The following is a 72,089-nucleotide window of genomic DNA, read 5'->3' on the forward strand; positions in this document are numbered from 1 at the left end:
TCCCCTCCCTTCCTCCTCCTCGACTCGCCTCTGTCACCTCTCTTTCCTCCCTGTCCCATGAGATATCCTCTACCACATTGTGACAGTAAGAAAGCTAAGATTACAGGCATGAGCCACCAATACCAGGCATAACACGGATGTTGCAATTTTTTTTTTTTTTTGGCCGTTCCTGGGCCTTGGACTCAGGGCCTGAGCACTGTCCCTGGCTTCTTTTTGCTCAAGGCTAGCACTCTGCCACTTGAGCCACAGTACCACTTCTGGCCATTTTCTGTATACGTGGTGCTGGGGAATCGAACCTAGGGCTTCATGTATGGGAGGCAAGCACTCTTGCCACTAGGCCATATCCCCAGCCCATGGGTGTTGCAATTTTTAAAGTTGGATAAAATTTAAACTCCGTAAAGGCAATCTTAAAAAGTGTAGTGGGCTGGGAATGTGGCTTAGTGGTAGAGTGCTTGCATAGTATGTGTGAAATCGTGGGTTCGATTCCTCAGTACCACATACACAGAAACGGCTGGAAGTGGCTCTGTGGTTAAAGGGGGAGTGCTAGCCTTGAGCAAAAAGAAGCTCAGAGACAATGCCTAGGTCCTGAGTTCAAGCCCAAGGACTGGCAAAAAAAAGGGCAATAATGTTCCAGATTTATGTGCATGGAAAGACTTTTGGTGGTACTGGGGTTAGAACTCAGGGCCTCACACTTGATAGGCAGGTGCTCTAACCACTTGCATCAATCCTCCAGTCTGTAAAATCTCTTTAATAAAGGTAGAAATGGGAATAATCATTTTTCCCAAGTCTGAAGACAATAGAAATAATTGGCAGTAGCTGGACACCAGTGGTTCACACCTGTAATCCTAATTATTCAGGAGGCTGAGATCTGAGGATCACAGTTTAAAGCCAGCCTGAGCAAGAAAACTGGGAAATTTCTGTCTCCAACTAATGACCAAAAAGCTGGACCAAGGGCTGTGGCTCAAAGTGTTAAAACATCAGCCTTAAGCCCAAAAGCTAAGGGACAGTGCCCAGGCCCCAAGTTCAAAGCCCAGGACTGGGACAAAACAATTGGAAAGATCTCCGTTTTTCAATAGTTTGAAATTTGCCTTTTAAAATATTTTATAGTGCTTAAGATCCAACTCAAAACCTTAACCCCAGCCCCTCAAGCATGCTAGTTGCCTCTCCCCACCCTGTTTGCCCTTTAAAACTTTTTCTAAAGCAAAGGGAGTGATGATATTGTCCAAAAAGAATTATATGGCCTAGTGGTAAAAGTGCTTGCCTCATATACATGAAGCCCTGGGTTCGATTCCTCAGCACCACATATATAGAAAAAAGCCGGAAGTGGCGCTGTGGCTCAAGTGGCAGAGTGCTAGCCTTGAGCGGGAAGAAGCCAGGGACAGTGCTCAGGCCCTGAGTCCACGCCCCAGGACTGGCAACAAAAAAAACAAAAACAAAAACAGAAAGAATTATACTCATTACATGACTTATGAAATGATAATCCTTCTGTAGAACAACAAAATTAGCTGGGCACTAGTGGTTCATGCCTGTAATCCTAGCTATTGAGGAGGCTGAGATCTGAAGATCATGGTTCAAAGCCAGCCAGAGCAGCAAAATCCATGAGACTCTTAACAAGCAGAAAACTAGAAGTGGAGCTGTAGAGTGCTAGCCTTGAGCAAAAGAGTACAGCGACAGTGTCCAAGCCCTAAGTTCAAGACCCATGACTAAAAAAAAAAAAAAAAAGAAAAAGAAAGAAAAAGAAAAACAATACCACTATATTTAAAAATAAATACACATAGCTAAAATATGGAACCAACCCAGATGCCCCTCAGTAGATGAATGGATCAATAAAATGTGGCATATATGCACAATGGAATTCTATGCTTCTACCAGAAAGAGTAACATCGCCTCATTCATAAGGAAATGGAAGGACTTGGAAAAAATCATACTAAGTGAGCCAGACCCAAAGAAACATAGACTCTAAGGTTTCTCTCATTGGTAATAATTAGTATGTGTAGGATAGTCTTAGCAGAGGATCACAATAGCTCAATGGCTATGTACATATGATCATATATGATGACACTAAGCAAAATGAACCCCAAGATATGGAAACAAGTAGTTTTTCATTGTTATTATTATTTTTGCTAGTCCTGGGGCTTGTACCTAGGGCCTGACCGCTGTCCCTGAGCTTCTGTTTGCTCAAGGCTAGCACTCTACTACCTGAGCCACAGCGCCACTTCTGGCTTTTTCTATGTGGTACTGAGGAATCGAACCCAGGGCTTCATGCATGCTAGGCAAGCACTCTACCACTGACCCACATTCCCAGCCCCTCATTGTTATTTTTAACGTACTATGTGAAGTTATTCTTTTTTCTTCCCTATGGTGTAGGCCCTGTTGTCACTGTATTTGACTTTGGCACCCTGGTAATTGTATATACATTTATCTGAATTAGGGAAGGGAAGGGGATCCTCAAAACAGTGAGACAAAGGATAAAAGGCGAACCAAAGCAACAGCGATACTTACAAGACAGTATGCTGTAAAGTAACTGTACAACTTGGGGGGGAGATTGGGAAGGAGGGAAAGTGAGAGAAAAATGAGGAGGTAAGAAGTTTGACAAGAAATGTACTTACTGCCTTACGTATGCAACTGTAACCCCTCGGTTCATCACCTTGACAATAAAAATAAATAAATAAATGGCTGGGAATGTGGCTTAGTGGTAGAGTGCTTGCCTAGCATGCATGAAGCCCTGGGTTCGATTCCTCAGTACCACATAAACAGAGAAAAGTGTGGCTCAAGTGCTACAGTGCTAACCTTGAGCAAAAGAAGCTCAAGGATGCTGAAACTCAGGCTCTGAGCTCAAGCCCCAGGACTGATAAATAAATAAAATGCAGTACAGCTAGGCACCTGTGGCTCACATTTGTAATCCTAGCTATTCAGGAAGCTGAGATCTGAGGATCACAGTTCCACGCCAGCTGGGGCAGAAATGTCCCTATGAGATTCTTATCTAAAATTAACTACTCAAAAACAAAACAAAAAATCAGAAGTAGCACTGTGGCTCAAGTGGTAGAACACTAGCCTTGAATGCAAAGACAAATAAAAAAAAGGAATGTACTCATTACCTGACTTATGAAATATAACTTCTCTGGATATCACTTTTACATTAATTAAAAAATAAAACAAAAACCATAAGGGAAAATGGACACATAGATGCAAGGCTAAAGGAGAAAATCTTCCCTTTCACTAGTGTGCTAATAGCAGATGACAACGCCCAGCAGAGTAGTAGGTGGCATATTAGACACCGTCATTCTGTGTCCCTGCCTGGGAGGGCTACAGAGGATACTCCATTTATCTGGTAGAAATTTCTCAAGAGGAGTGGAAGGTGGCCCCCCCATACCTTAAAGTGACTGGCTGCATCAGTCAAGACCTACAGTGGGGGAAAGTAAATTGCAGGTGGACTTATTTCCGCCTCAAGTCTCCAATTCATTTACACTAGAACAGTCATATACTTAACTGGTTATTTCTTGTGTCTATTTCCCACATGGTTAGAGTGCAGAGGGGGAGAAAGATAACATAGGCAGGGAAAGCTGTTCTGCAAGTTATCTTCTAGAAAGCAAAATAAATAAAAACAAATAAATAGAGATGTCTAGTTCACTACTGTGTAACTAGCCAATGTGTGCAGATGTTTGTGTGCTCAATCATAGAGCCAGACATCCAGAATTCTGAAGCAGGGTTTTGGTACAAAACATCAGCATGTCACAAGAATGGTAAAATCTTACGCTCATTAATACTGGCAAGTAACATGGGGTAATAGGAAAAACTGTGTAAAGGAAAGAATTCTCGGTTTTGACTTCAAACTTGATGCTCTAAGTATTTCTATTAGTCAAAAAATGATTTTAAACCCCAAATTGGTACAGATGCCGTACCCACAGGCAACAGTGGTCTCCTTGGTATTAAAAGTGTTGAATGTTTCGTATTGAAGGGGGAAATAGAACTTTTGGCTTTCATTAACTATGTGACTCAAGTCTCCGTGTGTGTGTGTGTGTGTGTGTGTGTGTGTGTGTGTATGTGTGATTCTGTGTGTCTATGCTTTGTCTTTAGCCAACACTCCACTAGGGTAACGTAAAACAAAATAGGATTTATTTACAATAGCAAAGATGTCAAAAATAACAAGGACAATATATAACAAAGCCAGGATTTCATGAAAAAGGCAAACAATATATACAAGAAACGAAAGATAAAACAAAATCCATAGAGCAAATTTAATCTTGACCTTATCTAAAATGCAGCAGAATGTGGCAAAATGGTTATGAATTACTTATGTAAAACTGGGCCAACACACTTGAACACACACACTCTCTCTCTCACAGGCACACACACACACAGACACACAGACACACACACACACACACACACACACACAGACACACAGACACACACACACACACACACACACACACACACTTTCAGCCCTCCTCTTTTACCTTTGCCAAATCTCTTGATTTCATTTACTTTTGAGGAATACAACGTTGGGAGGCCATATATAAGATGCAGGAAGCATAAATTATTTACACATGCTCTAAAGGATATACTTATTGCCTGGGAGGCTCACACTTATCAAGCGTAAACCAAAGGTAGAAACTTTCTGGGTCTTACTGCACCCTCCTGTCCCATTTCTAGTGGCTCTTTGTGGTTTTGCTACCACACATTTTGTTACACCAGTAATATTTCCAACTTCTTCAAGTGCTCTAAAACATCGTTTTTCCAAACTTGAGGCTGTCAGAGAATCATTTGGGGAGCATGTTAAACCCGTTCACTGGGCCCTATGCCTAGTTTCCCAATCCAGCAGGGACTAGGGTGGGCTGAGAACTGACATCTTTCACAAGGATTCCCCCCGCATGCTGTCAGTGCTGCCAGGCCCCATCCTTTGAAAACCACTGCTCTGCAATATTGCCCTGTTTAGGATGATTGTTCATGCTTTTCCTTTGATGAATCTTAGAATTTGCTGGGAATTAAGGAAATCGTTAATACTGACATTCCCAGAAAAGAGGGCAGCATGTTACCTGACTAGGTGAAATCACAGGTTAGATGCCTTTTGTCAGGTGTTCACTGTTTGTCAGCATGCTACAGTTTTGTGGGATTTATGGCTGTGGACAGAAGATGTTCACCATATTCTCTTGATCATCTAGCTCAAGCTTTGCTTATTTATTACTATTTCAAAATGACTATTAGGCCCAAACTTGCTCTTTCAGTTGGAGAACTACAGAATTTCATTTTTAAAGTCAAGGTGGAATAGCTCTAACTCCTGAGAACTTTTATCTAACTTCCAATTTTGACTAGGACAATGACCACCCTCTAGTATTTTTTGTCTACTGGAGCACTCAAAAACTGGGGACAAAGGAGATAACTAAACAGCTGGGGTTCTGCAGCAGGAGTGGTGACAGCTTCCGCTGAATGTGCTGCAGATTCATACTTGAAATAAATTTAAGTGCTCTCAAAACCCACTTTGTGCATGGGTAATTGGTCTCAGGGGAACTAGAGGTGCTAACAAAACAAATATTTTAAGAAGATAAAAAGCAAAAAATGAATTTCAATGACATGCTCATCAAAGGACTCACCAATCACCTCCCATCTTCTCTGAAATATTACTTGCAAATTCACAGGACTGAAATATTATCAGTATTTGTATCTGAGTCACAAAACTCAAAGTAATCAAACATTCTGTATTCCATTGCTACATAAAAAGAAATAAGAAATGGGGAGGGGTGAAAATAACCCATCACTTGTGATGTTTATTGGCTTACAAAAACTGTACATTTTTTTTCTTAAGAAAAAAGCATTAACTTAGTACTGGTATCAAATAGACTAAACATTCGTTAACAGGAAAATATTCTGATTTTTATTTTTGCACGTTATTCTCAAGTACACAATTACAATAATGTCACACATCCCTATATGATTTTCTTTTTATGTACTTTACTTTTTTTTTACAAAGTGTACAGAGGGAGGGACGTACAATATTTAATAAGATATTTCTACAGAACAATAACTTATATTATGTCCTTGTAAAAATCTGTACCTCTTTAAAACATTTAACTGAAACATCATTTTTTTAGCTTTGCTAATGAAAATTGTTTTAGCAATTAAAACTAATTGTAACTAATGTCAGTACATAACAGTGACGACAATTCCATTTTCTCTTTATACAGACACACACATTTTATATTCACTTGACCAAACCCTTAAATACCTTTTAAAGGCTTCGATATTGTGCTTTAAAAAGAAAAGAACTGTATATAATTCCAGATTATGTAAAGAGAAATATAAAGTATGTAAAGTATTGTGTTCTTTATCTTTCAGTTTATTTAAAAAAATATACTTAAATGGCCTAATTGATGAATATTTTCCTTATTAAATTTACAGAATGTTTTAAAATTAATAAAAATTTCCACTTTCATTTAAGTGTTTTACCATATTTCTGGGGCAGATCTTTAAAGGTTCTCACAAAAAAACAGACAGAGCTTTCAAGAATAGCAGGGCAATAAATCATATAATTATTAAATTACTTTTCCAAAAAGTACATTAAGGGGGAGCTACAATGGCACAGGAATTCCCTGTTGGACTAGGGAGCCCAGTGTGCACACACCTTGGCTCTGACTGGCATTTCAATTAGAATTTATACCAGTCTAAAGCACTTGACTTAGAACTAGACAAGACCAATCTAATACTTCAGAGCCTTGCCAAATACCAAATATTTTAGTTATCTAACCCTAAAACTGTAACTCTTGATACAAATAGTGATGGCAAAGGTGAAGATGAAAGGTAAAACAAAAACAACCCTAAAGGCATGAAGAAGGTGGAGCACCATTAACAAGGTGGACAAGGCAGTTATCAAGTGGGAGAAAAAGAAATGTCTAAATTTCCCATGATGTGCCAGATTATGTGTGCCAAAAGCCAATTCCAGGGACTCTTAAAAGCGGTTTTTGTTCCCCAAGAGTCATCTTAACACAACTAAATTCTAATTAACCAAGTTCACTTTACAAATTCATTATGCAGTCAGACCTACAGAGTAAAAATTGCCCCAACTGTCAAAGAAAAAGAGAACTGTGAACGACAAGAGTTCCAAACAGGCCTCAGACATGATTTAGGCACTTGGAACACCTGTATCGTTCTAATCCAAGCCAACTTGAGTGGTAAGCTTTTAACATTTGCTAATTGTAACTTTGAGGGAATAACAGAGAGCAGGTTGAATTTACAAAGCATAAGTCCTAATTAGTACCCCTTTCTCTGGTCCACGGGGCCATGGCATTCTGTTCCGTCCCTCCCTCATTTGCTGAGACGGGGTTCTCTCTCGGCCTTCTCAGAGAGAACGGAAGGGCTCCTATCTAATACCCATTAGCTTTTCAGAAAAATATAAAGGCATGGAGCTGAAACTATATGAAAACATTTTCCTCTATAAACATCTTAACCTCTATTTTTCGATTATTTCTTAATTACCAAAGATATTTAAAAGAAAATATCTTTCTCTTTAAAAATACTAGTGTCCTTATTTTCCTTCAAATTCTTCACCTGAGTAATCTCTCTGAAGAGCAAGACTTACAAAATGCTCTCACACGCATCCCTGCATCTCTCCTGTTATTGTAAATTTAATACTTTTCATTATAGACTTTAAACAACAACTACTGGGGGATGTGTGTATAAACATGTAAAATAATCAATACACACAGATACATGTTATATATATATGTATATATATAATTCAGGGTACATTTACATATAGAAAGTTGCAAAAAAAAAATCTTATGAGCTGCAAGTTTGCCTCTAGGAGATTCCAAAATGGAGTCCTCTGTAAAATTTCATTTATAGCACACAACCATTCCAAGAAAAAGCAGCACAGATAGAATAATCAAAACAGAATCGAGCAAAATGTTCCAATAAGGTTTTCTAAAGCTTTGCTGTAAATAGTCCAAAGAAAACTATAAGAAGTATATTTTGTCTGCTAAACAAAATGAAAAAAACAAAAAACAAATAAACACGAACCTAGCCATTGTTCTTTACTCAGCCAGGGACACAAAAGCTCAAATGGAAACTTTCATGGCCATATGGTCTGAAAACATTAAGGAAGATAAGCAAATGACTTCCACATTGTGATCATTAGACCTGACCAGAAAATCACCCATTCCCATTAGATATCTCTGAAAATTTTATTGTGAGAAATTTATGGGAAAAAAGTCAACATGAGTACTTTCAAGAGTTAGCAATCTGAAGTTACCTTAAGGGTCTTAGAAGAGTACCATCAAGGTAAGCCAGATTAAGTACTTAAATAAATGCAAAACTTCTAAGATAGAAAAATTCAATGTAGAAGCAGGGACTGCTTTATTAAAAGCAACTAGCTGGTTGCTGCTTTTCCCCATTTATTAAACAAACTGAATAGAACTCAGAACACACTACTGAACAAAATGTAAAAAAAAAAAAGTCAACTAAGCATAATTCTATTTGTACACAGCATAAATCAATATACAGTATTGTATGTGAACAAGACTGGTTGGCTTTTAAATGAACTTTATGCTTCAAGGCCAGTTTCTCTGTAAACGACGGTGGAAGTATTGTTAGGGCAGGCCAACTTCTTTATGATGTCGCATTATGTGCTGGTTCTTTTCGGAGGGTCTTCGGAACCCTTTCTTGCAGTACTCACAGCGGTGGGGGTAGTCCTTCGTATGAATGGAGATAACGTGCCGTTTAAAGCCTGAGGCATCTGTAGTGCTATACTCACAGTACTCACACTGATACACTTTCCGACCGCTGTGGGTCTTCATGTGCTTTTTAAGCTCATTCTGTTGCCGAAATCCCTTTCTACATCTCTTACATCTGAACGGAAGGTCCTTGGTGTGAACCGAGAGAATATGGCGACTTAGCACAAATGGATCTGCAATCTTAAAATCACAATGTCTACACTGATGCATTTTTTTACCCTTGTGGGCAGCCACATGCTTCTTGAGTTCTGAAGGCCTGTGAAAACCTTTATCACACATGTCACACTTATGGGGATAGTCCTTGGTGTGAACTGAAATTATGTGTCGCTTCAAATCGCTGGAGTTGGAGCTCTTGTGGTCGCAATGCAAACACTGGTGTGTTTTGCTTTCTTGGTGGATAAGAGCGTGTTGCTGCACATCTTTGGTATCTGAGAAAGTCAGAAGACAAACGTCACACTTGAATGGCATCTCCTTGCTATGCTTAGTCTTTACATGTGTTTTCAGATTCGAAGAATCTGCAGATCTATATTCGCAGTACTGGCATTGGTACGGCTTCTCCCCGGTATGGATTCTCATGTGCTTTTTAAGCTCTGATGGGTGGCGAAAACCTTTGCCACACTCCACACAAATATGAGGAAAGTTCTTGCTGTGGACCGCCAAGAGGTGGCGATTCAGCAACCCTTGTTCAGCTGTCTCGTATTCACAGAATTTACACTTGTACATTTTGTTGGCTCCTTTTTCCTTATGCACCATTTTGTGAGTAAACAAAGCCCCAGCGTGAGAAAAATGCTTCCCACAGTCATCGCATTCAGTGGTCTTCTCAGACTTGCTAGTGAGCTTGTGACTCTCCAGGTGATTGTGCAAACTTATCTTCTTATTGGTAGTGTAATCACAGTCAGTACAGCGGTATTTCTTCTTGGCGAGGTGTTCAGGATGGTTTTTCATGTGCCTTTTCAAGAAACCTCTCGATTTAAACTTCTTCCCACAAATCATGCAAGGGTAGACTGTCAAGGGATGACCGTCGGGGCCAATAATTATTGCTAAGGAAAAGAGAAGAACACAAATGACCACGTTATCACTTCTTACAACTTTAGTGTGTTTTAAACACTACTGGTGGTCAAGGACTCCAAACTTAGGGATGTAACTTCTCATTTTTCTACATAAGAGATAGAATAACCTGGTAATAACATGAACCTGGTCTGGAAATTTCCTCCAGTAGCTCTGCACCAATCACATCTCTCCAGTTTAACAAAATTAATGAATAATTATGGACCTTCTATCAATTCATGATTCAAGCCCTATGAATTTTAGAAATCTGTAGGGAATTACTTGTAAGAATAAACGCATTATAAGTAAGATTCTTGCTTTGGTTACTCAGAAAAATCCATTATGTTAATTTATAAAGCTTCCATATACTCATAAATTTTAATATGCAAATCAGTATGAAAAATAGGTAGAATATGTCATAGAACGAAAGCACTTATCCTGCTGCTCTGTAAATTATGCCGTTTTAGGCTGACATAATTGGATTCTTCAAATCTATTAATTTTTTTAAAGTTAGTGTTTATATGAAGGATTCCTTCTCATTTTCCCATTTAAAAAACACCTTAGTTTTGAATTGTTTTCTACCATTTCTAATGCTTTTCCTATTTCTTCTTATCCAATGAAATAAATCATTCATGAATATCACTGAATTCTGAAAATTGGATTTTCAAATTCCACACCGAAAATCTACATGTGGTCTAACAGCTAAAATGCCATCGCGCCACCCCTGTGGATACACATAGTTTCCGGAGAGCTCGCAGCACACAGTGCCTTGGCTGGGACGCGTGCACCCTCACCTGTTTGGTACTGCCTGGAATCAGGTCTTCTCCTTTTCTTTGGTTTTTGTTTAGCCAGTCTGCCGAGGCCAGCAGACTCATCTATGTGCAAGAGGGCACTTGCAGTGCCATTCCGGTTTTCAATTCCATCAGAATTATTACCTAACAATGTGTATTAGAAAACAAAATTGTACAGTATTATAAATGGCAAAGAATGAGGAATTCTTTAACTATGTATGACAATGAAAAATAAGCCATGATACTCATGAATGACAGAAAATTTCCATTCTGGGTAATGGGGGTTTATAAAAACATTTGTTACAGCAAAACCATGGGAAATGCCTAGCTCCCAAAGCTAAAGCCACATTCAGAATTTTCCCCACGTTGTCTCCCGAAATGTGAAGCCAACAGATCCGATAGAATCAAGATGAAAAATTTCAACTTAAAAGCCTGAGTACTTCTTGCAGTACTTCCTTCTATCTAACATATACATGAAGGAAATTCTTGTCAAAAGCAAAGGCAAAAAAGACTTTAGGAAACAGAGCTGTGGCTCAAGTGGTAGAGTACTAGCCTTGAGCAAAAAAAAAAAAAAGAAAAAAAGCTTAGAAACATCATCGAGGCCATAACTTCAAGCTCTAGGACAAGGACCCAAAAGTACAGTCTTTATGATTTTCCTTTCCTCTTGTTTAAATCAACTAATCCTTACAGTGTACTGACACATTAACTCAAACCAAAGAGCAGCTCCATGACTTACCATACGCTGCTGCCCACGCGATTGGCATGAAGGTTTTCATTTCACTGTTGTCTATTTGCTGTTCGTGCACAGCAGCCGCAGCTGCTGCGGCGGCATCCTCCTCGCCCACGATCACTTCCATATAAACTTCATCAGCAATTTCTGCGACATCTAAGTAGAAATGTATATGAACGGTTTTGACCAGGTTTACAGAGATCATAGACACGTTTGTATTTCAGTTCAGTTATGAACAACATGGAAAGGTCCAGGTATTATATACCTAGAATAACACTTTCATGTAGTAAGCACTCAGGAAGTATTTACTGAAGTAATTATTCATTTCTTCACCCATAATTGGTTGGAAAGTAACTTCTAAACATACATACATAGTCACTTGCATGGCAGCAACTTAAAATGGATGGCACTTGTTTCCTTCAGAATATGGCAGCAAATTCTCTAAAATTATACTAAATATAATAATACAGAATTAAAGGGAAAGGTGGGTTTGAGAAATAGAGGGAAGAATGATGAAAAAGGGAGACATGGATGAAGATGCATTGTACTCACAAACTATCATGTTGAATTCAATCCCTTTTGTATAACTACTTAAAGATAATAACTTTAAGAAAAACACTAGAGAGAGAACATTACAGAAACACAGCCTTTTGTCCCATGAAAAGGCCACCTACTTACTTATTTCTTCATCTTCTTGCTGTGAGTCATTGACAGCCATATAAACCATCTTTTCCCTGGGAACACGGACAGTGTTGTTCTGATCAAGTAGTTCAACTGCATGATCATTCTCAGGCTCACTCTCTACAATGTCTACGGTGCCACCTGTCAAAAAAGAAGGCTCAAAGATTTTATCTGAAAACTTCCTTTCCATCTCTTCCATTTCACATAATTAATTTTCTGGTGCTGCATTAGAATTCTTGTTCAAAAGTGATCTTCTGAAAAGATTTCAAATGTTCTGAACTTAAATAACCCAGAAGCAACCAGGCTGTATTTCATCAAGATGAAAAGTTACCTAAGTCGTCCTCTCCTGGGTCAGCTTTAAAAATGTACACCTTGATGACTTCAGGACAAGTGCCATCCACTTTACAAGGATCTATCTCTGCCTCTGTGTCCATGGCTATTCCAGATGAACCGTCATGTTCTATTTTGCCAGCATCATCCACTAAATAGGCAGAAAATACATCACAAGCAGTAGGAAAACAAACAAAAGATTTCGGTTTTCAAAAGTCCTTTCCACAAACATAAACTCTAACATGATTCACGTAACATGGAATGATTTTACCTACACAAGAAAAAGGTTCAATAAATATATTTCTAGGCTGGAAGAATGGCTTAGCAAATGCAAGGCACCGAGGTCAGATATCACCAATCAATCAGCCAATCAATCAATACATTACAAAAGACTTCTTAAAATGGGATCTGATTTTAAAGCAAAAAATACTACACAGAGAAAACTTCTCTACAGACATAAATAATAAAGAATATAGTTGGCCGACAGGTAAGAAACATCCCTCCATTAAAGATATTCTTTTAGTAGTGCCATGGCTCAAGTGGTAGAGCACTAGCCTTGAGCTGAAGAGTTCAGGGACAGTACCTAAGCCCAGAGTTCAAGCCCCATGATGGACAAAAAAAAGATATTCTTTTAATATCTAAAGAGTTTCAGGGGCTGGGGATATGGTCTAGTGGCAACAGTGCTTGCCTCGTATACATGAGGTCCTGGGTTCAATTCCCCAGCATCACATATACAGAAAATGGCCAGAAGTGGCGCTGTGGCTCAAGTGGTAGAGTGCTAGCCTTGAGCAAAAAGAAACCAGGGACAGTGCTCAGGCCCTGAGTCCAAGCCCCAGGACTGGCCAAATAAGTAAATAAATAAATAAATAAAAATAAATAAATAAAGACTTTCAAACAATGTCCTAGCAGAAAGATAAAAAAATAATCATCATATAAATATTTTATAAGCATTACTTAATAGTTACTATTCTTAGACACCATTTGATCTGATCTATTTCTACCAAAACAAAATATGATTGCCAAAAGGAGCACTGAAATGATGTAACCAGTGGAAATTCTAATTTAATCTGTTTAAATGTTCAACTACACTCTCGTACAATCTTATATACACACAACACACACATACAACTTTAATTTATGATACTATTAAGTCTAGGTCCTGGATAGCAAATGCAGCAATATCTGAACTCAAATATATGCCTGTATTATGTTAGAAGCAATAGGAAAAGGAAAAGATAAAAAAAAACAATGTACACATGATTTCTAGTAGTAGAAAAATCAGAATATATACTAAATGTTTTATTTTTCAAAGCTTTATAATAAAGTAGCCAAGAGAAAAATATGGTACAATGCATAAGACTTAGAAAATAAAACACAAGGGAAATGATGTCTTAATAAATGAATCTGGGGCTGGGAATATGGCCTGGTGGCAAGAGTGCTTGCCTCCTTTACATGAAGCCCTGGGTTCGATTCCCCAGCACCACATATATAGAAAAAGCCGGAAGTGGCACTGTGGCTCAAGTGGCAGAGTGCTAGCCTTGAGCAAAAAGAAGCCAGGGACAGTGCTCAGGCCCTGAGTCCAAGGCCCAGGACTGGCAAACAAAACAAAACAAAATTTTAAAAAAAAAATCAAAATTAGCCGAGTGTCAGTGTCTCATGCCTGTAATCCTAACTACTCAGGAGGCCAAGATCTGAGACTCACAATCCAAAGCCGGCCAGGTAGTAAAGTGTGAGACAGTTACCTACAATTAAGCACCAAAAAGACAGAAGTAGAGCTGCGCCTCAAGTGGTAGAGCACTAGCTTTGAGCAGAAAAACTCAGGGACAGTGCCCAGGCCATGTATTTAAGCCTCTGCACTGGCAAAAACAATAGTGACAATTTATCAACTTGGTCTCTAACAATGAAAATCATAACTCTCCACATCCCCAATAAAGCATTTCAGAGAACTATTGCCAAAGAGCATTCCCAAGCCTTTCTTATTTGTCATTTACAACCACTCTACCACTGAGCTACACCCCCAGCCCGTTTTATTAAACATTTCATTAAACAGTAAATTATGTATAATATACATTCCATTTGGAAACCAAACATGTAACTTACAGCACATCTGTTGATAAATTATTCTACTTTTTCTTAAATAATGTAAAAGTTAAAATGAAGGTCACTTATAGGTATAAAGCAAAAGCTATTTACATACATACTCAATCAATCTTTAATAACAAGTTGATATAGAACATAAAAGAGGATTAGTCAGAAACTATCAGTAAATGTCTCACTGAGCACTGACAGCTGCTATGGAAACAAAGACAAAATCTCACTCCAGCTGAGAGAAAGAGAAGGGTGCTTATTCTAGGAAGAAAGGTAGAGAACAAGATGGGATTATGGGTAAAGTGTGGCACTGGGCATGTTAAGAAATGTAGCCTAATGCTAAGCTAAAATCAGGTCACAGAAAATCTCATGCACCTAGCAGCAACAGTTGGATATCGATGAAATTAGCCTAAATTTTTGGCAAGGTTCATCAGAACTGATTGTAATAGGTACTGGAAAATCAAATATCCTTATGTTTATAAAAAACAAGGCTGGCCTGTCATTTTGGCTTGCACTGGTTTGTCAGTACCCTTATAAAACTCTTTTTTTGCCAGTCTTGGGGCTTGGACTCAGGGCCTGAGCACTGTCCCTGGCTTCTTTTTGCTCAAGGCTAGCACTTTGCCACTTGAGCCACAGCGCCACTTCTGGCCGTTTTCTATATATGTGGTGCTGGGAAATTGAACCCAGGGCTTCATGTATACGAGACAAGCAAGCACTCTTGCCACTAGGCCATATCCCCAGCCTGCTTATGAAACTCTTACTGACTGCAAAACCTAATCATTTTAGAGCTTATAAAATGTCATGTGTTTACCTAAATAAATCCTGGAGTAAAAGACCTATTTTCACAATGTGTGGGAAAACACATTTCGAACATACCAACTTACCTGATAGCAAAGCTATGCTATCACTAGACAAAAGTAGAATTCACCTTCAGATTTTCACCTTGAGAACTTCCTCCACTAATGCAACCTATGAAATTATTCTAGATATGAAACATTACAGAAGTGATTTAAAAAACAAAGAACCCTGATGGTCCTGTTAAACATTCAAAATTCACTGTGCCTTTAAAGCTACCATTAAAAATGAATTTCTAAAAACAGACAAAGAACATTTCAATAAAACTGAGTCATCGTACGTGTGATTTCTATGTAAATGCCCTCTCTTCTAATGTAATAATAAAGAACTAGAGCTTTAGAATAAGGCCTCACCAAAATAGAAGAGCATAATTTCTGGAAATTAAGACTACTTCTAATAATAACTACCATTTGCATGGCATTTTGCAATTTTCTTAGTGTTTCTACGTAACTTTACTTCATTTGATTTTCATCTTCTCCAGATAAAGAAGAAAAGGTTCTGAGATGGTATGTGAGGAGTGGAGAGGGAAGGTGCCTATCTTTAGAACCTATTTTGTCTTGTGATTTTTGAACAAAAGTGTGATCACTGTGTCAAATTTAGTATTAAAAAAATACCAATAATCCCACCAGTTAAAAACTGTAATTAGTAAACTTTGTTCCTGTCTAAAAAGAACAACTGGCAACAACTTCTTCAAGATTTATATAATAATCTTTATATCTCATTCAACATTTTAAACCTCAAACTAAAGGGAAACAAAGGTTTTTTTGTTTGTTTTGTTTTTGGTTTTGTGGCTGTTATTTTGTTAGTTGTGAGGCTTGAACTCCGGGCTCAAGGGTAGTGCTCTACCACTTGAGCCAAGCTCCACTTCCGGTTTTCTGGTGGTTAGTTGGAGATAAGAGTCTCAGGGACTTTCCTGTCTGGGCTGGCTTTGAACCGAGATCCTCAGATTTCAGAATCCTGAGAAGCTAGGATTACAGATGTGAGTCACCGGCACCTGGTTTCCATGAAACTCTTATGCTCATTAAACACCAAAATAGCCAGAAGTGGAGCTGTGACTCAAGTGGAAAGGCATCAATCAAGTGTAAACAGCTAAGGAACAGGAAGCCACTGTGACTCAAAGTGGTAGAGCACTAGCTTGGAGTGAAAGAACTCAAGAGTAGCACTTAGAGATCCCTGAGTTCAAGCCCCACAACCAAAAGAGAAAGAAAGAAAAGCTAAGAGAAAGTACCTAGTCCCTGAGTTCAAGCCCCAGGACCAACACATACACACACACAAAAAGACAGCTTGCTATGGTAATGATATAACTTATTATAAGAAAAGTACTGGGCTGGGGATATGGCCTAGTGGCAAGAGTACATGAGGCCCTGGGTTCAATTCCCCAGCACCACATATACAGAAAATGGCCAGAAGTGGCGCTGTGGCTCAAGTGGCAGAGTGCTAGCCTTGAGCAAAAAGAAGCCAGGGACAGTGCTCAGGCCCTGAGTCCAAGCCCCAGGACTGGCAATAAATAAATAAATAAGAAAAGTACTAAAAATGTATAAAGAAAATGATCATTAGACATAGATACTTTTGCTCACATATTTATATATGAAAGGATAAGGAGAAAAATTTTAATGAAATTTAAAATGATTCATTAATTAAAAATTATTACATGAGAATTTACTTGAACCCCACAATTATAAAACAACTTCAATTCTGCAATCTATCACATTTGCTCTTGGTCCATTTTGCCCACCAACCTCCCTTTTCCTCACAATAGCTTGGCAGAACCACTAACTTGGCAAATTGCCTCACTGCCTCTACCCAGCACCTGTGAAGCTAAATCTGGCTGAAAATGTACACACACACACACACACACACACACACACACACACACACACACACACACACCACCCTACTCATGGTTTTGCTTCTTATCCATGACCTTGAACCTGAAGTGGATCTTTATTTATTTATTTATTACTATTTTTCCCTTCTCCTCTTCTCCAGATTCTCCTTTCCTCTCAAATCTCTTTTTTTTTTTTTTTGCCAGTCCTGGGCCTTGGACTCAGGGCCCGAGCACTGTCCCTGGCTTCTTCCCGCTCAAGGCTAGCACTCTGCCACTTGAGCCACAGCGCCGCTTCTGGCCGTTTTCTGTATATGTGGTGCTGGGGAATCGAACCTAGGGCCTCGTGTATCCGAGGCAGGCACTCTTGCCACTAGGCTATATCCCCAGCCCCTCCTCTCAAATCTCTTAATGCTACCTCTCCATCCCTGTGTGTCTGTTGCTGCCCTTACTTGTCACATAGCTGAAACCAAGTGGAAATATTCCTAAGAGAAAATTCATGGACAAACTCACCCACCTACAACCTACCTACTTACCTTCCAGTGCCTAGACCCACAAAGCATGGGTGGTCCTCCCTAGCACCTACCAACCTCTTATAATGGTCTCTTCTTGAGTACTCCAATCTGTTTGTCTTCTCCCCCTCAGAACCATGTATTTGTTCAAAGGGCAGAATCATGGTCACTTTGCCTTTTTTTTTAATTTCCTCAATTATTTTCCCCCACCAAATCTACTCTTCCTCTTTGGTAATTTTCTTAACCAGCCACAGTACCCAAGGTAGAATTTAACTATCATTGTATTTTCTTTCTCCCTCAAATCTCCACCCCTGTTTTGTCTATCAGCAAATCTTACCCCTTTTACTTCCTAATCTCTTTAGTTTACCACTTCCTCATCTATTACTATTACCCCCTCATCTTATTTACTATTAAGATCTTGGGTTACTCTTATTTTTGGTAACAGAGTAGTTATGTTTCCCAGGCTATCCTTAAACTCAAGTCCCTTGTCTCAGCTTCTAGGGTACCAATATTAATTGCATGCATCAATACATCCTCCTTGGAGTATTCATTATCTCATATATGAATAACTTTAGCTACTCTATATCACTAATGCACCCCTCACCTATTATTATAACCTATTGTTACCAGGATTATGGATCTAAAATAATTTTAAAACTGAAACAAGGAGCTCCTCCTTTGGGCCACTCTCCAGTTGGGAGAGTTTCTGTTACTTTCTCTCATGGCTTTCCTTTCAATTTCAAATAAACTTAACTCTATTAACCTTTAAAAAGTCAAAATAAGACAGGTGCTGATAGCTTATGCTTGTAATTCTAGCTATTCAGGAGGCTGAGATCTCAGGATCCGTGGTTCAATGCCAGCCTAGGCAGGAAAGTCTGTGAGAGTCTTATCTCCAATTAAGCACCAGAAAATTGGAAGTGTCGCTGTAGCTGAAGTGGTAGAGTGCTAGCCTTGAGCAAAAGAGTTCAGAGACAGTGCCCTGCCCTGAGTTAAAGCCTCACAGCCAACAAAAAAATGAAATAAAACAAAAATAAAAACAGAAACAGGTTGTATTATATTTCACTATATATTCCCAGTTGTATTTCCCTATCAAGCTAGAAGAAAATAATCTATGTTGGTAAAAGTGTAGGAATATGAACACATTCATAAACTTGGTGAAGGGGAATTATATTTGACAAAATACTGAGGCAGTATGTCCAAGTTTGGAAATATGCATACCCTTTGGTTCAGTGATTGTAGTTCTACAAATTAGCTGTAAGAAACTCAACCCAAAAATACACCGAGATTTATGAACATCTTGAAGTTTCCATCATTGCCCACCAAAGCCAGGACCCCGTACCCCACTTTTTTTTTTTTTACATACTATACCATTTGCTTGGAAGGTCTTCCACCCACGTCCTTCTTCGTCTTATAAAACAAAGTCATCCTTGGGTCAAAGGTCAGCTACATCATCTTGTCTCCACAAGAATTCACTGACACCAGTGCATTACCCTACAACCTTTTTCACAGTAGGCTGTCAGCCCCCAGGGATAAATGTCTTATGTATTTATTTATATAGTACATACCTACCCAGGTTGGTACTACCTACAATGTCTGACAACTAGGGGTCTAATAAATATATGATGCTGAATGTATTTTCTTCCTTCTTACAAAGAATTCTCTGACTTTCAAATTCTCAATAACTTTTTAAAAAGGCTGGTAGATTCCAATATGGTATATTAAATTTCTGTATAAAAACCGATATATGCCAAGTGCCAGTGGCTCGTGTAGTAGAGTGCTAGCCTTGAACAAAAAGAGGCTAAGGGACAATGCCCAGTCCCTAAGTTCAAGCCCTACAACTGACAAAAAAAAGATATGATCTGAACTAGGGAAAGGAAAGAAAAATGAAGGAGGGCATAACAAATAAGACAAGAAATGTACTCACTACCTTATTATGTAACTGTACCCCCTCTGTACATCATGTTATCAATAAAATTTAACTTTAAAAAAGATATGCAAGTAAATATTCTTATTCTTACATTTATAAAGTCAATGAGTCTCTCTCTCTCTCTCTCTCTTTCTCTGTCCCCCCACCCCCACCCCTGCTACTTAGTGGTATGGCAAAAAAAAAAAAAAAAAAAACCCAAACATTTATTCTTAACTTAGGTTTCACATCATTATTTTTTCCAAGCTGGAGATCCTTCACTTACTATGCTGTTCACAGATTTTCCAACAAGTGTGAAAAAAAGGCAGTAAAATTAACTTGAGTACAAATCATAACCCAAATATAGAACACTCTCAGAGATTTATTTACGGTTAAGGTAAAAATACATGATGTTCCCAATGTTTGTTTAGCAAATGAATATGACTCTGGCTGAGAAAAATATTAACACAACTTTTTAGAGTATTACTATGAAAAGACAGAAAGCATCAACTATATATTTTGCTGTACTTTGTTTTAACTGTTCCATGTATCTATAGGGAAAAAATATACATTTTTACTTTCAAGGTTAAAATAAGACAGTCAGCTCATTATTGTTCTTGGTCAATACCTATGAAGACTAAAATGGCTTCCTGCCTCTGGCTCACAGAATTATCTATTTGTGCTGAAGCCAAAAAAAAAAAATGACAGTACTAAAGAAGAGCATATTCCCGATTCCCAAGATGGGTGCAATTGAAGCTGTCACCCAGATAACAATAAATATAATACATTTAGTTGATCTAGGCTGCACGCAATGAGGATGGTGTTGCGTTCAGGGCAGAGCTCCTTAAAAGAGCTGCAGGACTTTAGTCGTATTCTTTTTATCCAACAGCTATAAAACGGGCACCTGTCGGGTGCTGGTGGCTCACGCCTGTAATCCTAGTTACACAGGAGGCTGAGATCTGAGGATCATGGTTCAAAGCCAGCCCAGGGAGGAAAGTCCATGAGCCCCTTATCTCCAATTAATCACCAGAAAACCAGAAGTGGCACTGTGGCTCAAGTGGTAGAATGCTAGCTAGCCTTGAGCTGAAGAGCTCTGGACAGCACCCAGGCCCAGAGTTCGAGCCCCACAACAGAACAACAACAAAAAAAACCAAAAAACCAAAAAACACAACTGGTACCTGAACATTTCCTTATTATAGTCCCCAAATTCCAAGTTTAGCCCCTATGAGTATTTATTTGACCTTCAGTTCCTTAAGGAATGAGTTCCACACATTGGATCAGAATTGTGATCTAGCTCTATCCCATCTACAATTTTAATAAAAATGGTATAGAAAAATACCATGAAATACTGTAAGACACAGTTGCCCCATTTAGAGTTGTATTCCAAAACATCTCACTTCTTCAGTAATCTAGTATGAATCCACCATATGTGAAATCATGTTTCAGTATTATGCCATAGCTCGTTCCTGTGCTGTTACATAAATAGTATTTTACATATAAGTAGAGTAAGTACATGAGGATTACATAAGCAGTACTGTGTATCCAAGAACATTAAGTCCACACATCAAGCCTTTTCTGTCCCATGGTTTGTTTCAAGTATCTACAGGCATAAGCAGTCTTTCCAAGTTGAGCTCCTTGTAAGTTTTGAGAAGGATCCTAACATGAGAGGCTGATAACAGCCTCACTGTATCCTTCATTAGCAAAATTCAGTTCCATTCCTTACAGACTGTATTTTTCTCAACTGCAGAAAATTCCTTCCTATCACACATCTTTATATGGAAACAAGTCTCTGAACCATTCTATTCTTTTCACCCCTTATGTAAATAAGGAGAATCACCTCTAGCCAGATACTGGTGGTTTATTCCTATACTTATAGGTACTCAGGAGGCAGAGATCAGGAAGAACACAAGATCCTGTATCAACAAAACAAGCTGGGTTTGATGATGCATGTCGATAATCACAGCTTCATGGGAAATAGAAGTAAGATTATGATCCAAGGCCAGCCCTAAGCTTCCTCCCCCACAAAACACCACAAGACCCATACCAATCAGGCAAAAGTTCAGAAGACCCCATCTCGATCAATTGTTGGGTGTGAGACTGAGCTAGGTAAGTCAGTTCAGGTTTAAAAAAATGGCCAGGGGGCTGGGGATATGGCCTAGTGGCAAGAGTGCTTGTCTCGTATACATGAGGCCCTGGGTTCAATTCCCCAGCACCACATATATAGAAAATGGCCAGAAGTGGCGCTGTGGCTCAAGTGGCAGAGTGCTAGCCTTGAGCAAAAAGAAGCCAGGGACAGTGCTCAGGCCCTGAGTCCAAGCCCAGGACTGGCCAAAAAAAAAAAAAAATGGCCAGGCACCCTATTTCAACAGGAAAGACTAGGCATGGTGGTACATACCTATCATCCTAGATATAGTAATATGCATAAAACAAACCTGCACTCTAGCTGGCCAAAAAACAAGACCCTACAACCAGAGCAAAAAGAGCTGGAGTTGTGATTCAAATGGGAAAATATCTACCTAGCAAACACAAGTCCCTAAATTCAAACCCTAGTCCACCCAAAACAATGAACAAAATACTGTTGAACAAGGGTTGCAGCATGACTCAAATAGTACAGTGCCTGTCTAGCAAACACAGATCTTTAGTTCAAACCCCAGTACTATCTAAAAATTTAAACATTCAATTAAAAACACTTCTGAATCACTCTACCCCAAGACTTACAGGATATCATTAGGTAGTCCTCACAGTTGTTTTTGTTGTCATCTTGCTGGTCCACAGGGATCCCATTGGCATCAATCACTGCTTCCGAGGCACAATCTGCTACCAACACTTCTTCTGAAACTACATCAGTGGTTAGAGGATCAGTGACAATTTCTGCTTCTACCACACTATCATGGACCACATGCTCGATGTGTCCAACATCAGACACATGTATAGATTCACCTGTCAAGACATGCTCTGGCATAGACATTGAAGCTGAAGTAATATCAGAAGCTAGAACATCATCTGGAACCGTGCAATGCGTCAAAGAAACTTCTTCTGTTACATCGGAATCCAGCACTTGCTCAGGAATGATGACTGTTTCAGATACATCTGCTTCATCCATGATATCTGGACACTGAACATCTTCTATAACAACGTCCTCAATAACATCTTGGATTACAACTGAGTCTGGGTCATCAGGAACAAAGTTATGTACAGTTATATCTGAATCCACAACATCTGAAACAAAAACAGTTTCTTGGACTTCCACAACAATTTGATCACCATCCATGTGTGCAGCACCAGCTCCTTAAAAACAAATTAACATGACACATGTCAGGGAGGAATGAATGACTACCTCAATGTAAATGTTATTAAATTTCTACTGGGACACTGGGCTAGCTCCTCATTTTTCTCAAACACCAAGATAGATTAAGGGAAGCTGGGTACCAATGGCTCACACCTGCAAAGCTAGCAACTCAGGAGGCTAAGCTCTGATCATCATGGTTCAAAGACAGACTGGGCTAAAAAGTCCGTGAGACTCTTATTTCTAGTCAACCACACACTTCCCCAAAAGCCAGAAGTAGAGCTCTGGCTCAAGTGGAAGAGCACTAGCTTTGAGCAAAAGAAGCTCATGGAAAGTACCTGGGCCCTGAGTTCAAGCCCCAGGACTGGCACACACACACACCAAAAAGAAAAAGGACAAATTAAGGACCTTATCACTGAGGGCTCGTTCTTTTTTTTTTTTGTCAAACTGATATACAGAGCAGTTAGAGTTTCATACTTTAGGCATTGGATACATCTCTTGTACTGTTTGTTACCTCCTCCCTCATTCCCCCCTCCCCCTCCCCCTTTCCCTTTTCCCCCATGAGTCGTTCAGTAGATTTACACTAAACAGTTTTGCAAGTATTGCTTTTGTAATCGTTTGTCTTTTTTACCCTGTGTCTCTCGATTTTGGTATTCCCTTACAGTTTCCTAGTTCTAATACCAGTATACATGGTTTCCAATGTACTCAGATAAGATACAGAGATAGTGAAGGTACGACCACAGGAAGGGCATACAAGAGGATCATCATCAATAATAGAAGCTACGGTTTCACATCGCATGTTGAAAGTAATTACAACAGTGATGTAACAGTCATTTCCATAACATGGAGTTCATTTCACTTATCATCTTATGTGTTCATAAGGGTATAGCTACTGGGCTCTTGTGATCCTCTGCTGTGACTAGCCTAAACCTGTGCTAATTATTCCCTATGAGGGAGACCATAGAGTCCATGTTTCTTTGGGTCTGGCTCACTTCACTTAGTATAATTTTTTCCAAGTCCTTCCATTTCTTTACAAATGGTGAGGGCTCATTCTTAACAAACCTAACTACTCAGGAGGCTGAGATGTGAGGATCACAGACAAATCCAAGAGACTTTTATCTCCAATTGATCAGTAAAAAGCTGGAAGTGGAGGTGTGGCTTGCATGGTAGACTGCTAGCCTTGGGGGAAAAAAAAGCTAAGCAAAAATGCAAAGAATGTAAAGCCAAGGTCAAGTCCTACTACCACCACCAAAAGAAAAAAAAAGTTAAGGAAATCTATTTGAATCATAAATTTCAGGTGTCATCATAAGGTACTTTTAATAGAACAACTTTCATATACTCATTTAATCAATTAATAGGCCAGTTGCTGGTGGTTCATGCCTGTAATTCTAGCTACTTTGGATGCTGAGATCTGAGGATCACGGTTCAAAGCCAGCCTGCCTGGGCAGCAAAGTCCATGAGACTCTTATCTCCAATTAACCAACAGAAAACCAGAAGTGGAGCGGTAGCTCAAAGTGGTATAGTGCTAGGCTTGAACAGAAAAGCTCAGGGACAGCACCAAGACCCTGAGTTCAAGACCCAGTACCACCACCAACAAAAAACAGGATATACTAAAAGCAATTGAAATACTAAAAGCCACTGAAAAGCACAGAATAAATGTATTTCCACAGCAGTAAAATTTTAGGTACACCAAAATTATACTTATATTCATAGGTAATTAAGGGAATAGTGATTTCCTTCATTATATATTCTTTCATTTCTTTCCTTTCTTGCTCTTCCTCAACTCATGTTTTTTCTTCCTTTCATCCCTCTCATGTACTTCCTTCCCATTTAATCCCTTTCTTCCTTAACATCCTTCACCTTCTGCTCCAGCACAATAGATCACCAACATCCTCCATCTAAGATTACAGAAATGTTCAAGTCAACCTCTGATTCTAGGACATAAAAGGAGCAGAACATAAATGAAAAGAAGGTCACGGCTTACGAAGAAAAAAGGCAACTGGTTGAGGATATCTATCTCTGTGGAAAGATAAAATGAATACAAGTGCAGCTATGCTGGGGCAGGGGAGGCCAAGAGAGGTTACAGCAGGTCTGCCCTAACTTTGCTAGGGTACTCAACTCCATCTAGCTTCCTCTCTGTCCCCCGACCTCACCTCCAAGGCAGCTGCTCACTACATAGGAAACCTTACTGGAGTCCATTTTACAGTTAAATTCCATCAACTGCAACCCAATAAAATTAAATGCTTTAACAAATATCAAACAGTTTGCATAGCAGCATATGGTGGGCAATAAATGCTATGCCGAAGGAATGTCACAAATGCAGTTGAAATCCTATATATCCTTACCAAAACTAATAATAATAATAATAAAGTAAATTCAGTCTCTTGGCTACTAGTCAAGAAAACAGCGTAGAAAGTTTTACAAAAGTCCAAATGAAAAGCTCTCCAGTATATTAGTGCTTCTGGTTGTGACTCAGACCAGGCAGGCTAAGTCCAAACAGGTGCCTCGCTCAATGACTGTGTGTCTCTGGCCAAGCTCTCAAAGAAACACATGGCTTTGTCAACAAACAGAAATGATCAAGCACCAAAGAATACCACAAATTATGGGAAGTAATTCTGTAAAGTCAGTTAATAACTATCAAAATTACTAGAAACAATGAAAAGAATATATTCCCTTTCATGTCTATAGAACTACTACAAAATGCCATATGCTCATTTGTTTCCAATATTCTCAACACTATCATCAAGTGATACATCACTATAATCTCCATTTGGCAGACACAAAGATGAAAGCATTTAGTGGCGAGAGGCCTGATTACAAAATCAAAATTAAAGATAAATGTCATACTCATACACTTCGTAGTTTAGTGAGCTCTCCACATTAAACCTCTGTGTTTCCCCATCAAGAAAATTAGGATACTAAGTAGTATCTGCTATGAACACTTCACAAGACTGTGAAGATGATCAAATGAAAATGCATGGGAAGTGTTCTGAAAAACTGTATTATTATTTATTATTACGAAGTATTATTATGACAGATAAAAACAGAGGCCCTGGGTTGGGAATGTGGCTTGGTAGAGTGCTTGCCTTGCATGCCTGAAGCCCTGGGTTTGATTCCTCAGCACCACATAAACAGAAAAGGCTGGAAGTGCCTCCGTGGCTCAACTGGTAGAGTGCCAGCCTTGAGCAAAAAGAAGCCAGGGACAGTGCTCAGAGCCTGAGTCCAAGCCTCAGGCCTGGCCAAAAAAAAAAGCAACCGAGTGTAATCACTTTATAAATTATGTAAATTTGTGAATACTTTTTTGTCCCACTTAAGAAATTTACAAACACATTTTTCCTTGTACACTTGGGGAGGGGGTAGGGTAAGGTTAAGACTATCTTCCTGAAATAGAATGTGGGAAGCTGTGAGAGATAGAAGGTTATAAAGTAGGACATGGTCAAAATGTGGAGGACCTTGGGTAATATTTTATCTGCTGGAAAAACAGAGAACAAAGAAATGACATGATACATTTTATGGTTTAGTACTCTGATTAGTGGTCTAGATAAAAGACACTAAGGGTAAGGAAAATGTGAAAGTTACCACAAAGAGTGGGATTAAAGACTCTGTAGAATGAAGAAGAACAGATGTAGGGCTGGGGATATAGCCTAGTGGCAAGAGTGCCTGCCTCGGATACACGAGGCCCTAGGTTCGATTCCCCAGCACCACATATACAGAAAATGGCCAGAAGCGGCGCTGTGGCTCAAGTGGCAGAGTGCTAGCCTTGAGCGGGAAGAAGCCAGGGACAGTGCTCAGGCCCTGAGTCCAAGGCCCAGGACTGGCCAAAAAAAAAAAAAAAAAAAAAAAAAAAAAAAAAAAAAAAAGAACAGATGTAAATAAGGAATATTTTCAAAGGAACAACCAACAACTTAGTAGGAAAACTGGGCAAAATTAAAATAAGTTCAGACATCACTAAGGAGTTTATGCTCTTAGCCTCCAGTTTTGTTGGTTGTTTTGGGGGAGTGAGTCCAGTGAACTTTTCTGTGTGGGCTGGCCTCAAACCATGATCCTCCAGATCTCAAGCCTCCTGAGTAGCTAATATTACAGGTGTTAGCCACTGCTGCCTGGCTGTCCCTAACGTTTTCATATAGCTATTGTTATAGGTTAAGTATCTCTTATCCCAAATAACTGGGAACAGAAGTATTTTGGATATTTTCAGATGTTAGAATATTTACAGATTTTCATATGTTCTCATTGCCTAAAGGTAATCTTCTATACTATTTATGTGTACCTGGGTTTTTTTAAAATTACTTATTAATCTTTATTGTAAAGGCCATGTACAGAGAGGTTGCAGTTACATAAATCAGGTAACGAGTACATTTCTTTTTGAACAGTGTCACCTCTTCCCTCCTTTTCTCCCAGTTTTTCCCTCCTGACTCCCCTGTAACTGTGTTCTCACTTGAATCCATCACACAAGGTCAGGTGTTAAATTTTCTTTCTACTCATGGTATCATGTCAGCACTCCAAATATTTTTGCTTTTGGAGCACTATGGATTTTCAGGTTAGAGATGCTCAAGCTACCCTGATAATATGAGTTATGAAAAAACTAACCTTTTTTTTTTAAAGAAACCAAACTTTAGACGACGAATAATATGCTTTCACTTTTGTAGATTCTGGCTAGATTAACAAGATACCTAAGTATGACTGAATGTGAGAGTCTAGCAATCTGCCCACACGATAACTGCAAATTTGGTAGGCAAAAATTGGAACAATCCAAGTAGTTATACCTGTTACATCAAAAAACGAATTTGGCTCTTGGGGTTGTAATTCAAGTCCATCTTCATCCATGGCCTTTAACTTTCATCAGTTACACCTCCTAAATCAAGGGAAAAGGCAGAGTATTAATTATTTTAATATCAAAAAGTCTTTTGGGGCTGGGAATATGGCCCAGTGGTAAAGTGCTTGCCTTGTATACATGAAGCCCTGGGTTCGATTCCACAGCACCACATATATAGAAAAAAGCTGGAAGTGGGCGCAGTGGCTCAAGAGGTAGAGTGCTAGCCTTGAGCAAAAAGAAGCCAGGGACAGTGCTCAGGCCCTGAGTTCAAGCCCCAGGACTGGCAACAAAAACAAAACAAATGAACAAAAAAACTTTGGGCAATAATAGGGTTTGAACCTATAACCTTGTGCTTGTTAGGCACTATACCACTAAAACCATGCCTCAAGCCCTTTTTTTCTTTCATTATTTTTCTAATAAGATCTGCATGCCAGGCTAGTCTGGACCACAATTTTCTTACTTACACTTCCTGAATAGTTGGTATGACAGGAATATTCCGGGATGCCCAGATTTTTTTGTTGTTGTTGAGATGACTTGCTAACTTTTTGCCAGAGGTGGCCTGGAACTAACATCCTCCTAATCTTCATTTTCCAAGTAGTTAGAATTACAGATGTGAGCCACTGTGCCTGGCCTGAAATGTTCACTTTTGGGAAACTTCAATTATGTGACAGATGAACATTCATCAAAAACACAAGCATAATATAAGCCAGGTGCTGGTAGTTCATACCAGTAATCCTAGCTACTTAGGAGGCTGAGATTTGATGAATGTGGTTCAAAGCCATCCAAGGCAGGAAAGTCGGAGAGACTCACCTCTCTGATTAACCATCAAAAGGCTGGAAGTGGAGCTCTGGCTCAAATGGTTGAGTGCTAGCCTTGAACACAAAAGCTCAGGGACAGTGCCCAGGCTCCAAGTTCAAGTCAAGGACTGGAACACACACACATACAAATACACACGTCCCCCTGGTATATTTATATTCTTCTGGATAGAGGTGATTGGTGCTAGTTGTAAAATAGTAAAATAATCAGTAGCTTAAAACTATAATCCTAGGGGCTGGGGATATGGCCTAGTGGCAAGAGTGCCTGCTTCATATACATGAAGCCCTGGGTTCGATTCCCCAGCACCACATATACAGAAAATGGCCAGAAGTGGCACTGTGACTCAAGTGGCAGAGTGCTAGCCTTGAGCAAAAAGAAGCCAGGGACAGTGCTCAGGCCCTGAGTCCAAGCCCCAGGACTGGCAAAAAAAAAAAAAAACAACAACTATAATCCTAGCTACTCGGAAAGATGAGATCTAAGAATCACGTTTCTGGGGCTAGGGATATGGCCTAGTGGCAAGAGTGCCTGCCTCGTATACATGAAGCTCTGGGTTCGATTCCCCAGCACCACATATACAGAAAACAGCCAGAAGTGGCGCTGTGGCTCAAGTGGCAGAGTGCTAGCCTTGAGCAAAAAGAAGCCAGGGAAAGTGCTCAGGCCCTGAGTCCAAGGCCCAGGACTGGCCAAAAAAAAAAAAAAAAAAAGAATCACGTTTCAGAGCCAGTGTTGAGGAATGAATCCTCAAGTCCTTTATCTCCAAAACCAGAAAAAAAGCTAGAAGTGGAGGCAAGTTATGAGCAAAAAAGCTAGGCGAAAGCACAAAGTTGAGTCCAAGCCCTTGTACCAGCAAAAATAATAATAAAATGGCAAAAAGTTCACTTTTTTAATAAAACAAAATTACAGTCTGATCCCAAGAATCTGAAACCACGAGCAAGAATTAGTATCTCCTTCCTCTTCATCTATCTTTTTCTTGTTTCACTGACTTTCTCCCTCCCAATTTCCCTCAGTCCATTTGGCTGGAAAATGGAACTGAAGAGGGCTTACCAACAGCTTTTTAGCTCCTGATTGCACATCTTTCTACAGCCCCACTATATTATTGTGTTGGGATTTTTTTCGGGGGAGGAGTATCACTATGTAGCCTAGGCTGGCCTTGAACTTACATCTTCCTACCTCTACCGACTGAGTGCCGTGATTATAGGCAAGTACTACCATACCCAGATTTTGCAAGACGATTTTAATTTTCACTTTTCTATTTTAGCTAAAAACCTACTACATAAAGAATCTTAATACTACTTAATTGCGAATTCAAAAGCATCAGGAATTATGTTTATTCATGCTGTAAGTACTATATAAACCTTATCTCTTCTAATCCACCTAAAGCTATAAGCATTTAACATGGGTTTTTTTGTTTTTTGCTAATGACATAGTATCGAATGCCCCTTGTTAAAATTGCAAGTAACAGAAATACAAGTCACTTTTCTAAAGCATCAGCTATATAACATCATTTCCCTGTTGGAAGTATTAATGACTCCCTAATGTCTTCCAGGACTAATCTGGCTCCAAACAATCTGAACTATCTTCTTCCTCCTTTCAAGCACCTCCCAGCACCACTGCACATCACATGTGTGCACATACTTTAGCCAATCAAGAATGCCCCCCACTCCCTTAAGACCTCCCCAACTGGCTGGGTGTGGTAGTATATACCCTCAATCCTAGCACTCAAGAAGTAGACAGTAGGATAGCAATTTGTTTATTTGTTTTGTTTTTGCTGCCAGTCCTGGGGCATGGACTCAGGGCCCGAGCACTGTCCCTGGCTTCTTTTTGCTCAAGGCTAGCACTCTACCTCTTGAGCCACAGTGCCACTTCCGGCTTTTTTCTATGTATGTGGTGCTGAGGAATCGAACCCAGGGCTTCAGGTATACGAAGCAAGCCCTTTACCATTAGGCCATATTCCCAGCCCCTAGAATAGCAATTTGAAGCTAGCCTGGTCTACACAGTGAAACCCGATCTCAAAACAAACACACACACACACACACACACACACACACACACACACACACACACACACACACACACACACACACACACACACACACACACACACACACACACACACACACACACACAGCCAAGCACCAGTTGCTCACATCTATAATCCTAGCTACTCAGGAGCCAGATCTGAGGATTGTGGTTCAAAGCCAACCCAGGTAAAAAAAAAAAAAAAAAGTCTGTGAAGCTCTTATCTCCAATGAACCACCAAAAGCCAGAAATGGAAGCAGTGGCTCAAGTGGTAGAACACAAGTCTTGAGCAAAAATGCTCAAGAGCGGTGCCCAGTCCATGAGTTAAGCTCCATAACTGGCACTGCACAGAAAAAGAAAAGAAAAAAAGATGATCACTAACTCTGTGCCTTGGCTCAGGAGTTCTTCAATCTAAAACATCTTTCCCATGCCATGTCATCTCCTATGACAAAAATCTCGCCCCAAATCTCCTTCCTTGACAAAAAAACTGCAAAGAACTTCCTCACATTTTTTTGTCAGTCCTGGGGCTTGAACTCAGGGCCTGAGCACTGTCCCTGGCTTCTTTTTGCTCAAGGCTAGCACTCTATGTCTTGAGCCACAGCACCACTTCTGGCTTTCTCTGTTTATGTGGTGCTGAGGAATCGAAAGCAGGGCTTCGTGCATGCTAAGCAAGCACTCTACCACTAAGCCACATTCCCGGCCCCTTCCTCTACTTTTTTTTATCTTAAAATTTGTTAATTGATCATGGGGCTTGAACTTGGAGTCTGTCTAAGTGCCGTCCTTAAGCTCTTTTGCTCAAGGCTAGCACTCTACCACACTGAGCCACAGCTTTCTGGTCTTCCTCCACTTTTGAGTGTCCACAGTTCTTTATCTCTTTCCTCCATCCTTCCCCCCTCCCCCCTTTCCTACTTTCTCTCCCACATTCTCCCTCCCATCCTCTCTCCCTCCCTCCCCCTCTGTGCTGGTACTAGGGCCTGAACACAAGACTTTCAGTTATTGCTTAGCTTTCTCATGAAGGCTTGTGCTCTACTACCTACAGCTGCACTTCCAGCTTTTTGCTGGTCAACTGAAGGTAAGAGTCTCTCAGATTTGTCTGCCCAGACTGGCTTTGAACCAAGGTCCTCAGATCTTGGCCTCCTGAGTAGCTAGGATTATATAGACATGAGCCACCAGCACCCAGCTTTCTTCTCTTATTGTACCTGCTTCTCAGACAATGTGGTTATTTATGTCTTACTTTTATTTTTATATATTAAGCTACATACATATAATCCTTAGACATATTGACGATAAACTGAATATTTATGTCATAATTACATAGACTTTCAACACATTAGCAATAAGGCCAATCCATTCATTTTCAAGCAACAGCCATGTTTCACGTAATTCATTCAAACTGCCACAAATTAAAGCAAATAAGGGCTAGGTTAATAAGACAAAAAACGTTCCAGCATTAAAAACATAAAATGCACATGCTCTTCGGACTAAGCTGGCAGTGCCCTCTCTCTTTTCAAAATCACTTCTGGTGATAAAATTATTCCCCCCCCTTAAAAATGCAATAAAATTTAAAATGATAAATGTTAGGTTGGTTGTCTAAGGATAATAATGTAGTACATGAAATTAAACCAATTAAGGTCATAAAGGAGATCTGTTAATGTACTTAAACCACACAACCACGCACAAAGACGTGTGTGTGTGAGAGAGAGAGAGAGAAAGAGAGCGAGCTCAAAGTTCCCTACATAAACTTAATTCCATCAACTCTAAAACTTCTCAACACTTCTTAGGTTTCATTCTCCTGGACTTTTCTATTAGCACCAGACAAATAATCATTTCCCTTGATTCGGAAGTTGCTCCTTCTATTTTTTTAAGTAAAATCTGATTTCTCTTCCCAACCTCAGGAACCTCCCCTCATTATGCCTCATCCTTTCCGGAGGCCCGTTCAAGTACCATTTGCAAAGTCCTCAAATCTACTCTCAGGATAGGACCTAATACCTTCTCCAGACGATCTGCTGAGTGTTTTCATCTGGATAAAACTCAATTTTCTCCTACCATCACACTGGCCTTTTCCTTCTTCCCCACTTACATTCAGTCAGGGAGCTGGGTCCTGTCCGTTGCTTGTACTGTCAGTTATTCTCAGGAATCTGCCTGAGTTCTCTTATTATCTCGTCTTATATACTCCCTCTCTCAGCATACTTCCTGATCCTTGAGGCATGAAAATAGCTTCCAGTGGCCTTGCTCCTTTCTGCCACTCCCACAACAAATGACCAAGAACTCTACACAAGGGAGGACTGGGGCCAAGCACAGAGGATTCCTGCAATCTTGTGCCAAGCACAAAGGATTCCTGCAATCTTCACATTACTCTTCCCAACCTGCTTTGGTTGTAGCTATGCTCCTGCTCCAAACACTTACGTGGTGCCCCAACATTCAGGGGGATCCACAATATTAACCTCAACGTGCCAGGACAGAATTATTTGCTGGTATTACCATCCCTTTTAATATCCTATACATCTAACAGATATTCTGCAATACAAAGAGGCCACTCACCTTAAACTGATTTGGGTGAAAAATAATGGTCCTATAAGAGTTTTGACTGGTAATTTTCCCTACTTTTTTGTGGTGCCAGTCCAACAGTTTGAACTCAGGACCTGGGCAGTCTCTGAGCTTTTGTGGTCAAGGCTAGTGGTCGACCACTACAGCCACAGCTCCTTTCCTGGCTTTTAGCTGGTTAATTGAAAATACAACTTTCACAGACTTTCCTGCCCAGGCTGGCTTCAAACTACAGTCTTCAGATCTCAGCCTCTTGAGTAGCTAGGATTATAGGCATGAGTCACAGGCATCCAGCTACTTTCAGCTTCTGTTTGATCATTATAAAAACAGACAGGAGGCTGGGAATATGGCCTAGTGGTAAAGTGCTTGCCTCGTATACAAGAAGCCCTGGGTTTGATTCCTCAGCATCACATACACAGAAAAAGCCGGAAGTGGTACTATGGCTCAAGTGGTAGAGTGCTAGCCTTGAGCAAAAAGAAGCCAGGGACAGTGCTCAGGCCCTGAGTTCAAGCCCCAGGACTGGCAGAAACCAAACCCAAACAAAAACAGGAGGTAACATTGTTCAAAAAGAAATGTACTCATTACCTAACTTATGTAACCGTAGCCCCACTGTACACCACCTTTGACAATGAAAAATTTTAATTAAAAAACAAACAAACCTCAAATTGGAAAGTGAAGCTACGGCTCAAGTGATAGAAAACTAGCCTAGAGGACAAAAAAATGCTCAGGGACAGTGCGCCTAGGCACTCAGTACAATCCCCAGGACCAGCACAAAAAAAATCTGTTATACTTCCCAGCAGAAATACCTAACTTTGTAACCCTTTGGGGGTTAGAACTGCCAATTCAGTCTGATTATCAAAATAAAACTGCATTGTCAGAATGGCAACTTCTCAGGAGAACTCTAAAGACCACAGACAAAGTAGGACTGGAAGAGGGTGGGCTGATCACATAAGCACTTTTATCAAATGCCCTCAGAATGCCTCCTGGCCTCACAATCACCTCAAACACAGTAACGCAGTCCCTTTCTGGTTACAAGTCATGACCCTAAAAAGAGCAATTTTGAAAGAACTTACAGTGGAAAAAATTAAGAATTAAGGGAAATATTGGAATGGGTGAGACTCAAAAGACCCCCCAAAACTTCCTTCCACTCTTTAAAATGGAGGCACTGGTAGCTCAGGAAGATGAGGATTGAGGATGGGCATTTGAAGACAGCTGGGGCTAAGACTTTTCTCTTCAATAAACCACCAAACGAGCTCGAAGTGGCAATGTGGCTCAAGTGGTAAAATGTCATCCTTGAGCAAGAAAAGCTAAGTGACAGCATCTAGGCCCTGAGTTCAAGCCCCAGTATGGGCACAAAATAATAATAATTTATTAGTAATAATAAAGCAATAAAAATACCCTATAAAGTTGGCACTGTCATTTTATCTATCTTAAATTAAAAAAACTGAATAATCTGCTTGTTTCACATTTCTTTATGCCTAGACATTCCTACAATCAATTTCTTAAGCAAATTAACAGGATTTTTATATATTTGCTTTGCTTTGTGTAGTTAATATGTATACAAAGATCACTTTTCTGTTTGTGTTCTCCCAAAACCTCGATGTCATTTAATTTTATGGATAAATTTCTCTCCCTAAGTCATTCTTACAGAACCAAATTTTATTATACATGGTAGATGGAAGTGCTCAAACTGCAGGAAAGGCAAACAAAAGCAAATCTATATAAATAGAATTTTACTTAGGAGGAAATTCAAATTGATGAAAATTTATACTTAAGCCTAATTATTATCATCCCACTAAAGATACTTTTCTCAATTTTTTCCATGTTAGTCAGTGTTAGTCATCACTTCTCCAGATACCTCATTTTCAAAACTGGAATTGTATTTTGCCTCTCTTACCATGTTAGCCCTTAATTTCATCTTTATTTCCACAGCTGCTACTCTAACATCTCTCTGCTCTCACATAGAAACCTATGGGCCCTTCAAACAAGACATAGGCCTTTTTATTCTCCCGGGATACTGGGTCTTCAATATAGAGTTCCACTTGAGCACAGGCCCGTGTTTGTGTGTGTGTGTGTGTGTGTGTGTGTGTGTGTGTGTCTTCAATATAGAGCTCCACTTGAGCACAGGCCCTAGTGTGTGTGTGTGTGTGTGTGTGTGTGTGTGTGTTCAATATAGAGCTCCACTTGAGCACAGGCCCGTGTGTGTGTGTGTGTGTGTGTGTGTGTGTCTTCAATATAGAGCTCCACTTGAGCACAGGCCCGTGTGTGTGGGGGGGCTTGAATTCAGCTTCACATTTTTGCTCAGCTTGCTTGTGGCTGGAACTATATCTGTAGAGAAACCTCTCTGGCCAGGCATTTTGCTGGTTAATTGGAGATGAAGTCTCATGGGCTTTTTTCTGCCCAGGCTGGCTTTGAACCTCAATTTTCCAGGTCTTAACCTCTTGAGTAGCTAGGATTACAGACATGAAACACTGACAACTGGCTGCATGATACCGTATTTTTCTTGTCCTTCCTACTTTCTGTATTGGGCCAGATTCCCTAACAGTTATAGATTTTGACACCGATTCAAAATTATTTACTCAACCAAAATTTCACCATACTCTAATGATAAATACATACCTCAAAAGTTTTAATGTTTGCTGGAATTGTTTATTTCCTTCTCCATGTGATTTTGGGAGGAAGAGTAATTAATTATATGCATTCTCTAGTCTATGTGAATTTGGAGTCATGAATTTTTATGTGCAATATAAAGCAGCATAGCAACATACACACACACACACGCATGCACGCACGCGATCAAGAGTCAGAAACTAAACACCATTAAATAGTAGTAGGTTACAGCTCTATAAAAGCTTCACAGATCAAATAACCCAGGAAAGTATATATAATTAACAATAAATCTCATTCCCACAGTGTCAAGAAGCGGAAGAGATAATGTCTGCTGTTTATATCAGAGCTCTGTCCTTCCTTGCTGTCCCACTTTTGTATGTTTCAAATTTTCAATGCCAAGTTTTTGTCACAGATTAGTTTTTCAATAGAACCATTCAGAGCCAAATGATAATTTCAAGGTTTGAGGTTTTCTTTTAAGAATCCAAACTTGTGGGCTGGGAATGTGCCTTAGTGGTAGAGAGCTGGCCTGGCATGCATGAACCATGGGTTTGGTTCCTCAGTACCACATACTTGAGCTATAGCTCAAGTGGTAGAGTGCTAGCCTTGAGCCAAAAAGATGCTCAGGGACAGTGCCCCAGTCCTGAGTTCAAGCCCCAGGACTGGCCAAAAAAAAAAAAAAAGAGGCTAAGATCTGAGGATTGAGGCTTGAAGCTAGCCTGGCAGGAAAGTCTGAGACTATCTCCAATAAGCTACTCAGAAAAAGCCAGAAGTAGAACTGTGGCTCAAGTGGCAGAGCACTAGCCTTGAGAAAAAGAAGCTCAAGGACAGTGCCCAGGCCCTGAGTTCACGCCCCAGGACCAGCATGCCTGCATACGCGCTCGTGTATACACATACACACATACACAACTGTTAGGCTTTTCCTTTTTCATAAGCCTGACACCTTTTCCAAAACTGGTCATTTAATTCATCTCTGAACTCATTCCTAAAGTTGTCAACTTAGCACTTTTTCCTTTCAAATCTCTTCTCAGTGAGTAATGTTTCCTTGTGTTAAGAAATCTAATAATGGGGCTGGGGATATAGCCTAGCGGCAAGAGTGCCTGCCTCGGATACACGAGGCCCTAGGTTCGATTCCCCAGCACCACATATACAGAAAACGGCCAGAAGCGGCGCTGTGGCTCAAGTGGCAGAGTGCTAGCCTTGAGCGGGAAGAAGCCAGGGACAGTGCTCAGGCCCTGAGTCCAAGCCCCAGGACTGGCCAAAAAAAAAAAAAAAAGAAATCTAATAATGAATTCGAATTTTGGATTTTTATGTTTTGTTAGATTAGTATATACTCATTTTCATGTTACTTCAATCTAAATCTTCCCTTAGTTTTCTAGCAATTAGTTGTAAATGTCATATATTGCAGCTTTGTACTCTTTAAAACATTTTAACATCCATAAGTCTCATGAAACTTAACATTAATGTCTTGTTGATCATCACCACTAAAGCCTGTCTTACCCAATCTCTACTCCATATCTCACCTACATGAACACATGATTCCTATTATGGCTTTCCCTAGATACATTATTTTGGGTCTGTACTAACACTGATAATGGTCTATGTACATGCTAAATAGAACACAGGCCTTTCAATAGCTGCGATATTTTTAATTGGTAGATGTAGAATCAGCTGCCTCTTTTCACACTGATCTTTCTTTTTAGGTCTAAGACCAGGCCTCAAACTCAGTACCTGCCACTTTTGCTCACTGGCTAGCACTCTACATACTGAGCCACACCTCCAACATTGATCTTTTGCATCCATTTCCTTCAACCTTCCTCTCTTTCTCTTCCTTTCTTTCGCTCCCTTTTCCCCTCCTGCCTCTTTTTCCCCCTTCCACCACTCTTTCTTTTGGTAGGCTTGTTTCAAAATTTAGATGGAAATGCACAAAGCTAAATATGCAAAGGGAATCTTGAGAATCCCTGTTGGTATTTTGATTGGGATTACAATGAATATATGTCAAGTTAGGGAGAATGGACTTCTTTACACTACTGACTACCAATGCATTAAAAAAATCTAAATTGGGGCTGGGGATATAGCCTAGTGGCAAGAGTGCCTGCCTCGGATACATGAGGCCCTAGGTTCGATTCCCCAGCACCACATATACAGAAAACGGCCAGAAGCGGCGCTGTGGCTCAAGTGGCAGAGTGCTAGCCTTGAGCAGGAAGAAGCCAGGGACAGTGCTCAGGCCCTGAGTCCAAGGCCCAGGACTGGCCAAAAAAAAAAAAAATCTAAATTGATGGAGAAGCAATGTTCATCGATTAGCAATCAGTAGTATAAAGGAGTCCATAATGCTTGTACTAAAGGTCTTATGTTTTGTTGGAATTATTACAAGGTATCAGATGTTCTTTGACATTATTATAAATTATACAAAATTTTAACTTCTCAAATTATCTGTTGTTAGTATAAATGTGATTGATTTTAGTATCAGTGTTCCCCAACATAATGAAATAACAATAGAAATGAATGTCACAGAGATAATACCAAGGAATACAGACCACAAATTTGAAAATAAAGTTCTAAACTTAACAGGAATTTAAAAAATTATAGAACAAGGTACCAATCACGCACACCTGTAATCCTAGCTACTCAAGAAGATGAGATCTGGGGAACAGAGTTTAAAGCCACCCCAAACAGAAAAGTCCATGAGACTTTTATCTCCAATTAACCACCCAAATGTCAGAGTGGAGCAGTGTAGAGTGCTAGTCTTGAGCAAAAAGGCCAAGGGACAGTGCCTTGACCCTGAATTCAAGCCCTAGTATAGGAGAAAGAAAAGAGAGAAAGAGAGGGAAGGAAGGAAGGAAGGAAGGAAGGAAGGGAGGGAGGGAGGGAGGGAAAGTGGGACACTGGTAGATCACGTCTATAATCCTAGCTACTCAGGAAGCTGAGATCTAAGGAAGAGGTGCAAAGCCAGCCAGGGCAGGAAAGTCTCAAGATTCTTATCTCCAATTAACTATCAAACAGGCCAGAAATAGAGCTGTGGCTCAAGTGGTGGAGCATTAACCTTGAGTGGAAAAAAACTCAGGGAAAGTGCATAGGCACTGAGTTCAAACCCCAGGACTGGCACAAAAGAAAGAAACAGGAGGGGAGGGGAGGGAAGGGGGAGAGGCAGGGGGAGAGGGAGGGGGAGAGAGAGCACTCATGAAACATAACCTTGTTATGAAAGAAAAACAAAGCCCATGTGAAAAAGGATGCAAACATCCAGCAAAGCCAAAAACAGTAAAATACAAAATCAAAATATGCGAGGAGAATCGCAGCATTTGGGAGCAGAAGATTCTGAATTTGAGGTCAGCCTGGGCTTTCCAGCAAGACCCTATCTTGAAAGTAATGGTTGGGTGTTGATTTGTGTGTGTGCTTTTTATCTTTTTGTCTCCTTCTGCTTTTTATGGTGTGCTTAAGGGGAAATGCAGAAAAGGATGAAGGGTGAAAAAATGCAATCATGATATTCAATGTAGAAAAATGAACTATCTAACTTGCAAGCAGGAATAGAAGGGGGAAACTAGGGGAAAGCAAAGGAAGGGGTAACATTGCCAAGGAGAAATCTACATATTACTTGGATTGCAAAATGGTAACTTCACTGTACAATATCCTAATACAATTATACTTTAAGAAAAGTGAGACGCTGGGAATATGGCCTAGTGGTAGAGTGCTTGCCTTAATATACATGAAGCCCTGGGTTTGATTCCTCAGCATCATATATACAGAAAATGGCCAGAAGTGGCGCTGTGGCTCAAGTGGCAGAGTGGCCTTGAGCAAAAAAGAAGCCAGGGACAGTGCTCAGGCCCTGAGTTCAAGCCCCAGGACTGGAGAGGGGGGAGCGAGGGCTGGAGATGTAGCTCAGCAATACATCCCTGCCTAGTATACACAAGCCCTAAATTCAAACTCCAGCATAAGAGAAAGAGAAAGACAGAGACACTGTGGGAAAGGGAGGGAGGGAGGGAGGGAGGAGAGGGAGGGGAGGGGGAGGGGAGGGGAGGGGAGGGGGAGGGGGAGAGGGAATGAATATCAGAATACTCAATCACACCAATAGATGTGGTAAAAGCTTTAGGAAAATTCTACTTCTATAACATGCTAAAACCTCTAAAATGCAAAGTAGAATAAAATGTAAATGAAAATGAGAACACCCACATTTCTTTTCTCCCCAGAAAGAAAATCCTATTCACAATGACAACAAAAATTACAGAGTATTGCAAGGGGGAGGGGCACCAAGATTGGAGTTGTGAGCTGCTTCCCACTTTTTTTTTCTGTTTTCTCTCTCTCTCTCTCTCTCTCTCTCTCTCTCTCTCTCTCTCTCTCTCTCTCTCTCTCTCTCTCTCTCTCTCCAATCCTGAGGTTGACTCAGGACCTGGGCACTGTCTCTGAGCTTCTTTTGCTCAAGGCTAGCACTACCTCTTGAGCCATGGCGCCACTTCCGGCTTTTTCTGTGTATGTGGTGCTGAGGAATCGAACCCAGGGCTTCCTGCATGCTGGGCAAGCACTCTACCACTAAGCCACATTCCCAGCCCTATCTGTGTTTTCTCTAAGCTACTTGTTTCTCCTTGTTTGTTCTGGTGTCCAGACACCTCTTCCTTCATTCCCAATGTTCTTTCTCTCTAGAGACTACAGTCTCTCCTTTGTTACTGTTTCTTCTCATTCAGAGTTACAAGAAGTTTCTATTCCTTCATCTCCAACATATGTAATTTCACTGTCTAGATTTAGTATAATTTAACTAGTTCCCTATTGAAAGCCAGCTGTTATTCCATGCTGTTTACTATTACAATGCTGAAATATCTTCGCATATAGATATTAATTTTCAATGATAAACTTTTAGAAATAAAATTTCTGATTTATGGATATTAAAAAGGATAAGTACTACCTGTGTTAAAAAATTATAGTCTAGCAAAATTCTTAATAAAAGTTGTGTAACAACTTTATGAAAAACAACAGCACATATTCAGATTAAAATCCCAGCTCCACCACTTAGCATATATATAAATCTCCTTATTTTATAAATTTGAAATTTAAAACACAAACCTAAGGGAGTATGAAGCAAACGGAGAAAAACAGCTAAAATAATTCTATAGAAAAAGAACATATATTGTGATTTAGTTATTAGGCTATCATTTCTAAATTAGAGAGATATAGGTAGAAAGAGCCAAATCAATAAAATTAGAACTAAGAAACTAATACCTAATATGTATAATGTGAAAATAAATATACCTCAGGAATTAAGACTTACCTATTTGATAAATCCATATGAAAAACATAAAATTAGATTCCTACCCCATACTTCCGTATGAATTAATGAACTACATATTCTTTAGAGCATCATTATTACCTTGGAATAAGTGAAGAATTTCTTGAAGACACAGGATAACATGGCCATAGATGGAAAAAAAAGCTGAAAAAACTGGCTATCATCACACTAAGAACTCCTACACCAAGTGTTCCATAAACAAAGTTAAAAGAAAAGCCACAGACTAGAAAGATGTTTTCTCTATATATAAAACCACAAATTTTTAGTATCTAGAATACAAAAATATCCATAAAACAAGAAAAAAGCAATAATCCAACAGAAAAAAATGAATTAAGGATATGCATAAGCAATTAACAGAAAACTTAAACAGCTAATAAGTATGTGGGAAAAAAGGTCAGCTTCTACAGTAATCTAGGAAATGCAAAATGAAAACAGCAAAGAGACTTCATTTATACCCAACAGATGGGAAAATATTGCAAAATCTAATCTTTTGGCAGGGATCTGGAGAAACAGGCTCATACACAGCTGGTGGGAGTGTCAAGTAGAATACAATTTGGCATTTTGGCAATTTCCAGAAAAACTGACAATGCACAGACATCTTCAGTGTAGCAATCCTACTCTACTATAATCCCCCAAGGAGAAGAACCCTGTTAATGAATGTTCACAGCAGCACTGTTTTAAATTGTTAGAAACTAAAAACAGTCTAATGATCCCTCTATAGGAATAAACTATCACATATTTATACATTAAAATACAACTAATATTGGTAGGATTGCTTGCCGAAAATGTGTGAGGCTGGGTTCAATCTCAACATGGCAAAAAAAAATGAGCTAATAGTTTTTAAATTTCTGGGTCTCACAACCCCTTTAAGCTTTTAAGCACCACAAAGAGTTTTCTGTATGATTCATATCTGTAAATATTTATCAAACTGAAATTCTGAACTGAAACCTGGGTGTAGCAGTACATGTATACAATCCCAGCACTACAGAGGCTAAGGCAGGAAGACCTCAAGTTTGATTCCTAGGCTACAAAAAGAAACCTTGTCTTAAAAAAAAAAAAAAAAAAAAAAGGTTCCAGGGATGGGAATATGGCCTAGCGGTAAAAGTGCTCACCTTGCATGCATGAAGCCCTGGGTTCGATTCCTCAGCACCACATATATAGAAAAAAGCCGGAAGTGGCGCTGTGGCTCAAGTGGCAGAGTACTAGCCTTGAGCAAAACGAAGCCAGCGACAGTGCTCAGGCCCTGAGTTCAAGCCCCAGGACTGGCAACAAAAAAAGGCTCCAGTGGCTTATGACTTTAATCCTAGCTACTCAGGTGACTAAGATCTGAGGATCACAATTCAAAGCTAGCCAGAATAGGAAAGTCCACAAAACTCTTATCAACAATTAACCACCAATAAGCCAGAAATGAAGCTGTGGCTCAAGTTGTAGAGTAATATTTGAGTGAAAAAGCTCAGAGACAGCACCCAGACTGGGTTCAAGCCCCAGGATCAGCACACACAAAAAAATGTTTTGACCTCAATGATGCTCAAGATGGATCCCCAGGAATATATAAGATAATACACACAGTATGCTTCTGCTCATGCCATATGAACTTGACATTGACAGAGAGAGAGAAAGAGAGAGAGAGAGAGAGAGAGTGTTAGTTCTGCGGCCACCTCTGGAAAGATAAGAAATGGGCGCTGGGCATGTGGCTTAGTGGTAGAGTGCTTGCCTACCATGACGCCCTGGGTTTGATTCCTCAGTTCCGCATAAATAAAAAAAGCTGGAAGTGACATTGTGCCTCAAGTGGTAGAGTGTTAGCTTTGAGCAAAGGAAGCTCGAGGACAGTACCCAGGTCCTGAGTTCAAGGCCCAGGACTGGACAAAAAAAAAAGTAATAGGACTGGGAAGGAGTCATCTATTAACTAGATCTGTAAGATTTTACTTCATTAAACAAAAAGAAAATGAAGTAAGCACATCACAAAACATTAATTTTTAAACCTAAGTGACAGCTACTTTTCAATAATTTAGAAATATAGCATAATTTTAAATTTTTTAACTATTTTTTTGTGTCATTCTTGGGGCTTCACATCTGGGCCTGGGCATTCTCCCCGATAGTGCTCTACCACCTAAACCACAGCTCCATCTCCAGTTTTATAGTAATTAAGTGGAGATAAAAGAGCCTCACAGAGGGTGGGAATGTGGCTTAGCGGTAGAGTGCTTGCCTAGCATGCACGAAGCCCTGGGTTTGATTCCTCAGCACCACATAAACAGAAAAGGCCAGAAGTGGCTCTGTGGCTCAAGAGGTAGAGGGCTAGCCTTGAGCAAAAAAGAGCCAGGGACAGTGCTCAGGCTCTGAGTCCAAGGCCCAGGACTGGCAAAAAAAAGTTTCACAGACTCCTGCCCAGGCTAGCTTCTAACTGTAGTCCTCAAATCTCAGCCTCCTAAATTGCTAGGACTTACAGGCATGAGCCACTGGCAACTGGCTAGATATATTTTTTAACTTAATGGTTGTATACTCCATGGCCATAATTTCTTTAAAGTATACTTGCCTTTGAGTAAAATACAGTCATAAGACACCTGGATTTTATAAAATGTAGTTTGGAAAAGCAATTTGGCAGGCATAACAACTAGTTGGCCATATTCCAATCAGATAAATGATGGTGAGAGAGGTTATTCAGAGCCTGGATTTGACCTGCTGCCCTAATGAAAAGTGTGCCTTAATATGCATACCCCTTGGTCAAAGCACACACAGACTAGATTGATTTTTGGATAGCTGGAAACTACTCAACTACAACAAATTGACTTCACCTGATAACTGAGATAGTTGTTTTTGGAGATAATGATCATATGCCAGGTAGTGCTTAGGGACAAACACAAATGAGAATCTCTCTATATTCAGTTTAGGAGATACAAAAACACAGTTAAAAAATCTAATAGATTGGGCTGGGGATATATCCTAGCGGCAAGAGTGCCTGCCTCGGATACACGAGGCCCTAGGTTCGATTCCCCAGCACCACATATACAGAAAACGGCCAGAAGCGGTGCTGTGGCTCAAGTGGCAGAGTGTTAGCCTTGAGCGGGAAGAAGCCAGGGACAGTGCTCAGGCCCTGAGTCCAAGGCCCACGACTGGCAAAAAAAAAAAAAAAATCTAATAGATTAAAGGCACTGGCTCACACCTGTAATCCTAGCTACTCAGGAGGCTGAGATCTGAGGATCACAGCTCGAAACTAGCCTGAGCTGAAAAGTTCCCATGAGATTCTCATCTCCAACTAACTACCATAAAATTGGAAGTGGAGCTGTGGCTTAAAGTGGTAGAATGCTAGCCTTGAGCAAAAAAGCTCAAAGAAAGCACCCAGGCCCTGAGTTCAAGCCCCATGCCCAACAAAAAAAATAAAAGAGTAAGCATTTCTCTAAAATAAAAGATTAATAAGCACTTCTCTAAGGAGTAGAGAAGAATGAGCCTAGAAAAAGGATAGTGCCATTAACAGAAAAAAAAAAAATTAAACCCAGAGCTAGGATGTAGCTCGGTGGCAAAGTGCTTGTCTAGCAAATGCAACATCCTGGGTTTGATACCCAGTACCAAAAAAGAAGACCAAAAAATACAGTTTAAAAAAATAGTAGTCATTTTAGGAGCTCTGGGCTTAAGAACTTTTTTTCTAGGAATAGCATTGGGTATCTACTACGTGCCAGATAAATTTAACCATGTTAAGACAGTTTAGACCCATGGGTAGACGGTCAGTGGGTAAATGAAAATGCTAGATGACAAACTAGAAGAGCAGACATTTAAAAAACATCAAAGGGAGGGGAGTAGAAAAAAAAAGAATTGACCTTGAGGAAAATCTCACCAGAGAAAGCACAGAGGGGTTTATATGTTTATGACACATGTGGTATAAGTTTCCCAATTTGGGAAATATTGGATTTAGGAATAAATGCATCAGAGAGAAAAGGAAGTATTGGCGAAAGGAAAGATGATAGGTGAGGTATTTGTGAGGATATTTATTAGGAGATGGAAAAGTGCCAGCACGTTTGAGGTTGATACAAGAGACAGAACCATTGACAGCTCAGTTCCAAAGGAGGCAGGCAGGGTACCAAGAGCGCAGCTTGGCTGGAGGAAAGGCAATCCATGGCAAAAGGGAAAAGCCTTAGACAAAGATAGAGCAAAAGCATCTTGTGGGGGAGAGAAAAACTCAACTGCTTATATCATGTAACCATTTAGCAACATCTCCATTAAGTAGAAAAGTAGGCAATCCTAGCCAGATGTGAAGCACATAATCATGGCACTGAGCCAAAGTATCCAAAGTTCCTGCCCAGCCTGAGCTACACAGTTAGACCCTGTCTCAAAAACATAAATTTAAAACCCAAATTGCCAGTGAGCACAAACACAAGCAGTAATGGGGGGAGGGGGGGCTCTGAACACCCTTTAGAATATTTTTTGGAAAAGATAACTGAGACTTCTCTGGAAAATAATGCATAAACTTAAGACTAATATTTATCCAAAATGGCGTTCCACCAGTCACTGTTCTAGATTATGGAGGTTTCTGCCCTTTCAGATAATGGGTTTTTGGCTTTTTTTTGCATTTAACCATTGGAAACCAAACTACATACTTAACTATTTTCCTAGACACAATGGGTCTAACTTAATCTTAACTGTGAACATCCACTGTTGATATACTGTCTGGCTACACACAAAACACACTCACACACAAGAGGTTGGGTGCAGGTGGCTCCTGCCTGTAATCCTAGCTAGTCAGGAGGCCAAGATCTGTGGATCCCCATTTGAAGTCAGCAGCCCAGGCAGAAAAGTCTGTGAAACTTCTTATCTCCAAGTTAACCACCTAAAAATTAGAAGTGGCACTGTGGCTCAAAGTGGTAGAGTGCTAGCCTTGAGCAAAGCTCAGGGACAGCACTCAAGGCCCTGAATTCAAACCAAAGGACTGACACACTCACACACACACCAAAAAACAAAAAGGTTCTATTTTTTTTTAAAGGGGGATGGAGAAACAGAATCTAGTTTATTTAGAAACAAAAGGAAAGACAGTGAGAGTAGATTCTCTGAAGACAGGAGAAATCCCAGCTGGGTGTCTCAAAGAACAAGCTCTTTATAGCTTTAAAGTTTTTTTTTAATAGCTCTCTTATGTCTTTTCCAGCTGATAAAATATACAAGGAACTGGTTTTCTAAATCTGTTTCCCCTTAACACCTCAACTAGTGCAGCCTACCTTATATCTTGCTTCTATCCAGCCTTGTGACATGTGCTGTTACTCAGACTTTTCTGGAGCAAGGCCTTCGTGATAAACTCTCAAGGTCCCTCTCCAACATCCCTCAGCTCCTTTTGCAGAACATCACTATTCTGGTCTGTTGTGCCATAAGGATGGAAAAACCAAAACTGAATACCTACTTAACCCTCAGGTTTGTATCATAAAATTCTAGGAAGCACCCCCCTATGTGTGCATCTAGATTAGTCAACTATTAATCCAAACAAGAGCATGAAGGCTTCTCCGACAAAACGGGGGGTTTACTTTTTAGCAAAGAGGACACAAACTAGAAAGGACATCTGAAATCCACTATCTTTACTAATGACTCTAACAACCTTCTTTTCAAAACTTCTTTAAAAAAAAACTACCATGGGAACACTTACAGGTTCCTTTTTTGGCTTCTTTTACATTTTTATCTTGTGGGCACTAGTCCTGCAATTTTCTGCCAGGGTAAATGAAATATCAGAAGCCTCTTCTTGTTTACCACAGAAGTAATAACTGAGCAAACGCTTATTATGAGATGAAAAATTCGGATAGAAAAAAAATGGCTAACAAAAAAGTAACAAAAATTGACTTAAGTTTTGAACATTCCCCTAATTGTCCTTAATAATGGAAACCTGATCCATTTTATACTTTTGTTATTTCTTGAATCTGAAATCTATCCTAGTCCCAGAATAATAATCAATCACGGCGGGGACCTCAGCGGTGGGCTCAGGCATACTGGGGCTTCCCAGCAAGCCTTCCACCCACCCGGCTCCCTTTCCCACCCCTCCCCTATCGGCGTTCCAAGCACTCCGGCCTACCTGTCAATATTACCGTTTCCTGAAGCTTCACCCTTGAAGTGCCCTTTGCCCACCCCCGCCACTACCTAACAACGTCCTGCCTACACAACTCTCCAAACAGAATCTGGTCTTTCATGAAATCTCCTTACTGGATTATATACCTTTCCTGCAGTACTTAAGTGCTAATTTCACCGGCATTCATCTACCTCCAAATGACCAAGTAACAACAACAATAACAAAAACAACCACCTTTTCTTAATTTTTCTTAGCACCTAGCACCAAGGCATCCTTAACCCAGGGAAAGTTGTGCCGTGTGCAAGCTCAAGAACTTTTAGGGCTGGAACTCCACTTGAAAACGTCACTGATAAATCACTACATGGACTGTCACGATTGGATCCCATTTTCTTTTCTTCGATCAAAAAAGAAATCACTTTCTGCCCTTTTCTTATGCCCTCCAAAGAGCAAATAGCACGTCTGTAAACAAGAAAGTTTCCACAGAAATGAATACAAAAGACGTCTTGAAATGCTTTATTCTTCCGCTTTCGTGCAGTGCATTTCCCCCCTCATTGGTCACCCGGGCGGTGAGAACTTTCCCATCAGTTTTTCTTTTTACACATACGAGGCAATGATTGGTGGAGAACCACCGCAAGGAGGTCACCCTCACCGCCATGTATGACTGAACCACGAGTCCAATTTGACCTGGGTCCCCCTGGTGCCTCCCGCCAGCCCCGCTCTCGGGTGGCTACGAACGACATGAAGGGGGGGAAAAAGAAAAAAAAAAGCTCGCAGCCGGGAGCTTAGTTGGGCGACATGGCTCCCGCGCCCGAGAGACGGCGATGATCGCCTGAGGCAGCTCCGCTGAAAGGCAGCGGAAACAGCAGCGAGTCACGGGGCTGTGGGAGGCAGGACAGGAAGGTGGCGCTGCCGCCGAGCGCCTGGAACCCGAGCTCTCATAATGGCAGCGAGGGCAATGGCTGCCGTGGGGAGCGAGCACGCCCCTCGGCGCGCACACGCCACTGCGCCAAGGCTCCGGTGCCCGTCACCGGCGGCGACGGCACCGCCGTCGCCCGCTCTCCCACCCCCCCCCTCACGGGCTGTAGCGGAATTTTCTCTCCAGACACCGCCTTCAAGATGGCGGCTCCCCCTCCCGGCAACCCCCACTGTCGTTCCCTGCAGCAGGCGCCGAGATGCCGCCATTTTGTCCCCCGTCCCTCCCGCCCCCCCTCGCCGATATTTACATAGCGAAAATCGGCCCGGCCGGCCTGCGGCCTTCACCTCACGCCTGCAGCCTTCGCCTCCTCGCCAGGCCTCGCCCCCGCGCGGTGCCCCGGGTCGGCCGCGGCGCCCACCCGAGACCCCTCAGCCGCCTCCCGGACCGCCGGGCAACCCAATCCCAACCCCCGCCTGCTTACAGAGCGCGCCTTCGCCGCCGCTCGAGGCAGCCGGGCTCCTCCCTGGGCCTAACTGCGGCCTCCTCGGGGCCTGCTCGGCGCCGCGCGCCACGCCGCCCGGCCTACCACGGAAGGGCGCCTTGCGGGCCGCCGACCAGGCCGAGACCAGGCCGCCGGGCGCGCACTAGGCCCCACGGCCGCGGCGACACCCGGGACTCACCGAACGGGCGTACGAGCGGTCGCCGACGGTGGCGGGTGCTGCAGGCCGGCCTTTCTCTGGAGCACTGGGCCGGGCTCCGGCTGGTGGGGCGGGCGGAGGGAGGGAGGAGGGGCCGAGCTCGGAGCTGACAAAAAGCGGCCCAGCTCCCCGGCACGGGCCCGCCGTCAGCACGTCACGTCACCGCCCGGGAGAGAGACCCAGGAAAATGCGGAAGGGTAGATAGGCCCCCTCCTCCGCCCGGTGGGTCCCCCTGGCGCCCCAGGTCGGCGCCGCTCACGCCCCGCGACCGGGAAGCCCAGTGGCCTCACTGTGGCGGGGTCTCCGGCGGCCTGAGTCGCCGTGACAGCGCCCCCCTTCTTTCCAACTCCTCCGCGCTCCCTCCCGCCACCACCGCCACCAAACGCGCTGCAGCCGCCGCCTTGGCCGTAAAGCCCGCGCGAGGCCGCGGTCTGCCGACCCCGACGAGAGGCAGGGGGCCCCGGCGGCCCCCCACCATGTCCTTGGGCCGCGGCCGCCCCCCGGGGGCCTCCCGGGAGACCTACCGCCTCGCCGCGTCCGTGCTGGCCGAGGCGCCAGCTCGAGTTGTTTGCAGGCCCTCAGACCCCCGCCCGCAGTAAATGTGTTTTCCCCATCCCCATGGCTGGGGAAGAAGATAAATTTAGCAACCCCCGCCGTCCCCTGCCTTCCCTTAAAAAAAAAAAAATCTTCGAAACATTAAAATGAAAATGGGCTTGCCAGTGTAAATGGGTGTGCAGGCTGGGAATGGGGGGGGGTTGCCTTAGAACAACTACCAAGCCCCTTAATTTTTTTTTAATAAAAAGGCTTTTCAGTCAGCAAGGCAAGTTGATTTCATTAGTGGAGGAGTGCAATGAGGAAAAGGTTATGGTTTCGCACATTGCAGGAAGCAGAGATTTTTTTTAATGATATATATTCTATATACCTGTGTTTTAACACTTGAGAGCCTATGAAATATCAGTCCTGTATAATTGTTGCATAAACAATGAGTTTTTCCACAGGCTTTCATAAATATCTAAAGCAGAATAGGGCAAGGTGGGGTTTTTTTTCCTCTTTAATAAACTGTTTAAGCAAGCCTTCAAAGAAGTTTGTGAGAGGAGGAAATGTATTTGACTCAACAAAACCTTTATCACCTTCAAACATGCATTTTGTGCTTTTCTGAGTTCAGATTTTTTATGCTGTATTTCTGTACTTGGGATTCAACTACGTTAAGAAGTCAAATAATGTAGTCTTTACATTAATCCAGAATCTGACCCATTACTTCTTCAAAGCCCTAAATATTTAAAACAACATCACAAAAATTTTAAAGCAAGTAGCTCATTAGGGAAAAATATTTCAATACAGAGACCTTGTATTTTAGTTGTCTGTCATAACCCTTTAAAAAAAAAAGCTCCTAGAATGCAAATTACCCCTTCCTTCAGACATCTTATAATCATAAAATGCTTTTAGAAAGGAAAATCATTAAAGGTAGTATAAGATGAGATCTATGAGAATATAGTAGGCAGTGATTTTCCTCTCAGGACTTGAGCTTTGATTCCCACCCCCCAACCCAGGATTAAATTTCCTTTTGTATGTAATAAGTACCCTTTCTTCATTATTTATAGAAAATTCCTTCAGGCTGTGAGAGAGTGCATTTACATAAATGTAAACAAAGCTAAGCAATATTGTCTCAAGTAAATAAAACTAAGCAGTGTTATTTCAAGTAAAAGAAAGAAAACCAACCTCTTGGCTAATCCCTACAGTCCCAGCTCACCGGAGGATGAGGCAGAAGGATCACTTGAGTTTAGGCATTCAATACCAGCCCACAACACAATGGGGCGCTGTCTCAAAGAGAGAGAGAGAGAGAGAGAGAGTTGGAGCAACAGTTTGTATTATACAGTTTCTGCCAGGAACAGAGTCTCTTACTCATCAATGCAACTGCAAACCCCACACTTAAGACACAAAATCCTAATGTCAGCATTCATATTAGTTTTTCCCTTACCATCAAATACTTCAAAACATGAGTGTTGGGGGGAGAGGGAAAGGGGGAGGGGGAGGGGGAATGAGGGAAGAGGTAACAGTACAAGAAATGTAGCCAATGCCTAATGTATGAAACTGTAACCTCTCTGTACATCAGTTTGGCAATAAAAAAAAATTTTAAAGAAATGTACCCAATGCCTAACGTATGAAACTGTAACCTCTCTGGTATATCAGTTTGGCAATAAAATTAAAAAAAAAAAAGAAATGTATGCAATGCCTAACGTATGAAACTGTAACCTCTCTGTACATCACTTAGACATTAAAAAAAGAAACATGAATGTTAAACGCTAAAAAAAAGAGTATCCAAGGAGACTAAAGAAAAGTTATTTCAATATAAAGATCACAAATCATTTACGTACTGATACTGTCAAAGAGCCTATTGTCATTACTTGTCATACATAAAAGAAAAAGGAAAACTATCTTAGTTTTATTAGACTAGATTAGCAGAGCCCTTGCCTAGCATGTATAAAGCCCTGGGATGATACCATATAAGAAAAGAAAAAAGCCATATGTGTTCAAGTCCAACTAGGGAAGATGGTATGGTAAGAAAAAAATCATCTCCCTAGGAGTATACTTAATATTATTATGATAAAGTAAATACGTGAAGAGTCTGAGTAACAGAGGAGAAATCATTTGCTTAGTATAATTAAAACCTATATTGGTTATGAAAGTACAAGACACCCTGAGGGTATCTAAGATCACTGAAAGCATTTGGTAATCAAGCCTAGGGTGGTTAAGCTCGCCTATCTTGCCTTGATAAATTTTATCTTTTTTTATGTTAAGGACAAACAGAGGATGCCACGCATATTAATTATACAAAGGAATGTCATTGTGATCGTTACATGTATACAGTTTATTTTGATCAAATTCATCCCCTGTACTATACTTTCTTAACCTCTCTCCTGAATGAAAACATTCTTGAACTGGACATGCTAGTTCCCAGCTCTAATCCCCATGCTTGGGAGGCTGAGGCTGGAAGATTGCCAGTTTGAGACCAACCTGGGCCACAGAGGGAACTCAGGGTACACACACACACACATTTTTTTAATGAAATGTCTTTTAAAAAATGAAAAAGAAATCTTAAAATGTTTTTGTTTTCTCTCACACTGTGTGTGTGTGTGTGTGTGTGTGTGTGTGTGTACCACTACTAGGGCTCTACCACATGAGTCACATCTCCACTTGCAGCTTTTTACTGGTTAATTGGAGAGGAGTCTCACAGATTTTCTGCCCAAGCTGCTTTCAAACTGCAATTCTCAGATCTCAGTCTCCTGAGCTGCTATGATTATAGGTGGTATGAGCATTCTCATTTAAATAAACACACAATAAAGGAAATTTTAGTGAGGCAGACTGGGAGCAGAACATTTCAAAAACATATGTTATGAATACAAAATGGCTGATTTCAAAGCAATCAAAGGAATGTTGATGAGGTACTAAAATGTATTTGTTCCTTCAGCACTGTTAATATGTATCAGATAGTTAAAAGCATCTACCCAAGATTTTGGAGGTATTTTGATAATTTAGCCAAAAACCTCTGATATATTTATAGGTGCTGGAATCAGAAGTGACACGAGCTTTTCAATCATTTTTCCAGAAAAAGATTACAAAAGAAGCCACTGATTTGCATGAACACATCAGTCAATTAGGGAACTCCAGAGAGAAAACAGCCAACTATTGGCTTATAAGAAAACAAAGCATAGGCATTCTTTAATAAAGTTTGTGATAATGCATTTTTAGAACCTAACAGTATAAAAAATATTTACATTCCTTCAGAAGGGCCCTATTTTAATGATCTAAGCATGCCATATAAAAATCAACTGCTTATCTAATACTTGACAACTTGAAATTATGGCTTCTGTAGGAATTTAGTTGGCTATAATTAATGCCAAATAGCTAGTTTTAACCTGAGTCTTTGAGCTATACAACTTCCCCAAGAAAAAGAATTTTAGAATAAAAAATGACGATTATGTGATTTTTCAAGCAATATTTTTCATGAGTCATTAGTCGAACAAGGCATTGCTCAATTCCTGAAAACAACTAATGGTCCAATTCTGCCTCGTGGATTATAAATCACAAGACACAGCAAACAAACTAGCTCCACTAGAAAGGTAAAAATCAATAGGCCAGGAAACAAGGACACCTGTAGTGCCCACATTACAGCCTCTATAATTTTCTACTGAAGAAACCAGGGTTCCTTGGGCTGGGGATATGGCCTAGTGGCAAGAGAGCTTGCCTCGTATACATGAGGCCCTGGGTTCGATTCCCCAGCACCACATATACAGAAAACGGCCAGAAGTGGCGCTGTGGCTCAAGTGGCAGAGTGCTAGCCTTGAGCAAAAGGAAGCCAGGGACAGTGACAGTGCTCAGGCCCTGAGCCCAAGGCCCAAGACTGGCCAAAAAAAAAAAAAAGAAACCAGGGTTCCTCATAGAAATGACTGATTTCTACCCTGGAAAAGCAAAGTAGAAGATGAGCCAGGAACATTTCCTACCAGAAAACAAGAAAAAGAGTGTCAAAGCTAAGAAGGGGTATGCTCAAAGATCTCAGGAGTCGGTTTAAAGGTTCTTGCTGGCTGAATTTCAGAAAGGTTGAACAATAAAAAAAAAAAAAAAAACAATCCTGGGTTGGAAACGTGGCTTAGTGGTAGAGTGCTTGCCTAGCGTGCATGAAGCCCTGGGTTCGATTCCTCAGTACCACATAAACAGAAAAGGCCAGAAGTGGTGCTGTGGCTCAAGTGGTAGAGTGCTAACCTTGAGCCAAAGAAGCTCAGGGACAGTGCTCAGGCCCTGAGTTCAAGCCCCAGACCTGGCAAAAAAAAAATGCTATGGATTGAACCACCATAGACAGATGGTCATAAATTTATGGGACTTTACAAATGATCACCTAGTGGTGATGGTTGCACAACTTTGTAAAGGTACAAGAAACTAACAAATTGTCAGTTTAAAAAGATGATTTCCCCCAACCACCCTGCCAACCCCATTGCTAGGAACCAAACCCAGGACCATACATCTTCTAGGCAAGCCCTCTACTATTGAGGATGGGGCCTCCTTATGTAGCCAGGCAGGTAACAAAACTCCAGAGCTTCCTACATCTGCCTCCTGAGTGCTGGTATGACAGGCATGTACCACCATGCCTGGAACCCTAAAACAGTGATTTTGATGGCATGAAAATTACATCTCAACTTCTTCAAATGACCACCTCTGGAGAATGCTAGGAAACCCATTCATTATTTTGAAAACTAGTAAAGACACTTATTTTGTAAGAAATTTTCTTCCTCATACTATGCCAGTCATTCATAAGGGGGACTGCTGGTTGTGTGTGCTGGTCCTAGGGATTCAAGTCCAGGCATGTACACACTGTCCCTGAGCTTTTTTGCTCCAGGCTAATGCTTTTTGATGATTAACTGTAGGGTTTCACAGACATTCCTGTCTGGGCTAGCTTTGAATCATGATCCCCAGATCTCAGCCTTTTGAGTGCTCTTTAAAATTTTTGCCATTCTGATAAGTAAGAAATGGCAAAATCTTTGTCTTAATGTAAGAAATGGCAAAATCTTTGATTTAATTTATACTTCCTTGGTAACAAGTAAAGTTCAGTATAGTTTTGAGCCTTCATTAGCTACAGGTTTCTTCATCTTGAAATTGCTTTAGAATAATCTTTGTTATTCTTCACTTTGTTATGTCTTCACTTGTTAATCTTCACTTGTCATATACATTACAAAAAGCTCCTTGTCTGCTGCTTGTTTGCTTGTTCGCCTTTGTCTAAAGTAGTTTCTCAAGTTGTGTGTCAAATGATAAGTTATTAAAATAAATTTAAAATTGTAATTTAAAAAAAATTCTAAGTCTCACTTCCAGAAATTCTGGGAGTTTTTTCTAGAGAGGAGTGTTTTTTGAGACAATCTCATTTTGTAGCCCACGCTGATCTCAAATTGTGATTCTTCTGTTGTGCCACTGTTCTTGACTTTAATAGTTGTGTGTGTGTGTGTGTGTGTGTGTGTGTGTGTGTGTTCCAACAACAACTAGACACCACAACAGCACTTGTTTGTAATCCCATCTATCTCAGTGACAGAGGCAGGAGTGTCTCAAATTTGAAGCCAGCCCAGATAACATACTAAACCCCATTCCTTCCCCACAAAAAAAGAAAAATTCTACAACATCCTAGTTAAACTTACTTCAAAGCACCTTAAAAGCTCAGGCTGGGAATGTGGCTTAGTGGTAGAGTACTTACCTAGCATGCATGAAGCCTTGGTTCGATTCCTCAGTACCACACAAACAGACAAATCTGGGAGGGGTGCTGTGGCTCAAGTGGTAGAGTGCTAGCCTTGAACAAAGAAAGTCAAGGCCGAGCCCATGTGCTAGCCGTAAGCAAAAAAGGTCAGAGATAGCGTCCAAGCCATGAGTTCAAGCCCCAGGGATGGCACACACCCACAAAGCCCTCAACCTAAATGTATTTTTCAGTTCAGATTTTCCAAATATTATAAATGCAGCACAGTTTTCAAAACAATTTTAAATCTCAAACTGCAAGTGGGGTGTTGGTGGCTCATGCCTGTAATTCTAGCTACTCAGAGGCCGAGATCCAAGGATTGTGGTTCAAAGCCAGCCCAGGCAGGAAAGCCCATGATTTTTTTTTTTTTACCAACCATGTGAATATTTGAATTTTATTCAGCTTTCTTTCTTTTAAAAATTTATTAGTGGGGGCTGGGGATATGGCCTAGTGGCAAGAGTGCTTGCCTCATATACATGAGGCCCTGGGTTCAATTCCCCAGCACCACATATACAGAAAACGGCCAGAAGTGGCGCTGTGGCTCAAGTGGCAGAGTGCTAGCCTTGAGCAAAAAGAAGCCAGGGACAGTGCTCAGGCCCTGAGTCCAAGCCCCAGGACTGGCAAAAAATAAAATTATTAGCATAATTTAATTGTGCAAAAGCATTTCACTATCCTATTTATATACATGCATATAATGTACTTCAAATTTACCTCATTTATAGTACTCAACCCTCTCCCTCCTTTTTTAATAGTTCATAATGGGATTCATTACGCCATACTCATACATATAATTTAATATAACTGAACATATTTACAACCACACACACACACATCTTTTCCATGAAACTTTTATCTCCAATAAAGCACCAAAAAGCCAGAAGGGGAACTGTGGCTCAAGTGGTAGAGCACTATACTTGAGCAATAAAGCTCAGGGACAACGCCTAGGCCATGAGTTCATCCCTCCAGACTGGCCCACAAAGAAAAAAAAAGAAAGAAGGAAAGGAAGGAAAAAAGGAAGGAAAGAGAGAAAACAAGAAACGAAAAAAGAAAATATATGGATTACAGTTGTGAGCTTCTACACATGGCTTTGGTGTTTGTTTTTTTTTTCTTAATTTAAAACGTTTTGGTGCTATTTTGTTGTTGTTGTTTTTTTTTAATTTAAAACTATTTCGCGCTTGTACTGGGCTTGAACTCAGCGCCCGACCCATTTTCTTTCTTTCTTTCTTTCTTTCTTTCTTTCTTTCTTTCTTTCTTTCTTTCTTTCTTTCTCTTTCTTTCTTTCTTTCTTTCTTTCTTTCTCTCTTTCTCTCTTTCTTTCTCTCTTTCTTTTTTTTGGCCAGTCCTGGGGCGTGGACTCAGGGCCTGAGCACTGTCCCTGGCTTCTTTTTGCTCAAGGCTAGCACTCTGCCACTTGAGCTGCAGCGCCACTTCTGGCTTTTTCTAAATACGTGGTGCTGAGGAGTTGAGTAATCGAACCCAGGCCTTCATATATGTGAGGCAAGCACTTTACCACTGGAGGCCATATTCTCAGCCCCAGTTTTCTTATTTTAAAAAGCATCATAGCCTGGTACCTGTGGCTCATGCCTATAACGCTAGCGACTCAGGGGCCTGAGCTCTAAGGATGAAGGTTCAAAGACAGCTGGAGCAGCGAGAAAGATATGGTTCAAGTGGCAGAGCCCTAGGCTTGAGCTGTGAAAGCTAAGAGTAGCTGTTTCCTGGCCCTGGATTCCATCCCCAATCCCAGAAAGAAAAAAAAAAAAGCACAAACCTCTCACGGCCGGGTACCCTTCAGGGCTGAGGTCAGTCTGGGCAAAGCAAGGAGATTGCGTCATAAATAAGTAAATATATATTTTTTCCAGTCATGTGGCTTGAACTCCAGACCTGGAAGCTGTCCTTGTGCGTTTTTTGTTGGGTTTTTTTGGGGGCTCAGGGGGGCTTTTTTTTTTCTCTCAAAGCTGATGCTCTACCACTTTGAGCCACAAGTCAACTTCCAGGTTTTAGGTGGTTAATTGGAGATAAGTGTTAGGTCCATAAGAATCTCGAAGCCAGGGCTGGCTTCGAACTGTGATCCTCAGCCTCCTGAATAGCTAGAATTACAGGCAAGAGACATTGGCACCCAGCCTAAATAAAATATTAAAAAAAAATTTTTAGAATGCCTCTGTGCCTCTGATCATATAAAATAATGTTCATCCAAATGAATTCTGGTAAATGAGAAAAATAAATAAGCCAGGCACAGAGTAGCTCACATCTGTAATCCTAGATATTCGGAGGCTGAATTCAGTCAGAAGGAACAAAGTTCCAGGTCAGCCTCAGGAAAACAACACATTTTTTTTAAGTTCATGAAATTATCTGAGTGGGGAAAAAAATGGCTTGGTGGCGTGGGTCCACTATCCCAATCATGGCGGCAAGTACAAAATAGGAGGATCACCATCCACCCACGGACTCTGAGCAAAAGTGAGATACTATTTCAAAACTAAGGCCATCCGAGTTCCACGAAGGGCAGTGATTGCTGGTCTCGGGAGTGTGGAACATGGGAGGGGTGCTCAGAGGTCTGAGAGGGTATGAGAGAATTACGGGGTGCTGGTGACAAGCACGGGTTCCCCCCACATAGAAATGGCTCTTAAGGTGGGACACCTGGGTCAGCAGCCCACCCAGGTTTGGGGGTCCAAGGTAGGGATGAGGGGAGCAGGCTGGAAAGGTAGATAAACTGACCGTCGCCGCAGAAGGTCCCTTTCGCTGCTATCTATCTTCACGATCACCAGCTCCCGAAACACGACTGGATCGACCGGAGTCCAGCGACGCTCTGAGGCTGTGGAGCTAGTGCAGTGAGGGTAGGTAGAACAACCCACTGAAGAGACCCGGATGTACATCCCACCTAGGCTCCTCCCACTACAGACTAATTTTTTAAAAAAATTATTACCATAGGACTCACTTCATAGATTCATATATGGTTTGCTGGTAGGTTCCCATGGCTCAACAATTAGAATTTGCTGGAATATCTTTTCTTCATAACTGCCCTCCTATTTCCAATAGGAAATGAACTCATAGATGAACCTCACAAATTATCCAACAGCACAGTGAGTCGTCATATGTACTTTTTGTCACTAGGAGGGCTTTTTACAATAGTAGGATTCCTATTTGCTGGCCAAATTTCTTTATTGAGCTGATGAATGCCTCGACTACTGGATTCTCATTTGTTCTTATTTTACTTTAGTTTATTTCCTATTTCATTTAATGGAGTAGGATAGAGACAAGGCAGCCAAGCAGTCTTCTCACAGAAAAAGGTTTATTGGAAAACTGAGAGAGAAAAGAAAGAAAATAATGCTTTGATTTGTTCCCACTAAGTACTTTGAATTTCTTAAGGCAATCTTTTTTCCATAACCATAATATTAACTGGGTCTGAGTATATTCAAGCTGGATTTAGCCTGAACTGTGATAGCAACCTAATAACTCCATTGTTCTTTTTTAGCCTTTCATTAGGGAGGTTTGAATTCAGGCCCTGGAATTTGGTTGACTTGCTTTACTATGTTGCTGTTCTCTTAACCTCTAGGTCAGTTTTTTGTTTGTTACCTTCCTTGCTTTTGTGCTGGTACCAGGGCTTGAACTCAGAGTGCTTGCTCAATTGTTTTGCTCATACCTGGCGTTCTACCTCTCCAGCCATGCCTACGGCCCAGCTGGGTTTTATGCTGGCTGATTGAAAATGGTATCTGTGGTTACCTCAAAGATGGGCTGAGTCCTTTATTATGCAAAGTGTGGAATGGAGGAGACTGATATATGCTCCACATTGGCATGTTTGAAATTCATATCATTGTTATTTCCACAGTAGTGTGTGTGTGTGTGTGTGTGTGTGTGTGTGTGTGTGTGTGTACTAATGCTTGGGCTTGAACTCGGGGCCTGGGCCTTATCCCTGAGCTATTTTAGTCAAGGTTAGCATTTACCACTTGAGCCACAGCTCCATTTCCAGCTTTTTTTGGTAAGTAATCAGAGAAGAGTATCACAGACTTGGCTTCCCTAAGCTGGCTTTGAACTAAGTTTCTCTAGAGTCGCTAGGATTACAGGAGTGAGCCACTACTGCCCAACAACTTTGATTTCTTGAATCCAGAAAGGATGCTTGCTATCAGGAACTGCTTAAACCATCTTCAGTGTAACACTAGCCTTTTTCTTTTTTTTTTTTTTTTGCCAGTTCTGGGCCTTGGACTCAGGGCCTGAGCACTGCCCCTGGCCTCTTTTTGCTCAAGGCTGGCACTCTGCCACTTGAGCCACAGCGCCACTTCTGGCCGTTTTCTATATATGTGGTGCTTGGGAATTGAACCCAGGGCTTCATGTATACGAGGCAAGCACTTTGCCACTAGGCCATATTCCCAGCCCAACACTAGCCTTTTAAAAACTTTCCTGGGCCGAGGGCTTGAGACCCTGAGTTTCAATCTCAGTATATTACATACATACACACACACACACACACACACACACACACACACACACACACACTCCAACCTATTATACACTGATCTGACTATGAGAGCCCTTTTCAAATGTAACTTGGGGCTGGCACTCTTAGCTCACACCTGTAATCCTAGCTCCTCAAGATGCTGAGATCTGAGGATGGCAGTTTGAGGCTAAGCACCACAAAGTCAGAATTAAAGCTGTTGCTCAACTGGCTAGCCATGAACAAAAAGAACACAAGGACAGTGCCCAGGGCCTGAGTTAAAGCCCCAGGACCAGCACACACACACAAATACAATGCTTTTTTTTTTTTTTTTACTATTTAGGGTAGTAGATAAAATTACATAGTCGGAAGCTGGGCACTGGTAGCTCATATCTATAATCCTAGCTACTCAAGAGGCTGAGATCTGAGGATCAAGGCTTGAAGCCAGATCAAACACACAAATCTGAGAGTCTCTTAACTCTAACTGAGCAGCAAAAAGTGAGAACTAAAAGCATGGCTCAAATGGTAGAGCACCAGCTAAGAGCAAACAAAGCCAAGGCACAGCAAGAACCCCAGAGTTCAAGACTCCCAGTACTGGCACAGACACAAAAAAAATTGCTAAAAATGTTGTGAAACTTTCAACATGTACTCTCAATGCCTGTGCTTTTGTGAGAGATGGGTAACAGAGTTCGTTCATTGACAACACTAGACAACCTAAATTTATAATAACACTGTTCTGAATAATATATGTAACATATAATACAATATATTACTAACTTACATAAAGGCCTTCCAATTAGCAACTTTTACAAAACAGCTGTTGAAAAGTATAGCACCTTCTGTATAAAGATTCTTTTATTTTATGACATAGTGACTTTTCCTCAAAAAACTATTAAACAAATATGCTAAAAGAAGTGATAATTTAACAGCATGCTTTAGGGCAAAAAATGTAGTCGCTAATTATAGGATGGAAGAATTCCTAGTCAGAAAATATCATATGGAACAAATTTGGAGCAGACCCTGTTCTTGAATGAACCACAAATCTTTTCTGCTTATTTATTTCTTTTAGCATACAGACATCAAGCAAAAGAAATAAACACCCCAAATTGAGAACAAAACAGGAAGAAGCATCTGGCAGAACTGTGGAGAAGTTTTGTAATTCTCTCAAAGGTGAGGCCAGCCAAGGACACAGCAGGAGTCTGACAGAGTAAAATTAAAATTTCAGTTGATTCTGACTTGTGCACTCAAGCAAGACTCCTATGCTTGTTAGGAGAGCCCTACATTGGAGTAATATTATATGAAGGGGAGAGTTCCCATGAAAATAAAGCAAGTGTACCAAGAAGGGTCAGAGGTTTCCATGATCTGGGCCGGTGAACACTGAAGAACGACTTGGTGGGTAGAAAAATACTGGATTCTGAATGAAAGGGTTAAACTGAGCCTGTGCTCTAAGCATGGTTTCTCATATTTGGATGTGCACAAAGTCCTGGGGGGTGCTAACTCTAATCCAGGGTCCAGGATGGGGCCTGAGAGTCTGCATTGCCAGCAAGCTCTCCCATGATGCTCTTTGCCCTCTGGTTTGAGCTCCTAGCAGCAGGGGGTTCTGAGATCCCTCAGGGCTTTGCTCCACACAGAGTGACACACACTGGTGTGTGACACATTGCTTGCGCCAGACCATGGGGGCCTGGGAATGGCTGAACCCCCTCCATCAATCAGGTGGCCAAGAGAGAGCGGCCGGCCTTCTGGCCACCAGAGGCTTAGATTCCTCCCTTGAGCCTCATCAGGCTCAGGAAGGCTGGGCGCAGCACAAGCCTTAGTTCACTGCTCTTGTGTGGATAGGAGAATTCTGCCAAGGCCAAGTCCCAAGGAACCCCAGCGTTCTGGAGTGGGGAAGAGAGTGGCGGAGATGGAAGAGATGGGGAGTAGAGAGCCATGTGCTGGTGCACAGAACAGGACTTGCTGTTCTAGCCAAGGGAGTCAGCAGTGACAGATATTCTAGAAAAAAATGACTTACCTAAGCTTGAGAAAGATCCGTATCTTCAGAATGAAAGAACTTGCCACATTCTGGGGAGAATAAACTGCCTACACGTAAACACATTTGGCAGCAATTCTTTTTTGTGTGTGCCAGTTCTGGGGCTTGAACTCAGGGCCTGGGGCTCTGTCCCTGAGTTTCTTTTGCTCAAGACTAATGTTCTACCACATGAGCCATAGCTCTACTTCTGTCTTTTTAGTAGTTTAGTGGAGACAAGGGTCCCACAGACTTTCGTGCCTGGGCTGGCTTTGAATCACAATCCTCAGATCTCAGCCTCCTGTGTAGCTAGGATTACAGGCGTGAGCCACTGGTGCCCAGTTTGGTAACAATTCTTCACTAGAAGGCACTGGCCGGGAGGGGGGGGGGGGGTTGCGGAGGATCCTGCAACCAATAAAATAAGAGAAGATTCTGCTTGGGTTTGAAGTCACTTTATTCTTTATATGAATTTGTTGATGCCTTAGAAACTTAATCCCCAAATTCATTTTCCTTGACATTTGGAGGTGGTGTCTTTGGGAGGTAATCAGGCTTGAATAAGGTCATCAGGGTAACTTTATATGAAGAAAAATAAAAAAGGCCTAAGCTAGCACTTACTTGCTGTTTTGTCACATGACTGCTATTTTGAAAAAAAAAAAAAAAAGGCAGACACTGTGGCCTTGGACTCCCTGCCCTTAACACTGGGAATCAAATCAGCTTCTGGGTTTTTGGGTTTTTTTTGGTTTGTGTTTTTGGTCAGTCAAGGGGCTTGAACTCAGTGCTTAGGGGCTATCCTTGAGCTGTATTTGCTCAAGGCTAGCACTCTACCACTTTCAGCCACAGCTCCACTTCCAGTTTCTTGGTGGTTAATTGGAGATAAGAGTCTCAGGCACTTTTCTGTCTGGGCTTGCTTTGAATTACGATCCTCAAATCTCAGCTTCCTGAGTAGCTAGGATTACAGGCATGAGCCACAAATGCCTGGCCAACTCTTTTTTTTTTAATTTTTCCCAGTCTTGGAGCTTGAACTCAGGGCCAGGCACTATCCCTGAACCTCTACAACTTAAGTCACAGGGACATTTCAGGATTTTTCTGAGTAGTCTATTGCAGATAAGAGTCTCAAGGACTTTCCTGATCCGGCTGGTTTTGAACCCCGATCCTCAGATCCCAGCCTCCTGAGTAGCTAGGATTACTTACAAGCATGAGCCACGAGTGCCCAGCTCAACTTCTATTTTTTATAGGTTATCTGATGTCAAGTATTTCATTATGGCATCAGAAGACAGACCACCCTGCAAAGGTAATTTCTATTGCATGCTTTTTCCCCTCTCTATATGAGTCACACTTGTTTTCTTGTATATCTTAGACTATTTGTGGAAAACTGGACAATTTAGAGACTATTTTATAGCAAATCTGGATTCTGATTCTCCTCTACCTCTAGGGTCTGCTGTTATTTGTTCAGGGATTTAGCTGGGAAATTTTATAAAATTAGAGTTCCCACACAATGTGGAGTCGCTCCCATTTTCCCCTGAGGCCACATCCTTAGTACAGATACAGTCTCTATGAACATCAGGCCTGTAGCTGAGTGCTTTGTTTCCCTGTTAAGCTACTAGCTAGTTTACCTGCAATGGCATAATTTCTAGCTGATTACTCTGTTTTGACATTGCTAGGGTATAAATTGCTGCACAGCTTAAACCAATTAAAACCAATCCCTTTTTCAGGGGCAAGATGTTGCTAATTTTTGAGGCTTGTTCCCACCTGAGAATCTTTACTTGTGGCTCCCTGTTTGTTTGTGTTAAACTTGTATCTATTCTACCATATTACTTGGTATTACAAATGTCAAGGAGCTTCTAGCCTACTTTTAACCACTCACTATCAAGACTTCCATTTTTTTTTTTGTTTTTCATTTTTGTCCAAACTGGAGATAGAACTCAGAGCTTGGGAATTGTCCCTGAACTTCTGTGCTCAAGAATGGCACTTGAGCTCCACTTTTGGCTTGTTGCTGGTTAATGGGAGATAAGTCTCCTAGAGTTTTCTGCCCTGGATGGCTTCCATCTATGATCCACAGATCTCAGCCTCCTGAGTAGCTAGGATTACAGGCGTGAGCCCACTGCATCTATGGGACTTCCATTATTTTTGGCAACGCTTTTTTTAAGCCTGAACTTTGCCAAGCTCTCTCACAAATACAGTCGGCCCTCTTAGAGCTTTCTGTTCTTTGGCCTGCTTTTCCCTTAGCAGATGCTCTGCCCCATGACCTGAGGTGAGGAGAGGGCAGAAGATGGTGACCTGTTTTTAAGCTTGCTTAACATGAGGGGTCCTGAGTGGAAATACTAGCCCTGATCTTCTTATCTAGCTCCTCTTGGAATGGAATCTGTGCCTTGTGAGCAAGCTGAAGTAGGAGTGTGGCCAGGGCTTAGTCCCAGCTTGCTCTCCCAGCAGTAGGTCTTCTGCCCTTAGGTGGAGGCCGGAAGGGAAAAGGAGATCCAATCTTCTACCCGCAGTTATCTGGAATTCAGCTTCTGTAACCCAGAGCTGTAGGTGATGAAAGATACTAAGGTCTCGGCGTCCCAGAGTGAAACCTTAGCCCTATCATGGGATTTATCCCATTCTCATGATTCGTCTTCTCAGAGTTAGCTTCTATCCCACAGAGCTGGTGGTGATGCAATGGGAAAATGTTTTTGGTTCAAATGCCATAGACTCACATATTGCTTTTTTAAAATCAAGGTTGACGATTCGATTTTCATAAATAAATGTTTCCATTTGTTATTTGTACTTAGGAACCATTCTAGTAACACAAAAATAGCTGGGTTTTGTAAAGAGTTTTCCTATAAAGTCCAGGCTGGCTTCAAGTTCACTAGCCTCTTGCTTCAGTTTCCCAAGTAACTGAGAATACAGCCACACATCCCTGCTCCTGGAATGTACAAGATACTTTTTTTGGGGGGGAGGGTCTTCAATTCAGGGTCTAGGTGCTGTTCCTGAGCTTTTGTGATCAAGGCTAGTGTTCTACCACTTGAGCCTATAGCCCACTTCTGGCTTTTGGTGGTTAATTGGAGGTACAAGTCTCAATTTTCTTGCCTGATCGAGCTTTGAATCAAGCAAAAATCCTTGCATCTCAGACTCCTATGTAGCTAAGATTATAGAGGCCGGAGTTTACAAGATACTTTAATGGCAAAAAAAATATTTTTTAAAGGATATTTGTCAGGTTCCTGTCCAAAGAACCCACAAGCCATTAAAAAGTTCTCACTAGGGCTGGGAATATGACCTAGTGGTAGAGTGCTTGCCTAGCATACATGAAGCCCTGGATTCAATTCCTCAGCACCACACATACAGAAAAAGCCGGAAGTGGTGCTGTGGCTCAAGTGGTAGAGTGCTAGCCTTGAGCAAAAAGAAGCTCAGGGACAGTGCTCAAGCCCTGAGTTTAGCCCCAGGACTGGCCAAAAAAAAAAGTTCTCACTAGTCACAACCTAGATCATTTAGGTATTAATAAGAATAATTGCAGTACATTGGAATGGATCAAATAAGTTTGAGTACATGCTTATCACCATTTTTTAACCTTTTCAAAATTGACAAGTTCACAGCTGTAGTCTTAGCTACTTGAGAGGCTGAGCTTGGGAGGATCAAGGTTTCAGGCCAACCCAGGTAGAAAAAGCCCTTTAGATTTTGTCTTTATGGAGGGAAGCTAGACAAAGTAGTATGTTTCTGTCATCCCTTCAACTAGGGGAAGCCTGAAGAAGGCACATCACAGCTCAGCTACATGCCCGGGTGGGAAGTAAAATCCAAGGCTGAAAGCATGACTCTGAGTTCAAACCCAATATTGCTCCCAATTTTTTTTTAAGATATCCTATCTCAAGAATAAGCCAGAGGGCTGGAGATGTGACTCATCGGTTGAGTATCTGCCTAGCAATAAGCAGCCTTGAGTTCAAAATCCAGTACTTCAAAAAAGAAAAAAGAAACAATCGCCCCCCCCCCCAAATAAAACCCAAGCCAATATTGATCTAATGCTAATTAAAAAGCTTGGTAGTGCATGTCTATAAACACAGATAGGCAGAAGGCAAAGGTAAGAGAATTTTGGCTAGAGGCCAGTTAGGACAAAAGCAAGAGAGAGAGAGAGAGAACTTACCTGGAAAAAAACCTAAAAGCCAAAAGATTGGAATGTGGTTCAAGTAGTAGAGAGCTTGCTAATAAAGTATGAGGTCAGGAGTTCAGTCCACAAGACAAGAGAGATACAAGAGAGTCCAAACTGAGACACTGAGATCAAACTGCCAAAAACATTTTTTTACAGTCCACATGAGTGAGATCATGCAGCATTTGTCTTTCTGTGCCTGACTTATTTCACTTAGCATAAGGTCTTCCAAGTGTAATTAAGTTCTATTTTATCCTCTGTATTCCATCCTGAGAACACTGACCACTGACAATCAGGGTAATTTGTTTTTCAATTTCATACAGTAACATTCACTTTTTTTGTGTGCCAATCCTGGGGATTGAACTCAGGGCCTGGGCACTGTCCCTAAGCTTTTTTGCTCAAAGTTATCTCTCTGCCACTTGCACAACAGCTCCACTTTGAGATCTTTTGAGTAATTAATTGGAGATAAAGAATCTCACAGAGTCAGGCGCTGGTGGCTTAGGCCTGTAATCCTAACTACTCCGGAGGCTGAGCTCTGAAGATCACAATTCAAAGCGAGCCCAAGCAAGACACTCTGGGACAGACTCTTATCTCCAATTAACCAGAAAACCAGAAGTGGCTCTGTAACTTAAAGTGGTAGAGCACTGGTCTTGAGCAGAAGAGCTCTGGGACAGGGCCCAGGCCCAGAGTTCAAGCCCCGTGATTGACAAAAAAAAAAAAAAAAAAGAATCTAACAGGCTTTCCTACTGCTGCCGGATTTAAACCACAATCCACAGATCTCAGCCTCCTGAGTAGCTAAGGATCACAGGCCACCAGCACCTGACTAACGTTCACTCCTTCTTATATACCACTCCATGGGTTTTGAGCAGTGCAACCCACCACCACCCTTGCAATAGCATATTATGTCCTCAAGCCTTCTCTTTACCCCTACCTTTAGCAACATCCATCTCTCTCTCTCTCTCTCTCTCTCTCTCTCTCTCTCTCTCTCTCTCTCTCTCTCTCTCTCTCTCTCTCTCTCTTTGTTTTTTTTTTTTACTTTTTTTTGCCAGTCCTGGGGCTTGGGACTCAGAGCCTGAGCACTGTCCCTGGTTGGCTAGCACTCTACCACTTGAGCCACAGCGCCACTTCTGGCTTTTTCTGTTTATGTGGTGCTGAGGAATCGAACTCAGGGCTTCATGCATGCTAAGCAAGCATTCTACCACTAAGCCACATTCCAAGCCCCCATCTCTTTTTAATCCTGTTCTAGGCTGAATTATAACCTACAAAATTATCTATGTCTTACTCTCAGAGTCCTGTGAACTGTATCCTATAGGGCAAAAATTATACTAAGGATCTTGAGACAAAAATATCTGGGATTATCCATATGAAAACAAGGATCCTGGTGTAAGGGGAGGCACAGAAGTGGAGGAACCAAGAGTGAAGAAATGCAGCAGTGGTAATCACTGGACACTGTAGAAAATGAGCTATACAAGTTGTGGGTGGGAACAGGAGGGAAAACTGGGAGAGCGCAAGGGAAGGGGCGACATTGTCCAAAAATAAATACTCTTTACCCAACATATGAAACTGTAACCCCTCTGTACATCGCCTTTACAATAATAATCATAAAAATAACAAAGCCAGGAGCCGGTGACTCACCTCTGTAATCCTAGCCACTTAGGAGGCTAAGATCTGAGGATAGTGGTTCAAAGCCAGCTCAGGCAGAAAAGTCCATAAGACTCTTTTTTTTTTTTTTGGCCAGTCCTGGGCCTTGGACTCACAGCCTGAGCACTATCCCTGGCTTCTTTTTGCTCAAGGCTAGCACTCTGCCACTGTTGTGCCAAGTCGTGAGACTACCACCAAGAAGACCACCGAGACCCAGACATTCCGAAATGCAAAAGCAAGGCAAGGCTTTATTTAAGCGAGCTGCAACTCGGGCCTCGTCCTACCCACCGACACAGCGGAGGTTAGGAGGAAGCCCCAAGCTGTGATTCCACAGGGCTTATAAAGGCAAAAACAAAGTTACAACAATCAGGTGTTCAAACAAGCAAGATTAGGATACAGGTACAAATCTGATTGGCTCAGGGTTCGATTCTAAAATGGGGTTCACGTGGTAAAATGGGGCCTGGCTTCAAAGTCTGGCACTTCACCACTTGAGCCACAGTGCCACTTCTGGCCGTTTTCTATATATGTGGTGCTGAGGAATCGAACCCAGGGCTTCATGTATACGAGGCAAGCACTCTTGCCACTAGGCCATATTCCCAGACCAAGGTTTTTTTGTTTGTTTTTGCCAGTCCTGGGCCTTGAACTCATGGCCTGAGTACTGTCCCTGACTTCTTTTTGCTCAAGGCTAGCACTCTGCCACTTGAGCCACAGCGCCACTTCTGGCCGTTTTCTATATATGTGGTGCTGAGGAATCAAACCCAGGGCTTCATGTATACGAGGCAAGCACTCTTGCCACTAGGCCATATTCCCAGCCCCTCCATGAGACTCTTATCTCCAATGAACCACCAAGAAACTGAAAGTAGAGCTGTGGCTGAAAGTGGTAAATTGCTAGCCTTGAGCAAAAATAGTTTAAGGACAGGGCCCAGGCCATGAGTTCAAGCCTCACAACTAACAACAACAACAAAAAATTCGTGGCAATTGTTGAGTGAATCTGATCTTCTGTTGTTTTTTTGTTTGTTTGTTTGTAGGTCCTGGGGCTTGAACCTGGTCATCTTCCCAGAGCTCTTTTGCTCCCAGATAGAGCGCTACCACTTTGAATCACAGCTCCACATCTGGTTTTTGAGAGGTTAATTGGAGATAAGAGTCTCTTGGCGACTTTTCTTCTCAGGCTGGAATTGAACTGCAATCCTCAGATTTCAGCTTCCTGAGCAGTTTAAGATTACAGGTGTGAGCCCCTGGCACCCAGACCCAATCTTTCCTTTTGATTGATGACTAATTTTCTTTGCACATAGTGCTGTAGATTCTTTAGTCATTCATCTTGTAAAGGACAGCTTAGTTGTTTCTGTGGTTTTTTTTGCATGAATGTGGAAACTATAATCATTTAAATTCAGGTTTTGGTGTGCACACAAATTTTCAATTCACTTAGTCATTAAGGAAAACTCATAAGAATGTATAGCTTTTAGAACATGGAAACAAAAATTAAATACTATTACTAGGGAAATAGATTAAGTAATATACAGAAAAATAATTATAAACGGTGTGTGTGTGTGTGTGTGTGTGTGTACTGGTACTGGTACTGGGGCTTGAACACAGGGCTTGTCCTTTCACTTTTTTGCAAGGCTGGCACTCTGCCACTTGAAACACAGCTTCACTTCTGGCTTTTAGTGTTAATTGGAGATAAGAGTCTCATGGACTTTTCTGCCTGGGGCTGATTTTAAGCCAAGTTCCTCAGATCTCAGCTTCCTGAGTAGCTAGGGTTACAGGAATGAGTCACTGGCACCTAACTCTTGCTAGGGTGTCTTACACCATATGAAGAAGGCTTGTGGTTTTCTAGAGCAGATGTTAGAATTCCATGATTTAGAAATGAGAGGAATAAAAACAAATCTGAAGCTGGGCGCTGGTGGCTCACACCTGTAACCCTAGCTACTTAGGAGGCTGAGATCTGAGGATGGGGTTCAAAGCCATCCCTTGCAGAAAAGTCCATGAGACTCTTATCTCCAATAAACTACTCAGAAAAAGCTGGAAGTAGCACTGTGGTTCAAGTGGTAGAGTGCTAGCCTTGAGCACAAATGGGCTCAGGGACAGTGCCCAGGCCCAGAGTTCAAGACCAGGACTGGCAGAAAAAAAAAAACAGGGCTGCGAATGTGGCTTATGGGTAGAGTGCTTATCTAGCATGCATGAAGCCCTGGGTTCAATTCCTCAGTACCACATAAACAGAAAAGGCCAGAAGTGGCACTGTGACTCAAGTAGTAGAGTGGTAGCCTTGAGCAAAAAGAAGCCAGGGACAGTGCTCAGGCCCTGAGTTCAAGCCCCAGGACTGACAAAATAAAAGATAATTGTTTTAAAATTTAAACAAGAGGCAGGTGGGGCTGGGAATATGGCCTAGTGGTAGAGTGCTTGCCTTGTATACATGAAGCCTTGGGTTCCATTCCTCAGCACCACATATATGGAAAAAGCCAGAAGTGGTGCTGTGGTTCAAGTGGTAGAGTGCTAGCCTTGAACACAAATAGGCTCAGGGACAGTGCTCAGGCCCTGAGTCCAAGCCCCAGGACTGGCCAAAAGAAAAAAAAGACGAAGCAGCCCAGGGACAGTGCTCAGACTTTGAGTTCAAACCCCAAGACTGGCAGGAAAAAATACATTTAAAAAGAAAGGAAGGGCTGGGAATGTGGCTTAGCGGTAAAAATAAAGAAAGGAAGGAAGGCGGGGCACCTGTGGCTCATTCCTGTAATCCTAGCTACTCAGGAGGCTGAGATCGGAGGATTGCAATTCAAAGAAAGCCAGCTGGGGCAAGAAAGTCCAAGAGACTCTTGTCTCCAGTTAACCACCAGAAAACCGGAAGTGGAGCTGTGGCTCAAAGTGGTTGAGCAAAAGAGTTCAGAGACAGTGCCCAGGCCCAGAGTTCAAGCAAGCCCCACAACTGACAAAAAAAAAAAAAAAAGGAAAGAAAGAAAGGAAAGCCAGGAGTCAGTAGCTCATGCCTATAATGCTAGCTACTCAGCAGGCTGAAATCCAAGGACCATGGTTCGAAACAGCCCTGGCAGAAAAGTCCTGAGACTCTTATCTCCAATAAACTACTCAGAAAAGGTCAAAAGTGGAACTGTGGCTCAAGTGGTAGAGTGCTAGACTTGAGCAAAAAAGAAGCTCAGGACAGCACCCAGGCCCAGAGTTCAATCCCCAGGACCAGCAAAAAGAAAAGAAATGGACAAACTAGTATTATAAAAAGTTGAAAATAGGGGCTAGGGATATGGCCTAGTGGCAAGAGAGCTTGCCTCGTATACATGAGGCCCTGGGTTCGATTCCCCAACACCACATATACAGAAAACAGCCAGGAGTGGCGCTGTGGCTCAAGTGGCAGAGTGCTAACCTTGAGCAAAAAGAAGCCAGGGACAGTGCTCAGGCCCTGAGTCCAAGGCCCAGGACTGGCCAAAAAAAAAAAAAAAAGTTGAAAATACTGAAAATGACACTTGTAATGTTATTCATGTATAGTATGAGTAGAAAAAAAGGACAAGAATACGGAATTTTGTGGTTTGTTTTATTGGAACTACATGCACCATTAGCACTATAGAGTATAAAACTTTTCACTCAAGACTGGCATTCTACCACTTGAGTCACAGCTCCACTTCTGGCTTTTTTTTTTTTTTTTTTTGCCGGCTAATTGGAGATAGGAGTCTCACAGAATTTCCTGCCTTGACTGGCTCTGAACTGTCTGTCATCCTCAGATCTCAGCCTCCTGAGTCGCTACGAGTACCAGCATAAGCCATAGACTGCCCAGCCAGAGGTATTACCTCTCAATGCAAAATCAGCAACAGGTCTCTTCATATCCAAAAAGCTTGTCAAGCTGACTGCCAAGTGTATAACAAATATTTGTTGGGTTCTGTACTGACAAGGTAGCCTTTCTCAACTCTAGGTCTCCATTTCATGGGTGCTAACACACGGAGCAAGCCTCATGATCAACAAGCGTCCAGGCCCTACAGAGTCATGGTGGTCAGGGGCCCAGGTGTCCATGCGTGGAGACATGCATGGCTGGACCCCAGGCAAGGAATACGGGCCTTGAAAAATTCAAATCATCTTTTTAAGCAAGCCTCTTCTTTGTCCCCAAAGGAGATATCACCTCATCTCTCACGGAAGCTCTTTGCAATGTAGCCCTGAGAAATAGTCCAGGTAAACAGCAGTCACAACCTTGCATTCTTAGCATACTCCAATAGAACAAGCAAGGGACAAACACTTCAGGCCATGGGACACTGTATCTCTCAACCATATTATTATGCCTGCAGAGAAAATCAGTCATGTCTCCTTCCACATAAACCAGTCATGAAACACCGCCTAAAGTTTTGCCCCTGGGACTATCTCTGTCTTCATCATTGCCTTTCAGAGGTTAGAATGCATTTCCAGATGGTATCACGAAAACAGTGCATAAACCATGCCTGACCCTTTTCTCTATTAACCAGTCAGTCATAAGGCAATTCTTCAGAAGGCCATACACCTGGGTTAAAGGAGAAGGAAGCCAGGAGGAACAGCAGTGAAGTCAGAGGCACCGCTTCATGCATCTTCCCTTATACCCTCCGACCACCTCCCATCCAAATGTACTCACTGGTTGGGCTCAACTGGAAGGCCGCTGTTGACATCCAACCTAGCTCCTCATGGTTTAGCATGTGGCCTAACTCCCCCTTCTTCTGTCATTCTGATCTCCTGCCCATGCTTTGCATTGAGAGAACCATCCCAGACATGGAAGAGTAAGAAACTGTGTTGATCCAGTGCCTTCCTGGGCACAGAGCAGGGAAAGAAGGGTAAAGTCAGTATGGAAAGGGCCAATGGAAGATATCCCATACAACCCATAAATGGCATTGATGTCATTGGTGTGGTTTTCTAGACCATTAAGCCATTCTTGGAAACATTCCAAACAAAACACACACTCCTTTCAATTTACATAGTAGTTCCATTCCTGGAAAATTCCATGTATATTAAAACCATACAAAAATACTTTTGAGTTAGGCTTGCTTCAACAGCAATATACTAAAATTGGAATTATACAAAGAAGATAAGTGTGGGTTCTTCCCAAGAAGGACATTTGAATTTGCAAAAGTATTTCATAATTTTGAAAATAAGTTTTGAGTTAGGCGCCAGTGGCTCACA

The 72,089-nt window shown here is 41.4% G+C and overlaps 1 protein-coding gene and 1 non-coding gene across 7 annotated transcripts; one reads left to right on the forward strand and one right to left on the reverse strand.

The window, feature by feature from the left end:
• Positions 1–5,480: 5,480 nt before the first annotated feature.
• Zfx (zinc finger protein X-linked) lies at positions 5,481–55,601 on the reverse strand. 6 transcript variants are annotated; one of them, XM_048335598.1, is made up of 9 exons: positions 55,589–55,601; positions 46,100–46,274; positions 27,541–27,629; positions 22,210–22,779; positions 12,310–12,459; positions 11,976–12,119; positions 11,304–11,453; positions 10,571–10,711; positions 5,481–9,769 (listed from the first exon to the last, which is right to left on the reverse strand). In XM_048335598.1, the coding sequence occupies exons 3-9, from the start codon at positions 27,599–27,601 to the stop codon at positions 8,586–8,588; spliced, it is 2,400 nt and encodes a 799-aa protein (XP_048191555.1). In that variant the 5' UTR covers positions 27,602–27,629; positions 46,100–46,274; positions 55,589–55,601; the 3' UTR covers positions 5,481–8,585. The 6 variants fall into 6 exon arrangements, with proteins under 6 accessions (XP_048191555.1, XP_048191554.1, XP_048191557.1 ...); XM_048335597.1 differs by lacking the exon at positions 55,589–55,601 and adding an exon at positions 48,482–48,784 and having other exon boundaries at positions 46,100–46,188; XM_048335600.1 differs by lacking the exons at positions 46,100–46,274; positions 55,589–55,601 and adding an exon at positions 48,482–48,782 and having other exon boundaries at positions 22,210–22,329; positions 22,432–22,779.
• A 16,346-nt stretch (positions 55,602–71,947) lies between these two features.
• LOC125344384 lies at positions 71,948–72,053 on the forward strand. The gene has a single exon (XR_007209512.1). It is a non-coding gene; the product is annotated as a U6 spliceosomal RNA (small nuclear RNA).
• Positions 72,054–72,089: the final 36 nt, after the last annotated feature.

Source organism: Perognathus longimembris, chromosome 28 (genome assembly GCF_023159225.1).
Source record: "Perognathus longimembris pacificus isolate PPM17 chromosome 28, ASM2315922v1, whole genome shotgun sequence".
Lineage (NCBI taxonomy): Eukaryota > Metazoa > Chordata > Mammalia > Rodentia > Heteromyidae > Perognathus > Perognathus longimembris.

Excerpts from the sequence above, each read along its gene's own strand:
- Zfx (XM_048335598.1), bottom strand. The coding sequence starts at position 27,601 with ATGGATGAAGATGGACTTGAATTACAACCCCAAGAGCCAAATTCGTTT. Across the intron at positions 11,454-11,975 it reads GCAAGAAGATGAAGAAATAA|ATGTCGCAGAAATTGCTGAT; the intron begins GTAAGTAGGTGG and ends ATTTCTACTTAG. Across the intron at positions 10,712-11,303 it reads CGCGTGGGCAGCAGCGTATG|GTAATAATTCTGATGGAATT; the intron begins GTAAGTCATGGA and ends ACACATTGTTAG.